Source organism: Strongylocentrotus purpuratus, unplaced genomic scaffold (genome assembly GCF_000002235.5).
Source record: "Strongylocentrotus purpuratus isolate Spur 01 unplaced genomic scaffold, Spur_5.0 spur5_scaffold_8, whole genome shotgun sequence".
Classification (NCBI taxonomy): Eukaryota; Metazoa; Echinodermata; class Echinoidea; order Camarodonta; family Strongylocentrotidae; genus Strongylocentrotus; species Strongylocentrotus purpuratus.
The window spans coordinates 17,331,576-17,403,664 of NW_022145614.1; the positions used below are offsets into that span (position 1 = coordinate 17,331,576).

General features: G+C 39.2%; 3 protein-coding genes across 3 annotated transcripts; 1 reads left to right on the top strand and 2 right to left on the bottom strand.

Annotated features, from left to right (window-relative positions):
- Nucleotides 1-10,701: 10,701 nt before the first annotated feature.
- LOC115920269 (NFX1-type zinc finger-containing protein 1-like) lies at nucleotides 10,702-15,359 on the bottom strand. The gene is made up of 3 exons (XM_030975700.1): nucleotides 14,929-15,359; nucleotides 10,878-14,010; nucleotides 10,702-10,809 (listed from the first exon to the last, which is right to left on the bottom strand). Exons 1-3 carry the CDS (start codon nucleotides 15,357-15,359, stop codon nucleotides 10,702-10,704), a joined length of 3,672 nt encoding a protein of 1,223 aa, XP_030831560.1.
- Nucleotides 15,360-23,836: 8,477 nt separating this feature from the next.
- Nucleotides 23,837-28,853, top strand: LOC115920289. The gene is made up of 2 exons (XM_030975806.1): nucleotides 23,837-24,494; nucleotides 28,112-28,853. The coding sequence occupies exons 1-2, from the start codon at nucleotides 24,185-24,187 to the stop codon at nucleotides 28,699-28,701; spliced, it is 900 nt and encodes a 299-aa protein (XP_030831666.1). The 5' UTR covers nucleotides 23,837-24,184; the 3' UTR covers nucleotides 28,702-28,853.
- A 6,093-nt stretch (nucleotides 28,854-34,946) lies between these two features.
- Nucleotides 34,947-43,220, bottom strand: LOC105436447 (NFX1-type zinc finger-containing protein 1-like). Its single transcript, XM_030975702.1, has 4 exons — nucleotides 42,340-43,220; nucleotides 37,436-41,977; nucleotides 36,942-37,050; nucleotides 34,947-35,783 (listed from the first exon to the last, which is right to left on the bottom strand). Exons 1-4 carry the CDS (start codon nucleotides 43,218-43,220, stop codon nucleotides 34,947-34,949), a joined length of 6,369 nt encoding a protein of 2,122 aa, XP_030831562.1.
- Between the last annotated feature and the right edge of the window lie 28,869 nt (nucleotides 43,221-72,089).

Genomic DNA, 72,089 nt, shown 5'->3' on the forward strand with positions numbered 1-72,089 from the left:
TGAATTATCCGTGAGGATACAAAGTCAGTATTACACTATAATGCCAACCTTTCTTCCCAAATTCTGATAAGAGTCATTTCTCCATATCTTAGTACCTGTCAAAAATCTTGATATCTATACATAGTAGAAATATTGTTATTATATTTATGTTGTAGTGCTTATATCCACCAATTAATTAGTTTTACTAACAATGTATTGCGGTCCTATCTTATATTTTTATAGAAACGATATATATTTTTCACCAGCTGGATAATGCAGGAGTATACTTTTTTTTTAATATCTTAACAATATCATCGCTTATAATTAAACCTATTGATTACAAGAAAAGGCATCAGTAGTCAAATAAAATTTAAACATGAAACGTGACTGCATGAACTACTGCTCTACACAAAATACTCTTCATGCACATCTACTTTTCTATTTTTCTTGGGGATATAATGGGAAAACCGTGAATTTTAACAGTGCTTCATTTTCTATATAAGTAGGATGGTGGATTATGTAATACCAACCAAGAGACAAAATTCATGTCAATTATCATAATTCGCCTTTTTAAGACACGGTTAAGAGTAAAGACTGTATAACCCTAATGTCAAAATTTCATATTAAACACAACATTTTCACATGTGTGTCATCTTAAAAACTGAACTGATGAACTTTCTGTCTTGGCATTCTGTTAATTGCACAGCACCATCTCACGGTCAACGTGCCAACACCAAGTAACCAAATAAGTATTTTCCACTTCGCAGACAGAGGACTAATTTGGCGAATAGCAATTTTTATGAATAACCGATAATCTCGGTTGATTCGGGGTCGATTAGGAATGGGTCAATAATATGTTTCCGGTGGGGATTCCCTTATCCTTGAAATCCCTACATAATTTGTTGGTGTAGTGATTCTCGGGGGCCTAATAAAGATAACCGATACCCATTCTCCTCCGCAGGCGCGTAGGCAGGGGGGAGGGGGTGTTTTGGGGTTAAACCCTCCCCTCGATTATTTTTGTTTTGCTGAATAAAAAAAGTATAAAAAAAGTAATGCTCCTTAACCGCCCCCCCCCCCCCCCCCCCCACTGAGCGAATATCGGTTGACTCGGGTTCCCATTAAATAGTGTTCACTACCCCCCCCCCCCCCTCTTGCTGTTCGGAAAATAGATATATTGATTAATTCGATTCATAAACAATGAACATATATCCAATGGTGCGTGTTTGCATTAGTCTCATGCTTTGTGTGATATTTTTATTATGCTATTTGGAGGATTTATGGTACGCTTATCTTTATCAACTTGTCCTCGTTTATTCCTCTTTCCTTATTTTCCTTGGCAATTTCTCTTTTTTATACTTTTCTGGGTGAAAAACATTAATATAAGCAATCAAGTAATGTGTTATGGTGGGTGAATTCAAAGTACTCTAGCCTCATGAATAATCAACATAAGAAAAAAACAGTACGCCATAGCTAAAACGCACTCCAGCAAAGCATAGAGTCATTGCTAATGCATATTGGCCCTTCAGCGTTGTACTACGTGCTGAGAGGCAGCAATTACACACAATACACACAATTGCAAACGAATGTACACAATGGATACGATGTGGCTGAGCGGCAAGTTTGAAAGTAGATTCACGATTTGAATTTTCAAATATATTCTTTCTAGCATCGGTAAGTTGAAAATATTGTATTTTACTGCTATTTAGGTGTCATCAATTGTCACCAAAGTGCCGATTTCTAGTGAACTCAGTTGAGTTTTGTACAGTAGTGTTTCAAATGTTGAGAATCAATAGAAGAGTTTTTAATACACAGCCAGAATAATAATGCAGCTTTGTGTGCTAAAACGTAGTTTGTAGCCCCACAAAATGACGGTTATCGTCAATATCCGCATCCCCCCCCCGTAAAAAACAATTGCCTATTATGCCACCTGGTAATTCCCCCTCCCCCTAAAGAAATGTTTGCTCCTTACAATATATACATCATGTTCGGGTTACGTAATAGATATATATTTATATCATTGTCATAAGATAACAAGAATAAAAAGGATACTAATAATATGTCTCATTTACCCGGAGTTACCTTATAGCATTTCCCCGTACATGTCGCTGCGGCAGTGGCGGATCCAAGGGGGGGGGGGCGGGGGGCCCTGCCCCCCCCCCCCCCTTGAGATAAAAAATCATGTAAAATCACGTGATTTTTTACCTTTTTGGGGGGTTGGGCCCTGGCGCTCAAGGGGGGGGGGGGGGGTGCAAATTGAAATTTTGTTGAGGATCAAAAAAAATGTGTGCTCTGATCCCCCCCCCCTCCCCCCCCCCCCCCCCCCCCCCCCCCCCCCACTGAGCGACTTTTTCGGCCGGCGCGATTTTCAAATTTTCGGGAGCAAAAAAAAAAAAAAGTTGGGTCGCCTCCTAAGAAATCCTGGATCCGCGCCTGCGCTGCGGTGTTCTTTGTTTCTATTCCTACACACTATCCTCAAATCCGAAAGCTCCAAAGGATTTACCTCTCACAAATTGGAAGGCTAATTCCTGCGTAACCTAATATTCATACCCTTTACAAAAGTGAACAGTGCTCACCCAAGCATGAATTATTTTTGGACTTTTTGGTGTCTAATGAAAGTTGAGTTTAAGAGCTTTCCATACATATAAAACTTTTCCCCCAGAATTATATAATTTGTTATTCGGCAGCCATTTCAAAAGTGTATATTTTTTTTTGGGACGCACGGTATGTTAGGGAAGCCGCACGGTGGATTCTGAATTTTGGGGCTGCGGCTGCCGTACGGCCATTGAAGTGATGACGCACGGTCGTCTTAGGGCGTCCCTGAGGCGGCCATAGCTCTTTGACAATTACTAGGGTAGACGCAAGGCAGCCGCAAGGCGGCTGAAGGGGGTCCATACGGCGACCGTACGGCCAGACTGATGCTACCACTTCACCCTGCAGTATATAAAACGCAAGGACACCGTACGCCCGACGTACGGTCGCCGTGTTATCGTTCTACGGCATGGCTGGACCATCAGCTTAGAGGGAAGGTGATATCCACAATCTCTTCGTCCATGCACACCGTAGAGTTGGAAGATGGTAGACAAGCATGTCGCCACGTGGACCTTATGGGACACTACTAGTATACTCTAGCAAGAGAAGCTTATACACCCGCCACGCGAGAAGAAGTGATTCATTAACCGCTTTGTCCACAGACAGAGGTTTAGCCAGAACAAGCACATAATTCAAGCCAAAAAGAAACGTATACAGCAAGTAAATATATTATGCGAAGGTGTCGACCCATCACCTTGATAATAAACACTCTAACTTTGAAACTGAAACAGCTGACCATCCTGTCCAAGCAGAGCCACTCAGTAGCGCTGGAAGTGATGTTGCCCCGGGATTTTCAAAAAAACTGATAATTCCATGTCGGGAAGGAAAGTGTCGAAACAGACAAAAAAGACACCTTCAAAATGTCATGATTTTATTATATACAGATATATGTCAAAAAATGAAGACACGGAAATTTGTAGGTTTTTGCTTGGTTGCAGACATGTGCAGTTTATTGATTTTACAATCACTATAAATCCCCATTACAAAGTCATGTGTACACAAAATAAATGTACTTATAGGTAATTACTTTACAGATATGAATCTACAAAAGCATCATTTGTGTTAGTAATGATGAAAAATTACAAATATTTGCGATATGCATTATCAAGTTTTTTCCAAGTAAATTGGTTTGAATCTATGGAAGGAAAGTTTAAATTTGATTAATTGGTTCGAAATGACAAGATATCTCATATCGTTAGCTCAATATGAAAATTGTTAATTAATTAATTGTCATATTTGCTTACACACTGAATTTGTGTCAGTTATATATATTGCATCTCAATGTGTTTTAAAATTGTTTGCAAAGTTGTATAATTACATTTTCAAAAACATGTGTCATTCTAATCCTGTAAATTAAACAATGGTTCAGTTGACAGCCAGTGTTGATTAGGGCTCATATATACATATATCAAAACAAAATCCGTTAAAAGTTGAAATATAGGTTTAATCTATCTAAGATATGCATCTATAAATTTAAAACACTAAAATATATGACAAAGTGAGTCATTGTATAACAATCGCATTGTTTAGGACAGAAGAAAAGTTATTAGAAAACCGGTCTTTGAATGTGTTATCCTGCTCCCATTTTAGGAGGGAGGATTGTTATGTATCAATATGTGTTATGACATCGTTGTATTGAGCATTGCTTGCACGAATGCACAGAGTTGAGACTTTGCATTAAACATGAAGTTGGAAGTCAACATTATGATGGTAAAAATTGTGTTTCTGCTTACAAATCCACATACCTAAAAGAGAAAGCCATAAAGATAAAGTGATGCTCTTTGTCGATCTCAATAGTAGGTCGAAATTTGATCAGTCTTTCATAGCAAATCATTAATTGACTATCACCTTTCTTGATATATATGGCAAATTCAACAATCATATCAATTCATTCAGTAATCAGTCAAAATACAATAATGGAACGTGGCCACATGAAAATAACATGACGGGAAGAAAAAAATCATTCTATACTAAAATTTTAACCCGTCACTAAAGACTTACACTCGAAAGTTAACATGATGAAATCAATTATTTGTTTTTAATGCTAATGCTTATTACATAAAATTATCGTTAGGTCTTCACTTTCTTTGAAAAAAGTGGAAATAACGTATCGTGATTTTTTTTTCTCTGGGAACATATAACACATGTAAAATTTCATCATAATGATAACCATTATATCTTTGAAACATGAATTGTATGACGTATATTATGTGTATTATAAGGCATCCATAATATATGACACAATCTTAACACATGTAAACACAAACCTTTGCTATTTACATATCAACATCGCCTCAGTACCATCCTCAATATAGAAAAATTGAAGACAAAAAAAAATCAAACTACTTTTTTAACATCAGCCGTGGCAATGGGTTCATAGAAACTAATATAATTATACACTTATGTTACATTCTGTTGTTCATATGCACTATCAATGTAGTGAGTATTACCAGTGGCGGGTCCAGGCCCCACACTTGTCAAAGAATAAACACTCGACAGACCGAGAAACGTGCTGACCTTCTCCTTTTCTTATCGTCATTTTACCCGGACTTGTCCCCCCCCCCCCCCCCCCGCCACTGGTTAAATATTAAACATCTATCGTTGATACAGCTTTTTATTTTAATCAAGATAAACGGTACTTGTATACATAAACAAAAAACATAGAATCAAAAAATGTTTTTATAACCTCTTTATCCAAATAGATTTAAGATTAATCACATTTCATCTTGCAATCATTGTGTTAAGTCAAATAAGTGTGAAGATGTAAACACGTAAATAAACAAAAATACCTAATTGACTTTAGTTACTCAAGTTTGTGTATTTTCTTCAATAATACATACTTGATAAATATTAGCACTTTTTCAATTCAAAGTTATATGGGCTATCACGTGCTATCACGCTATCAAGCAATCGCTTATTGTAATAGCCCTTCCTCTTCTGCAACTTTGTTAATGCATACTATTTGGTGTTGTGTTATCAGTTATATTTTGATTTAATGTCATAATTTATTATTATATTGTATACACATCAACAAAACTTGTTACATATTGAATATGTTATATTGCTGAAATATAAATTGTTTTGTATGTTGCAGAAGAAAATAAAGTCAATTCAATTCAATATGAAGTCATTATTTACATATTCACTTAAATATTGCATCGTCAAGATCTATACCGCTACGGTTTTACGATCATGCACTTGTGTCGGGAGGGCGCAGTGTATCTGTTTTCCCCTATATTATTCAGTTCATGTCACAGATATCACATTTAATAATCCAAGCCAATGATATCAAAAATATCCAACAGTGTGTGTGTGTGTGGGGGGGGGGGGGGTATTTGGGGAGCTAAGGAAGAAAAATGAATTTAGAAATATATTGAATTGAAATTTTCTTAAAATACAGTCAGGCATGTCTATAGCGACCGCCCAAGCGAAACAGAAAAAATGGTCTTTGTAGGCAGGTTCCATTAGTACAATGAGAAACCATTTCCAAAGGAAAAAAAAATGTGGTCTTTGTAGACAGGTGGTCAATAAAGCAGGTTTGACTGTATGCACTTATTCATTTTCATTATACTTTTTCCTGCGGTTTCTTCGACGGGAATTCGAACTGTCCTGCTCCCCTGTACCACTACGTTCTTGATCATCACCAGACCTTCCAGGCCTACTCTCTTGATCATCAACCTGGCTGTTTCCACCGCCTCCCCCACGTCCTCGTCCACGGTTTCGCCTGTGAGAGGTTCCATGCTGGCCTTGGTCAGCTATGGCGCCAGCACCTGTTGACTTGGGAGTCTTAGCCTTCCCTTGACTAGGCGTCATCTTTTCTTGTGGCTTTCCCTTGTTCTTTGGGGTGCTATCTGACTTCCTTGGTGTTCCTCGACTTGCTCCGCGAGTTTTGGATGTGTCCTGAAACGCAGTTGGACCAGTCTGCGGTGCCCCAACTGGCTTAGAAAATGGAGCTCTGTTCATCTTGCTACCCGATGTTTGGTCCTTGGCACATGCACCATGGGAATGTTGCCCGGCTCTTCTGTTGATAGTGGTACTTAGTACACCAGCAGATCTGGTATCTGCAGTACCTTGAGCATAAGTTTTACTTGTACTAGCACTTTTATTACGGCTCGTGCTAGGTTTTTGTTTCGACCTCTTCTTAGAAACAGCGCTGGCTTGGGGTTTCGTACTTGCAGTCGGAAAGGTAGATCGTCTTTCATTTCTTCTGCCCTTGCTTTTCCCAGTGCTTGTACCACCTTGCGATGAACTCTCCACTTTTCCTGAACTTCTGTTTAAAGACCCGGGGTCAATTGGAATCAGCGGATTATTCTTAACACTTCGCTTGTTGTCGTACGGCATTTGCCCCGGTCCCCGTCGTATCCCACATCTTGGAACTGCAATCGCCAGACGACGAAATTCACCCTCTCTCAAGCCCTTCGCTCCCTGGTCCTCAGTAGCAGGGGAAGCACTTGTATGCCTTGGTGGGCTTTCTTGAAACGCTCTTATAGGACTTTCTCTTGCTCTGAAACGCAAGCATATCTCACAGTCCATCGTAAGAAGACTATAGTCATCCTCTTGAATCATAAACGTGTGACCCTTTGGGCATCGACACCATCTGTCACGAGCAAAGGTCATTTCCGGGATGATATCTAGCAGTTTACTGCTTGTAGCTTGGTAGTATTCATTGAGTACCGGTCGTATCTTTTCTAAGCATTCATTGCAAAGGGGGATCTTTCTCCTGAGTGCTTTGATAGCATCTTCAAAAAGCTGGATACCTCGGCCACCCTTAATCTTTACTACCCGGATCAGTAGGAGTACCGTGTACATGGTCCTGCACATTTCTCTGTGTAGGTCATGAGCCTCTTGGTACGAAAAGCTGACAGCATCCCTAAGAAGAGAATTACCCAGCTCTGCTATCTGTTCTTGCGTCTCATCAATGTGTTCTTTCCTTACAGAATGTCGGGCATTGCGACTTGACTTATCCTGACGTGACTCACCGGGCAATTGGGTATCCTTGGTTCCCTCGCTTAGTGTTGCTTGTAGTTCCATCAACGTACGTATTAGTTGCAGTCGATACATGATAGCTGGTTCATGTTCCATTCTAATCTCCTGGTGTATACGTAGCCATCTCCCTATTGCCTGTTCCCCGATCCCTAGGGGTCCCAGATTTCTTCGGGTAAGAGTGCTCGTCATCCTCTGTTTTATAACACACTTTCCTGCCACTAGCATTTTCCTGGCTTCCAGTATCCTCTTAACATGCAGCACATGTCTTTTCGCCAGCTTCATGACGTTTCCATAGCGTCTACTGTGACGTAATGGCGTGTTGCATTTCGGGCATTTCTTCAACTGTGTGGAAATTAGGAGAGATTGATTGGTCTAGGTAAAAACTTTGCAATACATCACAATATTCTGGCAATGAGATAATTATTTACCCTCGCTCTCTAGTACAAGCTGATTTCCCAACAAATTTGAATTGACATTAAGAGTATTGAGTTAATGTTTGTATTTCTCTCTCAGATTCACTCTTCTTTCTTTATATTCAAAGTCCTTGGGAAAACTGTATACCATAATGTGATATGCACTACCATACATTAATTGAATAAATGATGATAATAGGTGTTATTATTATTTTTTATATTATCATTATCATCATCATACTTATTTTTATTGTTGTCATAATCATTATTATTATTGCACACAACTTTATATGAAATTGACTTCAATTGCCTTTCAAGAAAATTAACTATAATTCTGATCGCTTTATGGCTAGATGCATGTCATTACAAAACATAGTGAATCTAATATTTCAGATATGTAAGTGTTTTTTTTTACCGAAATCAGTGTGTTGGTGGTTTCCGGCTGGTTGAGTCCCATGTGCCTATCAAGACCAGTTACCTCGAAGACGTGCCCGCATTCCTCCAATTGTATGTATCTAAATGACAACAAAATGACGAAAGCTTTAATACCATGATTTCAAAATGAATGTAATCGTATAATATCATCATATATGTCAGAAGACAGTGTTTTATTTTCATTGTAATAACTACTGTTTTTTCGTCAAAGCGGACCTCTTCAAGTCGATTCTTGAATATGTTTTTGAAATGATTTGTTTTTGTAAAGCCCGAGAAGAAACAGTAACATGATTAAAACAAACCAGAAAGAAGCAGTTAGTTTAAAAGCATTGAGAGATATAGTTTAATTTTTAAAGTAATAGGCACAGAGAAATAGAGTATGTTCAATTACCTCGATTCCTCTGTATCCTGTGATCCAAAAGAGGTTTCTTTCAGCTTCACTTTGTCGCAGATACGGCACAGTTCTGGGCAGATCTCTCCACATAGACCGGAACAGGGGTGGCCACACTTCAGCATCTTCTTCAAACATGGTTCATCACAAGTGGGTCTGGAGCATGTTTTGCAGCAAAGCGTTCTGCACTTGTGATGTGGACACTTCCAGTCGCATTGTTTCGTACAAGGAGGGCAAGCTTCTCCGCATGGGTGATTGCATTTCATGTGGTCGCAGAAGTTTTCACAGCTCTTAGAACAAGGAAGACAGGGACTGACACAACTAAGGGTGCATTTATGACCACAGACCAGAGTACGATCGCATTTTGCTCGGCATGGCACGTGGTATCGCCCTCCCATACATTTTCCACATGTCCCCTTGCATATATGTCCACATTCAAGGTCCGTCTGACATCTGACCTTGCAAGGATCCGGTTTATCGCTACACCTCGCTGTAACTTTGTGGTCACATGGCCAATCGCTTCGGGCTACGAGCACATTACATTTTGTAACGCAGGTGTCTCCACATATCCTGGAGCATCTGTGGCCGCAAGCGAGGTCCTTCTTACATTGTTCTATGCAGAATACCTTATGCACATCTTTACAGCATTCCACATCCTTCTGATGACCACACGGCAGACTCTTGCAAACAGTGTAGGAACAATCACTTTTTGCTGAGCATTTCTCTGTCACGACGTGACCACATGACTGACGTGTCTTTTTCACAACTTTAAGGCAACGGAATTTGTCTGGCTCAACGTTGCATTGAAGTCTTTCTGTATGAGAACATGGTAGAATCTTCAGAACTATTTCGGTACAGAAAATGTCAGGCTGTTCCGTCAGGAAGCACTTCATCATCTTAATGTGTCCACATGGTAAGTCTTTGCTCACAATGACTGAGCACATCCCATGCTCACTGCACTTCTCAAATTTGGTGTCCCCACATATCCTGGAGCATCTGTGGCCGCAAGCGAGGTCCTTCTTACATTGTTCTTCGCAGAATACCTTATGCACATCTTTACAGCATTCCACATCCTTCTGATGACCACACGGCAGGCTCTTGCAGACAGTGTCGGAACAATCACTTTCTACTGAGCATTCCTCTGTCACGACGTGACCACATGACTGACGTGTCTTTTTCACAACTTTAAGGCAACGGAATTTGTCTGGCTCAACGTTGCATTGAAGTCTTTCTGTATGAGAACATGGTAGAATCTTCAGAACTATTTCGGTACAGACAATGTCAGGCTGTTCCGTCAGGAAGCACTTCATCACCTTAATGTGTCCACATGGTAAGTCTTTGCTCACAATGACTGAGCACATCCCATGCTCACTGCACTTCTCAAATTTGGTGTGACCACACTGAAGGTGTCTTTGAACTATATTTCGACAGTCAAACCTGTCGACATCCAGATGACACGGTAAGGTGTGTAGGTGTTTACAAGGAAGCTTTTTCTTTTCAACCATCACACTGCATTTGACTGATGTTGGGTCCCTAGAACACTTCATCATACAGACGTGTCCACAAGGCAGTTTCTTTTCCATCGTTCTGCGACATGGTGGACATTTGTTTCCACAGATATCAGAACATGGATGATCTCTTTCACATTTCTTGGTGCAGGGGTAAGGACACGTGTAATTTTGATGCAGCTGATCCGCTGGGTGGCACAATTTGTTACATACATGCCCGCAGTCGAGTAAGGTGTCACAAGGAATTCCACATCCTCCATCAGGCACTTTCCGAAAGTCAGCTGCTCTTGCCACTTCTGTCCTGTTGTGTGGATGGTTGTAACATTGCAACATCAATGTGTCGCCTACACGACAATTTGCTTTCAAGTCGCCATAGATTCCTTTCCACAGAGCGCATTTGTCAGAGTAGAGGGTAAAATTTCCCATGCAATACAGCCCTTGCTTTGCTCTGGACAGCGACACGCACACTCTGTTTGCGATGTTCAGGAAACCTATCTTCCCATTCGGACTGCTTCGTACAAAGGAAAGAAGAATGATGTCATTCTCTTCCCCTTGGTAGTTGTCGACCGAAGCCACCGTGACTCCTTTAAATGTAGCTTTGTCCATTTTCTCTTTGAACTTCAGTAGTTGTCCAGTGTAAGCAGTGAGTATGGTTATCTGCTTCGGCTCGTAACCCTGGTTCAGAAGGTACTTACACAATGCCACCGTGAAGTCAACTTCATGGAGATTGTAATGACTCATTGTCTCGCCTACATGTCCCTCGCCGTTGGTGTGATCGAGGAAGAAGACGTTTTTCTCCACTCCTTTTACGTCTATGTACGTATACACTGATTCGTTGTCTTCCAGCTCTGGGTAGAAGTGTTCTCTCATCAAAGATGATATTTCAGGCCTCATACGATGCTGCTGCTTGAGTTTCTTGAAGGGGAATCCATTCTTTACCAGTCGTTCAAACATGGACACATCGAGGTGAAATCTGGTTGCTAGTTGGTAAACATGTGGATTTGGGCGGAGTTGCTGATGATCACCAATCAGGATTAGCTGCTGACAGGAAGAATGTAGCGATGTGATTATGTGTGACTCTAGCACTTCTGCGGCTTCCTCAACAATGATGATCTTTGGTTTAACTCTTTGTAGTACTTCGCGCTCACTAGCGGCCCTTGTAGTGGTCATACCAACTATCGTAGCTTGTTGCAGTACCAAGCATTTCTCGAGGTCATTTGTTTCTCGCAGCTCGGCACATAATTGAGTGTACTTATTCTGGAGTACTGGGATCTCTGCTTCGAGTAGCGCCATATACTCGCTTAACCAGTAATGGTACAAGCCCCAACGTTGGTGAATATCAAGCCGCCAAACGTCCCTAACGTTTGAAACTTGATTCACGTGCATTTTCATTTGCATGGAAATCTTTTCCCTAAGAAAGCTGTTCTGTCTCCTGTTCATGTAAACCGATGACATGAGATCGTCGAAATAAACTGCTAGCGGAAACTGGTTCTTAACAACCTCCACTTCAGGAATTTCATCATCTTCTAGATCATCATCGATCACTCGCTGTGCCTCGACCAATTTTCGTTCATTCTCCACTTCGATACTTTCTACCGTTGTTTCAACTTCCTGAGTGTCGTTTCCTTTACTTTCCTCGTCTTTGTTGCCACATGTGATCGCTTCATTGTGATTTTGAGCAAAGTCCTTCACAATCTCATCATCAGGAACAAGCCATTCTATCATCCATGAATCGACATGCCCCAGTCTCTCTATCATCATCATACTGTTGAAGTGTTCATCAGACATAATATGAAAGCACTTGTACTCCGTCTCTCTCAGAATACCCTGGGAACTCAACCGGATTCTGGTTTGGAAGTCCTCAAGAGCCTCCTTTGCAAAGGTAGTTTCTTGTCTGACATTCCCAGCACGGCGTTTGATGTACTCATTGCTCATATCCTTCTTGAAACGTTGCTCTCGAATGACTTGTTTTAGATTGTGCTGTTCCAGTTCTATGCACTTGCTTCGGCTTCCAACTCTAATGATGCCTGTATCCTGAAATTTCATGATACCGAGTAGAAATTGATCCAAAGCATGGTTTGTGTAGCATACCAAAAGGATAGGACCTGTTTCTTCATCTGACCAGCAATGCATGTTCTTGAGGAGTGTTTCCACAATTTTCAATCCGATATACGTTTTTCCCGTCCCAGGAGGTCCTTGAATCAGGGACAGTTCCTGTGTGAGTGCTGCTTTTACTGCTTCTAGCTGAGATGGATTCAGATTTGTTTCTTCAGCTGCAGGCCAGGCATCACCATTTAGAACTGATATAGGAAAGGGGGTGTCAATTTCGTGTTGTTTCAGACCAACATGTTTCGGACTACGTTTGTGCTGGGACTGGACTCGAGATGCAGCCTTCTCAAGTTTAGTCATAGAGATGTCACGAGCGTTGTTCCTCTGGTTTCGGTCAACCATTAGGTTCGACACGTCAAGTTTGGGATGGCTCAGTTGCATTAGGTAGGTAGGGGGCTTTATGTCGGGCTTAAGGTCAAGAATATGCTCTGCCATTGGAAAGGTTGCAGGGCTTACCCGTTGTAGGCCGACCAAGACATGTCGATATGCCTCGAAGAAAACTGTTGATTCCACCATGACAAATGTTTTGTCAACAATAGATGACATTCCTGTATCTATAGGGCGTAGGTCAACCAACCCACGTGCAAGTTGCTTTGCTTCGCTGTTTGCTACAGTGGCTGGAATGTAGGTCTTGAATTCATCTTCCGACAATAGGACTAGTGAGCCATAAATCAAACGCTTCGACATTTCCCATCTGACATGAGGTAGCCTCTTGAATGACATCAAATAGGAAACACCCGAATTGTCCGTTTTGGGTCGGACCAGTTCCACGTTCTCATAGACCCGAATATCATTGACCTTAACCCTATTATCTGGATGAACTTGCTTGTTGTGAAGGTATTCCCCCAAACCACTTCTGAGAGGCTGGATGAAATCCTCTTTCATGAGCCTGAAGTGTACGTCAAAGTAATGATCCGCGTTAGGGTAAACTCCATTAACTATATGAGGCCTCAAGTATGGTCGATAAGATGGTGTGAGCTCTTGATAAGTTGGAAGAATACTCTGCTGTCGGAAGTCATCTGGCGGTGGTTTAGATGAAGCATTCCGATGCTTCTGGCGCGTGAACTCTTTCTCCGCTTCAACAGACTCAATATATTGCACCAGGGCAACGAGAGAGGGCTTGATGTCCTGTGTCGATTCTTCATCCATTGCGTTCACGACGTCTGTCATGAGAACCAAGGGTACCTTGATTTCTGCAGCCCGGCTGGGTATGCTGGAGATCATCGATCCAAATACTGTGACGAGTACAGCGATAAAACCTAGACACTCGCGTGTACCTCCTTGGTGTGCCCTCTCCCTCAGATGGATCAGACGAAGTGGTAGGTGTATGTTAAGGAGTTTAGAGCCAACGGCCACCGTAAGTAGCATAATGACAGTACTGGCTACACCAACATTATCAGAAATATGGGCAAGAACATCCCAAAATAAGCGCTGTTTATTGGCATCCATGTTCTCCTCTTCAAGTCCTGCCATAAAACTTCCTTTCAATGAACCAAGTTGAATTGCTGCCTCTGAAGGCTCCATCCGAAGGAGCTGGTTTAAGAACTGTAAGCTGATAGGTCGAAACATACGCTTGTCCTTTGATCCTGGGGGAAATACTCTAATAGATGGGTTAAAAATTGGAGGGAATTAATAGAAAAGAAAATAAATAATGTAGGTGGAGAACCTATGCAGTATTTTGCTGGAAACAAATCACAAAAGCTTTGTCTACGTCTAAAAGTTAGTTGAACACAAATACTTGTAGACATAGACAATTTGGTAAAAAAGTACAATACATAAATTTAAAAAACAAGAACAAAATTAAGACTGATAGTGGTAACAAGTAATAAAACTTTTGATCAAGATACACAATCTAGCAAAAAAAAATACATTTATATTATTAACACAGGTAAAAAAAATACGAGGGTCAGTATTTTATAACCCATTCCGTTTGCCATTTTCTTTTTAATGTACGCCTCTTTCCTTAACTTGTATAATATTCAGACATTAACATTTGTCAGAACGATATGTATAAATTCATCTACTTTCTTAAGCAGAAATATGACTTAATGATATCATTGCTACTATATCGTTATGATGATTTATTTAGTTCAAGAAAATGTGATCATGACAGTTTAACTTTATAGCTGCATATTAAATGTGTAAAGCTTCTATTAAAGCCCTGTCTATCCAGTCATTGATTTCGTCTCTATAAAGATGTATTCTGTAAAGATAGATCTGACATCACTGCTTAAAAGGTTCCATTGGTTCAAACTACAGTTGCAAAGAAAAAAATTCTATAAAATTAGTTCTCCGAAGAGAGTCTTTTTTTAAAGAGACATTTAAGATGTTTCACACTTTTTCAAAAAAGACACTGAACGTCCCCCCCCCCCCCAACAAGAAAAAAATACATTATAGATATGGTAAAACGAAATTGCATTTGTAAGGTAGAAATATTTTTAGCAGAATTTTTTACTTAAAATCGACCCGTCCGTGTTCACAGAGGTCACTGACGATGGTGTGAATGAGAAAAACTTACAAGCGACTGCCACGTTGAGAAGGCTGATGATTCGTACCGACGCTGGTTCCGCAACCTTCAACGTCTACCGCCCTTCCGCTTGACCCAGTCTTTGATGGTGTTTTTGAAGAGTGTGGTCTTCCTCCTACCCTGCTTCCACTTTGCTGCCTTTGGCCTCCCTGCCCATGTTGATGTCTTCCGTCTTGCCTCTTTCCAAAGTGGCCAGCAATGTCTTTCGGACCGATGTAATGGGTCTTTCCGGGTGAACTGCTCTTCGTAATCTTCCAGCTGTCCACCTTCTCCTTAGGTCGCACGCTTTTATCCTCGTGAACCTTTGACACACTGCTGGCATTCGATTTTTTCGTGGGACCTGGTAAACAATTTTTGTCATCACCCTGGTATGGACCTCTCGTTTGGAGGTTGGTTTTATCGTTCAAAGCCTTCTCCGCCATTGTTCATGTCATGCAATATCACATTGCATCATACGGAAGCATCTGTAAAGTGTATGAAAATGGAAGGATTGAATTGGATTATAGTTCAAATGAAGAGAATGAAATGAATGGATCCGAAAGTAAGAATCATTTTTTAATTCAGGTTTTGCATGAGATAAGAATGATCACATTTAGGTTCAATAACAACTGATGAAGTATTACCAATAATACACGGATTATTGTCAGTTAAGGGACATATTCCTCTATCTATGTTTGTTTACAATATGGGTAGCCTACACATGACAAATATACCGTAATATATTCAAAAACATAAATATATTTAAATCAAAATCAAGGCAGCATGGGGAATTGCAGATGCCCACTAAATTTTTTGAAAGAGAAGTTCTCAGAAGTCGCAAATTCAGATTTGTCGGTTTTGTCAAACCTAGGAAATGTAGTCATGTGGTTCACGAATGCGGCATGTATGTTTCGCGCCCTTTTGTCTCGAGAACCCTCAAATATGTCATAAAGCCCACAAGGTCGACGTTGTAGGTGTATTGAACTTGTTGGTTTCATGGGTCATAATATAGTTTGTTGGTTTCACCAGCCACCTGTCAAATAGTTACTTGTCTATTGCCACAGATGAACGCACATTTATCACGTGATAAAATATAATTTACTATTAAAAACAAATCTTTGTCAGAGCGCCGAATATTTATCACTATTTTTCCCTGGGCAGAACAGCGCATGCTCTCTTTGATATTTTCTTCCAAGGCACTATTGCGCATGCCCATTGCTCATTGTTTATTGACAAAAAATTGTGTCAAATTCGAACGGTCAGACGACCTGCTGATCGAGTTCTTACAGGGGTTTACAGCAGATTTTTGTTTAATGCGATCTATACAAAATTAGGTATTTTCATAATTTGCAAGGCAAGATATTACACAATCAGTTGATACCACTTCATACCTAAAATTTAGCGGATATCTGTTTTTAGAATGAAGATTTTTCGGAACGGACGCAAATGACTTCAAAATTTGCCGAATTTTTGGGTCAATATTTTCATAATTTCATTTTCAGCGTACAGTGCGTCCCAGAAAAAACGAAACCGAGAAGTATCGATGTTCTATCATAACTTAATCACAACTATAATTAATGAATGATACATATTTGGAAAGCTTAGAGTCTCCACTTTCATGTGATGCTACTCAGATAATGCATATTTCACGCATGAGTGATTAAAAGCAATTTGAAGGAAGGAAACCAAAAAGAAATTTGGCGGGCGGTATCTGAATTTCGAAGAAAAATTCACATTTCTAGAAAGTTGAGTTTCTGCCTATTCATATGACACCTCAATCAGGAAAAATGAGCGAGGAATGACAAAGTTCTGTTTGTTTAAAGTAGTGCTTGCATTTCCAAAATTTTATTAAACGACTTCGTTTTCACTGGCTGCCTGCCGTATCAATAAACGAAATAAACAAAAGACTTAACTCCGTTTCGTTGACAATCAGCCGTAGACGAGAGTCTTCATGCATGGCTGATTGTCAACGAAACGGAGTTAAGTCTTTTGTCAAATCTGCTTTTTGCTACGACAGGCACCCAGTGATAACGAATTCGTTTGTTAAAATTATGAAAATGTAAGGGCTACTTTAAACAAACAGAACTTTGTTATTCCTGGCTCATTCTTCTTGATTGAGGTATCATATCAAAGAGCAGAAAATGAACTTTCTAGAAATATGAATTTTTCTTTGAAATTCAGATACCGCCCGCCAAATTACTTTTTGGTTTCCTTCCTTCAAATTGCTTTTAATCACTCATGCATGAAATATGCATCACGCGAGTAGCATCAACTGAAAGAGGAGACTCTAAGCTTTCCAAATATGTATCATTCATTAATTATGGTTGTGATTAAGTTATAATAAAACATCGATATCTCTCGGTTTCGTTTTTTCTGGGACGCACTGTATATGGCGGGCTGTACAGACCATTATATTGTACTTCTGTACTATAAGTCATCCTTCTATAATATAACGTATCGGTACTATTGGCCTTTGATAATTCATATCCTGTTCTCATGCATCTTTAATAAGTATTGTGCAATGTCAACATGCAGATTTGACGTGTCGGATTGGTCTTGCGCAATCCACTTACATTCTGTATCACTTAGTAAACATATTGCAATATCATGTAAGTTTGGGACACTCATGTTAAAGATTGATGAAACTAAAATCATTAAAAATGTAGCGTTGTTAATCTTAGAAGAAAAAAAAAGATCCTTAGTGAGTGATCAGCTACTAAACTCATATTAGAAACTGTCAATCAAGGAGTCAACAATATTTATTCATTTTAAATGAGAAAATAAAATCATTAGAATTGAATCATTAAAGCAGTCGATATCTTCAAGCAATAGCCTGTAATAAAATTTCAAGCGAAACCGAAACTGAACATTGCAATGTCACCATGCAGATGTGACGTGTCGGATAAGTCTTGTGCAATATCCGCCTACATTTTGTATCACATAGGTCTAGTAAACATTAAGTTTGGGACACTCATGTAAAAGATTTATCAAACTAAAATCATTAAAAAATGAAGCGTTGCTGATCTTAGAAGAAAAAGATCCTTAGTGAGTGATTGGCTACTTAACCAATATTAGAAACTGTCAATCAAGGAGTCAACAATATGTATTCATTTTAGATGAGAAGTAAAACCCTGTCCATATCTTTTTATTTATTGATTTTCTAAGTATACTTTGTTCAAGATATATTGTACAACAGCATCTGAGGAACCAACACTTCAACAAACTCTGCTTCTAGTTAGTTCCTCTTTTCTCGTGCTATTTCCATTATGTTTGTCGTTTCATTGTATATTTGTTTGTAATATACTTGTACTATGTTTTGCATGAGAAATAAAATCATTAGAATTGAATCATTAAAGCAGTCGATATCTTCTAGAAATAGCCTGTAATAAAATTTCAAGCGAAACCGAAACTGAACATTGCAATGTCACCATACAGATGTGACGTGTCGGATAGGTCTTGCGCAATATCCGCCTACATTCTGTATCACATAGTAAACATATTGCAATATTATATAAGTTTGGGACACTCATGTTAAAGATTGATAAAACTAAAATCATTTTAAAAACTGTAGCATTGCTAATCTTAGAAGAAAAAGTTCCTTAGTGAGTGATCAGCTGCTAAACTCATATTAGAAACTGTCAATCAAAGAGTGAACTTCAAAGAGGTGGTTGACTTTAATAGCGCCAGTGTGAAAAGATGGAATGGACGGCTCCAGAATTATGTATGAGAGGAGTAGGGGCATGCAGTTACGAAAGAAATGTGCAAATAAATTATAAAACATACACCCAATGGCCCTCTTCAGCCAAGCTAAAAAGTGGGGTACAGTTGCTTTTGACCCACCCATCACCCATCCCCCTCCAAAATCCGCCCTGCATGGGTCTAGTAATAGGGGGGCACTGCCATATTCTTGGGCCAACGGTCTTACTTGGTGAATGGAATGCGAATTAAACGTCTAGCAACGGGGAAAGGGTGTGGAGAAGTGTCATATCATCTTCTTTTTATCAAACACCCCTCTTGTCTTTGTCTCTCTCTTCAATGTATATGCTATTCGACTGGGATAATGCCCCCCCCCCCCCGCGTATACTCCTAAAGACTACGCCACCTGTTGAGTCTCCTGTTGCGCCCTCGCCCACATTATGGGACCCATTACAATAATACTATGATTTTTAATGTCTCAATGTTGAAGAAGAAAAAAACTCAATGCAAATTCGACAGGAGCCCCCACCCCCAGAAGAAAAAAATGTGCATACAAAGCAACTTGGAGCGAAGCTCGCGAGATATGTCACAGTGTGTGGCCAATTTATGTTTGATTGATTGCAACTTCACATTCATAACTTTATTATTTTTAATCGAAATTAGCCCAATTTTTCGCTGCCCTGTTTCTATGAAAGTCTAATTATTATCAGGGAGGACTGCCCCTTTAATAATAGCTTCGCGTCAGATTCATTTCAGATAAAACGTACCGTTGTGCTGTTGAAAATTGTACCTACAACTTGAATTTCAAATAGAATAATGCTAAATTTTCCCTCACATGGGAAAGAGGGCCTCCCCCTTTCACCCCCGCTCGGGCGCTTCGCGTCGTCGAAAGAATCCTCCCTATTTAATGTGTGCATCCCCCGCCCCCTCTTCACCACTTAAATCCTGGTAACGGGTCTCTATACAAACATGTAAATCCCGCTGGTTCCAAGATTTTTTCTGACTTGTTTTTCAATTACAGATCGATCAATCGATCTTATCTACTGGGTGTAAGCCACAAATATGTTTAAACATGTTAATGTTTTATATATGAGAATTGCTTTAATGTAATGAGAAAGATATATTAAACTATTATCAAATGAAAGTATATTAACAAAATAAACAGAGATGCAATCTCATGTTGATCATTTTTCGTCTCGTCAAAGAAAAGACCAGACTCGTGGATACATATAAGTTTTACTTCTCATACAGTATGCATACCTTATCTAGGATTTTCAAATCTGCCAACGTAGTTCAAAATGCATTCCCACTGCAATTTCGCCGGACTGTAGATTGAACATTTCAATTTTGCCTCTGCTCTTAAAATCCCAATTTCGACAGTCGTAATTTGTATGCATAGACCTTGTTCAAGATATTAGTATGTAACGATAACGAAATATATCACAATCTCGGCAATCACATTTGATGATTATATGACACAATCACGAAATCACTTGAAAATGTAACGAGGGCTTAACATACAGAGTTGACTACTATCTTTCCCGCGCGTGCGCAATAGCAAGATGGGAATTCCAAAGATTTAAGGGCGTGTTTTCAGAGATTCACTCATTGTAATACGTCATAGATATTAAACATATTCAACGTGGTGGGTGGGGGAGGGGGAGGGGACAGTCACCAACACCCCTCTCCTTTAATATCGTACTCTAGATGTAAAATTATCCCATATTCTTTGACTTTAAACCATACACCGTCGACCCTCCCCGCTCATTGTGAAGTGTTCAATCTTTTGCAATTTATATTATTTCCTGATGATATTTGACTAGCATATCTTTCAACATTTCTGTATTTCAAGTTAAAATTGGACATCTGGGAGAGGGGAGAAAGGCTAACCCCTCTTTGAATGGCTAGTAGGCCCCCTCTCTCTCCCTCTCTCTATTTCCTACTATTACTACTACTACTATTACTACTAGAATAAAGTTCATAAATAGTATTTTATTGGGTTGAAATCTGAAGAAAAAAAATCTTGTTGCTTTGCTCTCAAGCAAATAAGTTTCAACATGATCTCATCGGCTCTTCGTCTTCTGAGTAGACTAACTCGAGAGCTATAGCTGGCACAGATGCCATGCGATAGGTATAAATCATCATATTTTATATTTTTTAGGAGGATGGGGTGTCTTCTCACGTGCATCAGTATGTTACTGCCGAATTCAGCCTCTTTTCATCGTCATACAAAGACCACTATACGAGTGACTTCCTGAGGTAATACACCCTCGTAGTGGCGTATCCAGACATTGATAAAAAAAGATGTAGGAAATTTTCTCAATTGCCCATGCTCTCGGAAGAAAAGTGAAATATGCGCACCATTGTCCTCCATTTTGAGACGTCCACTCCTATATATCGGGGGTGTTTAACTGATTTTTTTTAGCATGAAAAATGAGGGCGGCGTACCCAAATTCATCATGCACCCTGGTTTCCGTGATCGTCTGGGGTGCAAGGTGCCCCCCCCCCCTGGCGTGCCCCTATATATTATAAGTGTTATTTTGCGGATACTACCACTTTCCGTTCTAACATTTATCTTCAACAATTATGTGTCAGCACCGCAGGTCTTTCGTAATTCTTATCTTGCTCTCATGCATGTTTAATAAGAATTGCGTAATGTCAACATGTAGGTGTGACGTGTCGGATTGGCCTTGCGCAATCCGCTTACATTCTGCATCACTTAGTGAAAATATTGCAATATTCCGTTATTGTGGAGCACTCATGTTAAAGATAAATGAAACTAAAAGCATTTTTTTTTTAATGTGGCGTTGCTGATCTTAAAATTAAGTGTCCCTTAATGAGTAAGCTTCTAAACTCCTTTAGGTTTTGTCAATCCAGTAGTCAAAATAGTTTAGCGACGTGAGGTGGAATGGCCGGCTGCAGAATTCGTCCTTGCATGGGTCTAGTTAATAAGGGGCACTGTCATTGTTCGGGGCTAATGGTCTTACTCGGTTGATGGAATGCGAATTTAAACGCTTAGCGATTGAGAAAGGGTGTGGAGAAGTGTCATATCACCTTATTTTAATCAAACACCCCTTCCTCTCTCTCTCTCGTTATGTCCTCGAACATTTGACTGGGGTAAACCCCACGCACACTTCTACAGAATACGCAACCTGATATGCCGGGGGTGTTTAACTGATTTTTTTAGCATGAAAAATGAGGGCGGCGTACCCAAATTCATCATGCACCCTGGTTTCCGTGATCGTCTGGGGTGCAAGGTGCCCCCCCCCCCCCCCCTGGCGTGCCTTTATATATTATAAGTGTTATTTTGCGGATACTACCACTTTCCGTTCTAACATTTATCTTCAACAATAGAATGCGTCAGCACCGCAGGTCTTTGGTAATTCTTATCTTGTTCTCATGCATGTTTAATAAGAATTGCGTAATGTCATCATGTAGGTGTGACGTGTCGGATTGGTCTTGCGCAATCCACTTACATTCTGTATCACTTAGTGAAAATATTGCAATATAACTCATGTTAAAGATAAATTAAACTAAAAGCATTTTTTTTTTTAATGTGGCGTTGCTGATCTTAAAATTAAATGTCCCTTAATGAGTAAGCTTCTAAACTCCTTTAGGTATTGTCAATCCAGTATTCAAAATAAAAGAGATGGTTCAGTTTAGCGACGTGAGGTGACATGGCCGGCTGCAGAATTCGTCCTTGCATGGGTCTACTTAATAAGGGGCACTGTCATTGTTCGGGGCTAATGGTCTTACTCGGTTGATGGAATGCGAATTTAAACGCTTAGCGATTGAGAAAGGGTGTGGAGAAGTGTCATATCACCTTATTTTAATCAAACACCCCTTCCTCTCTCTCTTTCTCTCTCTTTCTTTATTTCCTCTTACGTTTGACTGGAGTAAACCCCTCGCACACTTCTACAGAATACGCAACCTGATATGCCTCTTTTTCTTGAATTACTAGTACTGTACTGCATTAGTGTTTTGTGTTGATGTTGTAATACTGTCATTATGTTCATTTTCACGCCTATCACAAATTATTTACCATAACGACCATGTCAGATCAAGACAAGTTAATAGCACAATGTAGAATTTTGTCCTGAAATGAGAAAGAGACCACCTCGCTTCGTGAATATTAGTTGACAATAATTGACAGAATATTTGGAAGTTTCCATGTTAGAATGAGCTGGAGCCTCTAAGATTCCCTCCCCCAAAACATACACGCACACACACACACACACACACACACGCACACGCACATGTATTGCCGTGTATATATAATGCCCCCCCCCCCCCTAATCAGGGGCGTCGCTAGACCTTTTTCAGTGGGGGGGGGGTGTAGAGGCCAACGATAACCGACAAAACTAGCGACCAATTACCGACAAAAATAAATGTGCAATATATACAAATTTAACCCTATAAGCCCGGGGCCGAAGGCTAAATTGTTTTTCCTATGGACTATCTATAGTACTTGCATATGCGCAAATGGTCATTTTCCTCGACATAAATAAACGAATCATTTCGTCAACTTAGTCAGCATCATATAGCTGATATATTTTAATGCAGGCGCGGAGCTAGGATCTTTTTTTAGAGAGGGCGGTAGTGAGCAAGCGAATCACTTAAAGAGCGCTCATTAGGGGGTGTGGGTGATAGGCCTCTAAATTATTAGGGAAAGAAGACGATTTATTGTACCTTTCTCGACTGTTAATCCTTGTCTAAATGAAGTTCCCCCCCCCCCTCCCGCGCGAAAGCTTTGACGTTTCATTAAATTATTTTGAAAAGAAGACGATTTGCTTTACCGTTCTCTACTGTTAATCCTTGTCTGAATTCAGTTTCTCCCCCATCCGCGCGAAGCGCGGAAGTTTTGGCGTTTCATTAAATTGTTAGAAAAAGTAGACGATTCGTTGAACCTTACTCGACTCTAAATCCTTGTCTGAATGAAGCTTCCCCCTCCCCCTCTCGCGCGAAGCGCGGAAGTTTTGAAGTTTCATTCAATTATTAGAGAAAGAAGACGATTCGTTGTATCGTTCTCGACTCGTCTAAATGAAGTTTTCTTCCCTTCGCGCGAAGCGCGGAATTTTTGGTGTTTCATCACAATATAGAGAAAGGAAGACGATTCGTCGTACCGTTTTTGACTCTTATATACTCCCTATTCATCTGAATTCAGTTTCCCCCTCTCGCGCGAAGCGCGGAAGCTTTGACGTTTCATTAAATTATTAGAGAAAGAATAACGTGATCATAATAAATGATCAGAGTCATTCTGGGAGAGTCAAGGATAGACAAAACAATTGCTGGCATAGGCCAGAAATAGCGCGCGCCTTTTACAGCTGTTTAAGCGGTGCCTTTGTGAGACAGCGACATGTGAAATTTACCTCTGTAAAGAAACCGAAAATGCGCACAGCCAGTGAATCTACAACGGTGGAGTTATGCGCGCAGTAAGCGTGGGAACGCCGTGTGCAAGATTTTCTCACTTTCGACTTTATCTCCGCTCGGAGAAGTCCTTTTTCGAGAAGGCTCTACAATTGAGTATACAGATAAGTCTAAATAACGAGAGGAAATCCCAGTATATCGAAAGATGGGAAAGCGGAAATCAAGCCAGAGCCGGGTGGCCCGCCAACCAAAGATTGCTAGGCCTAGACAGTCTACAAGATTAAGGCAGTCTAGCAACGACACCACTCAAGACGTACTCGGCACCTCAACTCCCCGGCGGGCGGGGCGGCCAAAACGGGCGAGACACTCGAGCGGTAACCCCAGCAGTGGACGCTCAGCCACTACCAGCATAAACCCGGCTCCGGAGACTGACGGACCACAATACAGTGGAAACGAGACAACTGGAGCGAACCAGTCATCAAGCCAGCCGCCTTCACATGCACAGCCAATGCAAGGTGAGGTAGACGTAGCTATGCAATCACATCTACCAGAAATATCACAATTTAGTGAAACAACACGACATAGATCTAACAATCTTGAAAGCGAGAGGGAAAGCAACTTGGTGGTTTCCTTCCCCTCGATTGTACCAAACACCGGTAGCCTACACGCTGGCTTTCAATTACAAACTACACACAACGAGAGTGACACTAGGCCTAGAGCTAGTCATAATTTGAGGGATAATGAAGGTAACCCGACACATGCTCCGCCGACAATTGCTCCGCCGACATTTACTCCGCAAAACGCGACAATTGCTCCGCGACATTTGCTCCGCGACATTTGCTCCGACGTCAAATGCTCCGCCGACAGTTGCTCCGCCGACAATTGCTCCGCCGACAGTTGCTCCGCCGACAATTGCTCCGCCGACAGATGCTCCGCCGACAATTGCTCCGCCGACAATTGCTCCGCCGACAATTGCTCCGCCGTCAATTGCTCCGCAAAACGCGACAATTGCTCCGCCGACATTTGCTCCGCCGACATTTGCTCCGCCTGAAGCGACACTTGCTCCGCCGACATTTGCTCCGCCGACAATTGCTCCGCCGACAATTGCTCCGCCTGAAGCGACAATTGCTCCGCCGACATTTGCTCCGCCGACAATTGCTCCGCCGACAATTGCTCCGCCTGAAGCGACAATTGCTCCGCCGACATTTGCTCCGCCGACAGTTGCTCCGCCGACAATTGCTCCGCCTGAAGCGACAATTGCTCCGCCGACATTTGCTCCGCCGACATTTGCTCCACCGACATTTGCTCCGCCGACAATTGCTCTGCCGACAATTGCTCCGCCTGAAGCGACAATTGCTCCGCCGACATTTGCTCCGACGACATTTGCTCCGCCCAAAAAGTGTCCCATAAACTACAAATGCTACTAGTACTACGACAAATGCTTCGCCGACAATATTTTCTTTACACCTATTTTTTTCGTTTCTTTTTTTCTTCTTCATTTTCTGAATGCATTTCTTGAAATAATGTAGATGAAATGAAATGAATGAATGTTGATGAAGTGGGAGGAAAAAGGAGTTACCTAAAAGTCATTTCGAATATACTGAAATAACTTTCCATCTATCACTGTACGTCCCATATAATGTACACTAAACACTCATTACATGTCGTGGGAAGTTTTTTAAAAAAAGTAGAGCAGCAAGCCACATTCCCCAATACGCGCATACCTCCTAGTTAATTTCAAGTAGCTCATCAATATGTAATACCTGAAATTACCTCGATCAATGCATCTTACTAGGTAAAGCATTATACAATGTAATAGGTCATCATGGAAGTTTAGAAAATAAGTAAGGGGGATTTACCAAGTGTTGATCTTTTTAAGAGTTTTATAAAGAAACAAAAAGATATTGAATATTTCTCAGCGAAAAAAAGGAACAAGCTTGTTTCGCATTTTAAGAAATGGCGATTTGACTTATGATACTCATGTTGATTTAACTTTTATTCCTGTGCCCCCTCACTCCCCTTTATGCACTGGAGTTCAAACTATGATTTATATGTGTACAGTGTATTTTTTTTTACTATAATGTTTTTTTTTATAACTTTCTTGTCCTTTCATTATTGTTAGTTGTTCTTATACATATTGGTTTTTTTGTTTGTCTAATTATTACCAATGACTTGTAAATATGTAATTTTTATATGATTGAAAATTTAATAAACACACAAATATAAAAAAAAAAAGTTTAGAAAATAAGGGCACTTATATACGTAAGGAAGAGAACCCATTCAGACGGGAAAATGAGATGGCAGCCTTTCTGCTTATTCACATTTATACAAATCATTTTGTTGCAGTTTGATGTTAGTTCTTCATGATAAGCCAATTGCTCTTCTTCCGGTGGCTTCGTGAGTCCCTTAAATTATTTAGTGAAAACAAAGTACTCGAATGAAACGGAGTGTTTTGCACACTAACATATATATATTAAAGCTACATACACTTAACTAAAGGAAAGAAACCTTTAGAAAATGGACTGGATATTATTGAAAATATTATTCTAAACAAGAATGTACTACATGATTGTATTACTTTACGTTTCAATTTCACGAGAGAAATAGAACTCGAGAGGGGGAGCAGAGAAGAAGTGATGGAAATGAAAGAAGACTAATAGCATGAGAGGAAAGAAAAGAGCAAAGAAGACAAGAAAACGGTGTAAACAGGAAAAGGAGGAGCATGGGAGAGAGAGAGAGAGATAGCCTTGAGCTTTGGATCAGCTAATGAGTAATACATGAAACAGATTTTGAGCGGAGTAATTATCTTTCGCCGGACAACTTGTGTAAGGAGCTATAATTTTATTTTTTATTTTTTTAAATCAAACATTATGGGGAATAGCAAAAAACGGTTGTCTTTTTTGCTCTTTTCTTTCCTCTCATGTTATTAGTCTTCTTTCATTGAGGTAATTTCAGGTATTACATATTGATGAGCTGTTTGAAATTAACTAGGAGGTATGCGCGTATTTGGGAATGTGGCTTGCTGCTCTACTTTAAAAAAAAAAAACTTCCCATGACATGTAATGAGTGTTTAGTGTACATTATGTGGGACGTACAGTGATAGATGGAAAGTTATTTCAGTATATTCGAAATGACTTTTAGGCAACTGCTTTTTCCTCCCACATTATCAACATTCATTCATTTCATTTCATTTACATAATGTCATGAAATGCATTCAAAAAATGAAGAAAAAAAAGAAAGAAACAAAAACAACCCGTGAAAAAAAAATATTGTCGGCGAAGCATTTGTCGTAGTACTAGTAGCATTTGTATTTAATAGGACACTTTTTGGGCGGAGCAAATGTCGCCGGAGCAAATGTCACCGGAGCAATTGTCGCTTCAGGCGGAGCAATTGTCGGCGGAGCAAATGTCGGCGGAGCAAATGTCGGCGGAGCAAATGTCGGCGGAGCAAGTGTCGCTTCAGGCGGAGCAAATGTCGGCGGAGCAAATGTCGGCGGAGCAATTGTCGCGTTTTGCGGAGCAATTGACGGCGGAGCAATTGTCGGCGGAGCAATTGTCGGAGGAGCAATTGTCGGCGGAGCATCTGTCGGCGGAGCAATTGTCGGCGGAGCAACTGTCGGCGGAGCAACTGTCGGCGGAGCACCTTTCGGCGGAGCATTTGACGTCGGAGCAAATATCGCGGAGCAAATGTCGCGGAGCAATTGTCGCGTTTTGCGGAGTAAATGTCGGCGGAGCAATCGTCGGCGGAGCATGTGTCATGGAACCATAATGAAGCCCATCCTCCCACACGGGCAAGCAGTGTCGGGCAACCGACTCAGTCAGGCGCTACTGCCTGGGATACAAGGGGGGGAGCACAGTGGTGCACACACATAAGGGACAGGAGGATCAACCAGGAGTTACTATCCTGATTAGACTCCCCCAATCATTAATATTGTCGTAACCCCCATCGCTGCTAGGTTTTACATGTAACACAGAGGAACGATCATTCCTTCCTTTTTTCCTTTTAATGGAAACCTACTATCACATACTTTCATAGTAAATTATAAGTGGGAGAATAAGTAGCCCGCATGTATGATGATATGAATATGAATATAGAACACATTACTTTGGGGAGTTTTTCCATCCTGTTTCAGAGACAACCGGCGACAGGATCTGGATCGTAGGCGACAGCTTGGTCAGACGTGCCAAGCAGAGGGCGAGCATGCTCAACCGCCAAGATCTGGGAAGAGCAAGAGGGACGGTCCAATGGCACGGTCAGGGAGGAGCGACGTTACAAGACCTTCCGCGCCTGGTGGAGAACAGGTTGAGATACAACCAACGAGCACCTGCGCTAGTAATCGTGCATCTGGGAACAAATAACTTGGGCCTGAATGATGCCTGCCAATGCAGAATCGCGATCGATATGGCTCTTCAAACCCTTCGGACAGCCATGCCTCGTACGCACATCGCCTGGTCGACCATCATCCCACGCCTATTCTATCATAGCAGTCGTGGTCATCGAACATCACAAGACGCCATGGATGGGGTCAGGAAATCGCTCAACAAGTACGCGAGGAGATTAATAGCCCGGCTGCCGAATGCGTCAGTTATTGCTCATCAGTTGGATCCATCCAATCACAGTTTATTTTTAAGAGATGGGGTACACCTGTCCGACAGAGGATCCGACGCTCTCATCGATAACTTCCAAGAAGGAATAGACTCGGGCTTGGGTACACATGAATAGAACATTTACATCCACGGAAACGGGACAATAACACTAATTCGGCTATTAATGAGCCTTGTGGAATCTCGGACAGACTGGGTTCGATGTGACAATGGAATTATTATAACACAAAAAGTTGAGGAACAGCGTGTTGTAATACGTGAGTTACATATTCAGATATATACGCCTTCATTTTGGGATTCACATTAAACTTGAAACTTATTTAATTGCTGACAAACTAGAACCATATTTAAATTAATGATTGATTTTGATGTACTAGTATACGTCGTACATAATTGTTAAGCTAGCAGAGGGTGGAGTCAGAGCCACTCGGTCGCACAGTAGCCTCAGAACTACAAAGTGGGCCATAGGGGAATTTTCCCCGACAAAGGAAATATAATTATGTTGCTCGTTAAACTAAGCCACAATGGCAATATTGTCGGGTTTTCGCCTCTATCACTGTCTGGCTAGCAGCAAGAATAATAACATAAGATTACAATATGTTACGGATTGAATCCATGATAAATACATGATAATAGTTAGTTAAACAGCATGGGTCCATAGATGGTAAGGAAGCAACCATGGCAAACCACGCCCAACCCCCCCCCCCCCCCCACACAAAAAAAAAAAAAAAAAATGTGGGTGGAGGATTTCTTTTACTCGTGATTATTCCATGGTTGGTTCCGATTATCACCACTTCTTATATATGCGCTGGTATAGTAGCACCGGGATAACATTGGGGATACTGCAGGAGATACTATCCTGTCGATGGGTCACGTAAACCCCAGGTATCTGGGGTGATCGGAGGGAGTTACTACCCTTCCGCTGATCGCGTGACTCGAGACCCCACAAATATAGTGTTTCCATAACTATGTTATTTATGCATTGATGATTTTGTGAGTATTGAAAAGTTGTGGGGATCATCCGTAGGAGATACTATCCTACCGGCAGGTCACGTAAACCCCAGGGACCTGGGGTGATCGGAGGGAATTACTATCCTTCCGCTGATCGCGTGACTCGAGATCCCACAAATATAGTGTTTCCATAACTATGTTATTTATGCATTGATGATTTTGTGAGTATTGAAAAGTTGTGGGGATCATCCGTAGGAGATACTATCCTACCGGCAGGTCACGTAAACCCCAGGGACCTGGGGTGATCGGAAGGAGTTACTATCCCTCCGCTGATCACGTGACCGGAGATCCCTACAATTTTGAGTTTCACTCATGGTACATGTACCCTTAAGATTGTTGAATCATATCACGTTTATACATTATTGTCGAATTGTTTATGGTGGACCCTCTTTATTGTGGTTATAAGATTTTGTTATTGCTTTTATGCATGTTACTTGTTTTACTTTGACTTTCCTACTTTACATGTTTTGAGGAAAAGGACTCCTAGTTTCGGAGCGGAATAAATGTCGAGCAAACTGCAAATCAGTCTAAAGTTGTCTTCTTCCTAGAAGACGATTCGTTTGTACCGTTTTCGACTCTTAATAAGCCCTATTTGGTGTACTGTTTTCGACTCTTAATTCTTATCTGAATTCAGATGTCCCCCTTCCGTGCGAAGCGCGGAGGTTTTGACGTTTCCTTAAATTATTAGAGAAATGCGATTCGTTGAGCCGTGCTCGACTCTTAGTCCTTGTCTGAATAAAGCTTCCTCCCGCCGGAAGCGCGGAAGTTTTGACGTTTTATTAAATTATTAGAGAAAGAAGACGATTCGTTGTATCGTTTTCGACTCTTAATAAGCCCTAATAGTCTGAATTCAGTTTCCCCCTTTAGCGCGAAGCGCGGAAGCTTTGACGTTTCCTTAAAATATTAGAGAAAGAAGACGATTCTTTTTACCGTTCTCGACTCGTCTTAATGAAGTTATCCCCTTCCGCGCGAAGCGCGGATTTTTTTGGGGGGCGTTTCATCACAATATAGAGAAAGGAAGACGATTCGTAGTACCGTTGTTGACTATTAAACCTTGTTTGAATTTAGTTTCCCCGAAAATGTTAAACCTCTGATTTCTTTAGCTGATATTAGGAAAGTGAAACTTCGAGAAAATACAAGTATTGTAGTTGCAGTCACTCTCGAAGTCGTCACAGCGTATAAAAAGTCACAGTTCGTAGGGAAAAAAAACCTGTCGGCCGACCGACAATATACATCTCACCGACTTCAAACTTCTGCATTGATATAGTACACGAGGATCGAGCAAGAATACTGACACAGCTGACCCGACATAGCAACATATTTACCAGTGTCTTTCTTGCTCCCTCGACAAGACGACTCCACCCAACAACCCCCTTCTCTCTTTTACTCCCACTCCTCCTCTCTCAGGCTCTTACCTCTCCTCTCTCTCCTCTCTTTCACCCCGTTTCTTTTGTTTCCATTTTACTCTTTTTTTTTTCTTTTTTCCCCCTTTTCTTTCTTTTCCTTTCTTTCCTCTCCTCCCTCTTTTTCTTTTTTCTCTTTCTTTCTTCTCTTTTCTTTCCTTTCTTTTCTTTTCTTTCCTTTCTTTCTTCTCTTTTCCTTTTCTTTTTTCTTTTCTTTCCCTTTCCCTCTCTTTTTTCCCTCCCCCTTTTTTTTTTTTTCCCGACGGCAGCGCAATTTTACCGACAATATCCTGACAGGTGGAGGGATGTCGCACCCCCACACCCCCCACATCCCCCCCCCCTTTGGCGACGCCCCTGCCCCTAATGTAGATGGATCAACACCCCTGCAAATGAGAAAAAACACTTACTCGATAAAACAGTACAGTGGTACAACAATGTTTGGAGATAATAAGCATAACAAGTTTATTTATATTGTGATTCGTTACATGATTCTTAACAACAGCAACAAAAAAACATAAACTTGAGTTCTATAGTCATCCGATACCATTCTATGGTCATGTGAACGAAACTGCCAAGAAGCAATAGGAAATGATGTTGAGTATGCAGTACATATGACTTGATGTATGCTGTCAAAACAAAAATGAGTTTTTTTTAAATTGTTTCACTGTTCTGTTTCCACTGGTGAGTTTACACCTCAGTTGAATAAATCTCCATTATAAAATTGAATAACTATAAATCCTGCTATTTTAATAAACGACAGTGAGGATACCAAGTCAGTATTATTCTATGACATCAACATTTCTTCCTGAATTCTGATAATAAGAGTAATATATTTTAGAACCTGACATCAGCAAACATTATTCAATTAGGAAGTATATTATATGATCGGCTTTCATCTAACAACGTTGATAGAAGATCACCGGTATTATATAATGGAAATTTATTATACATGTAATGAAGAATTCCCCAAAACCTTTAATGAAAATGTTGATATCTATACATAATAGAAATGTTGATATTGTATATATTTATAGTGCTTATATCCAACAAAAAAAATTGCTTAAAGTACTACCAATATGTCACGATTCTATTTCATATTTCTATAAATAATATTCATATTTTTCACCAGCTGAATGACGCAGGAGTATATATATATATATATATATATATATACATATCTTTTTTTTTATCCTAACAATATCATCACTTCTAATTAAACCTATCAATTACAAAAACGCATCAGAAGTCAAACATCTTTAAACATGAAATGTGAATGCTTGAAGCATTGCTCTACACGAAGTAATCTTTATGCACATCTCATTTCTATTTACATAGTAGGGAATAAAATGGGTAAATTGTGATTTTTAACAAAGCTTCATTTCCTAAGGCGAGGCGTCAAAAATAAATATACCAGCGAGCGGCAGCTAACTGCACTTGTGCGTCCTGGCTGCATTTTTTAAATTAGCTCAGCTGGCTACCGCTGGCGGTAGGACCCTCAATTAACTCATGATGTCATCATAATGGTTTCCGAACAAAAGCATGCGCCGGCTGCCGCCTTTCGAATGGAAACCGAGCCTCAGATCCCAGCCTGGCGCAAGCCGGCAGGGCTATTAAATTAGTGAAAAATAATTGCCCCAGCCAGGCTTCGGCTGTAATTGCAGCCTCGATGCGCCAATACGTGCGGCGGCAGCCTGCTGGTATCGATATTTTTGACGCCTCGCCTAAGTAGGATGGGTTTCTTTTATGTTAAACCTACAAAGATACAAAATTCATATATAACTTCTCCTGAATTGCCTTTAAAAGACTCGGTTAAGAGCACAGACTGTTCAACCACATCAACATTGCATATGTAACACTACAACATTTTCGAATTGTGTCATCTTGCAGCGATACTTAACTGATAAAATTACTGTCCCAGCGTACTGTTTATCTCAAAGCACCATCTCACGGTCAACTTGCCAATACTGCATAACCAAATATGTAATTTTATCTTAAGCTATGGTCACAACTCAGAGCGGCAACCGACCGATTTGTAGCCTGCTGGGTCGCCGCTGGAATTTAGGCATCGCCCAATGATTTTTGGAGAAGTCGAGCAGGCTGTAGAGCCCCAGCGATGCCTGGGCGGTGCCCTGTCGATTTCCCGTCAATCGTCGGTCGTTTTTAGGTCAAAATCGGGGAGCTTCTCCGGGCCGCGTCCCGGCAGTAACCGACTGATGGCCTACCGATTCCCGAGCTGTCTCCCATCGGCCACCGGCTGATTTAAAAGAAATTGCTCGGCGGCCGGCCGGTGATAAGCGGGGCACCAAAATTCGCTCGATGTCCGGGCGGTCGCCGCCCGGCCCCGACCTAATCGAGCGTTCGCCGTCGAGCGATATAGGTACAAAATCGAAGCTGCGAGGTCAAAGGCTGCCGACCGATTTTGAACTCACCGCCCAGTGACCGGCTGATCTCTCAGCGACGAACGGGAAGCGACTGGGCGGCGACCGCTCGGCAGCATTTGACCTAGCGGCTTCGATTTTTGACCTAAATCGCTCGACGGCGAACGCTCGCTTGGGTCGGTGCCCGGGCGGCGGCCGTTCGGGCACCGAGCGTATTTTGGGCGGCGAGTGAAAAGTGAACAGGCGCCGCCGAATTTTAACTCCGCGTTAAAAATTCAGCGGCGACCGACCAATGCCCTAAAAACAAGCGGTGCCCGTGCGGCTGCCGCTCGGTGCCCTGACAAAATTGGCTCAAAACTTGCCGCCCGGCCGCCGAACAGGCTTTTGGGGGTTGTGACCATAGCTTAAATTAACAGACGACTCAATGTGTGTACCAACATCACTGCTAACGAAGCAGCGGGCTGCAGGACCATACTGCTACATATGGCTTGATATTGCGCTAGATTGGATTTTGCGATAGGGTTTCCGAGTATAGTATTTTTGTTCTTAAAGATATTTTTTAATTATTTTCTCTCAATTCAAATGCAAATTGTACAATTCATTATTAATAAAACTGGATACATTGCACATTAATATTTCGGATTAAACATAAATTGCAATAATAAAACAATTAACAAAAGTGCATTTTCATAAACTGTTTCGAAAATATTTTCATATTATGATCAAGAATATTAAAGTATAATGTTTGTCTATTCTCCAATACCCTCCCTTGTAAGACAAAATCCCATCACCCTGGCATTAAAAAAACTGTGAATCGTTTGGATACGATCAATATATCTTAAAAGTTCTAATTTTATCTCCAATTGTGATACTCTACTCCTGATTGATGTAATCTAAAGTACGCCTTAATAGTGCGGCTTATGCCGAAAGGGTGCGTAGCGTCGCGTCGCATTGACTTGAACGCGACCATTCGTCCAAAGCCCCCCCCCCCCGGTTTTGCCGAAGGGTACGTTGGGAGTGTCGCGTCGCGTTGACTGGAGCGTGACCATTCGTCCAAAGCCCCCCCCCCCCCCCCTCCCCGGTTTTGCCGAAAGAGTGTGTTAACAAACAAAGAGAGACACGAATGTGGACACACACGCACATAAGCCCATGCATACATACAGGTGTCGGGTGAAAATGTCAGAGGAAATAATGCCAGTGACAAATATGCCAGTGGTAAAAATGCCAGCGGTAAACCGTAAATAGCTCGTAACAAAACTTAAATCGATCGTAAAAGTGGCCAAACCGTAAGGATCGGTGAAAGATCCGTGAATTTGTGCGATCCTTAAGGACTCGTAAGAAAAATCTGTGTATGTGAAGGGGGTATTTAATAGTGCATGTAAATTGAAGATCAAGAAAGTGGAGACTTATTTACAACATATTTATACGAGTTTGTTTTTCTGTGTTCTACTTTTTGAGGTATTATTCAAGTATGAACAGAGAAGAGGCGCGATAGAAAACACATCTCTTTCTGCGCCGGTAGGATTGAAAAGAGACCTCAATTAAAAAGTTCCGATTGTCTGATAGCATGGTCAGCGGCGGAATATAAATGATTCAAAAGGTCCCGTACCCCGATGGAACAGCCTACCACCAAAACCTCGCTCCTCAGGCACATTCTGTCGAGGGTGTCCTACATCTACAGAAGCCTCGGATCGGGCTCTCTCCTGCCCAGCCTTCTCCAAGTCGCAGTCCTCGCACGCGCCCTTCTTGAGCTGATGTTTCGAAACGGGATGTCCTTTGGCACAAATAAACCACATGGTTATGTCGAAGGAAAGACGCGGAGGGCGGTTGAAAGTCGGTAGGCCACTGCCAGTATGGCTGATTCCATTAGCAGTGCGAATTCCATTGAGGAGGTCATGTGCTAATGTCATATTCATATCCCGGCCTAGGATGTGTAGAAGTCTTGGTACTTCGGTTGAATCTGTTGCTCCTCCCATCAGTACTTCGGCCAAGTCACACATGATTGTCACTCGATTCATCTCATTCCAGAGGTGGTTTGCGAGCTGATCTTTGAGTACATTCGGTGCCGACTTGCCATGTCTCCGCAGTTCCTCTGTTGATGCCTTTAGTAGTTCATGAAGCTTGTACAAAAATGGCCGGTTCACCAATGACTTTCTACTCTCTGCCAATTCCCCAAACAGCGTTGAGTGAATCCCTGTTGATGATTTGAGTGACAAAAGCCGAATGGTTTCTCTCGCCGACTTGAAGGCTGAGTGGACTTTACGGAGGAGTTGTTTGTCGTCATTTCTATTGCGAGCATCCTGTACCTTTTCCACGATTCGCGACTTAATCGCTGACGATTCTCTTAGGATATTACCGTAGCGACGACTCAACTGGATGTTTTTTTCGCATCTTGGACAAGTTTTTACCTTGAAAATGATACACAATAAAAACCAATATTAATTTCAGAGTCACAAGACCGAAGTGACTGATACATAAACAAGTTAGGAGTTAAAAGAATGTATTATTTTAACATGAATTATATGAACAACTTTTAACACATTTACAAATACATGTACCTTTTTATTTAGAGGTCTGTCTAGAGTATATGCTATTTATCTACGATAAAGCGTATAAAAGTATCGTGATATGATACGAGTGAGAAGAGTATAAAAGACAAATCAATTGATAATTAAAGAAAACAAAATTTTACAGACAATTTTTCTATTAAATGGGATTCTCTGTGGTTACTTAAATTGAAATACGTTCGTGATCATTTTTTTTTTGGTAAAATGAATTTATTGATAAATATATGCTTTTGAACAAACCAAACAATCATACACAATCAATTAAAATAACATCGTAGCATCTTAACATGGCTCAAATAAAACATGTTTCGTTTTCTTGAATAACAGTGTTTTCAAAAATGCATAGATTTTTTGTTTTACAGTTCCTTTCGATCTTTAATCGGTTGTGGATTAATCTTTTGAAAATACAAAGAATAGAGACTTCATGAAACATGAGTTTGCGATGTTCGTGATCATTTTTGATTCAATTTTAAATTTATATATAATATATTACCAAAACCTGTTAATTTAGTCAAATGGAAAATCAAATAAAAGGATTTATGTTATTCCTGTAAGAAACCATGTACTTTTTTAGTCAAAGATTTATCCATTTTGAAATGTTATTGAAATATTATTATGTAACTCTTTCTGTAGAAATTTTAAATTCTCACCCATTCATGTTGTATATGGATTCATGACGCAAAGGAAAATGTTACATATATTATTTTACTTTTTCATTATGCTTTATTTGCAATTTATAAAGCGAGTGTTGTAAAAAAAAAAATGTAGCAACGAAAATAATAAGCAAATATATTTTGTTTATGTTAAAACATAGACTAGAAGTTGAGGAAAATTAAACTAGAACAGATGTAAATACTACTAAGTTGGTAAAGATAATGTTTAACAAAGAAACGTTTGATTAAGTGCGGGTTATAAATAAAATGTATTATTATGTGATTTTGTATCTGAATAAAAAAAGTAGTTTAACAACAACAACAAAGAAAACAAATGTAGTATTACCGATAATTTGGTAAATGTTTCTGCACCGTCGGATTCTGTGCTGAGTCCAAGGAACTTGTCAAGCCCTCCTACCTCAAAGTTATGTCCACAGTCTTCTAGTTGAATGTACCTATACACATTGCAAAAGGCATTTAGACATTTTTAAAAGCATGCATCTTGCTCTGACGTTGAAAAATTCTCATATAGTTTTAAATTGCTCGACTTCTTGATAAAGTTTATCCTCCAAGGAGCATGACGAGCAATATAAATCTAGATGTATTATTGAAGTAAAACAAAAAAAAATTAAGACATTGAAATTTTCTTTTACATATGCATGTAAAGGTAATGATGAAATATAGGCTGGAAAATTACACATGGTAACCTCCATATTGTATAATAATGTTTTTATGGAAAAGTGGCAATTAGATTATCCAAAGTCATTTCTTTTCATAAGTATTGTAGGCGTCTTCCCTGATTTATCTTCTAATAGGCTGGTTCCATAAAATTCAGCTTACCTTGCCGTCTGGATATCTTCGGTCCCGAAGAAGCGTTGCTCCAAATCTTCTTTGTCGCAGATGCGACATTTATTGGGGCAGATCTCACCACACAGACCGATACAAGGGTGACCGCATTTCTGTATCTTTGGACAGGGCTTGTTGCATGGGGGTCTGTCACAAGGCTCGCAACATAACGTCTTGCACTCGTAATGCTCACATTTCCAGTTGCAACGTTTCATACAAACATCACATGGCTCACTGCACGGATGCTTGCACTGCGAGTGACGGCAACGCCGAGGACATTTCTTTTTACAGGAAAGACATGGTGCATCGCACTTGAGGGCGCATTCGTGTCCGCATACCAGCTTTTTCTTACACGTCTCAATGCAGGGGTGGTGATAACGACCTTGTGAGCATTTTCCACAAGTCCCTTTGCACTTGTGCCCACATATCAAGATCTCCTCACAAACGATGTAGCATGCGTCGCTTTCATCGCAGCATTTAACGGTTACCTCATGACCACATGGCCAGTCATTTCTGGTGATCATCTCTGTGCAGTTCTCAGTGCAATCCACCCCACACCTTTCCTTGCAAATGTGGTCACATGGAAGCTGCTTACTGCATCTTGCTTTACATACTTCTGTTTCTACTTCGGTGGAACAAATAATCTTCATTTTGTGACCGCAAGGCAAGGTTTTCTCAACATTTTCCTTGCATTCGATGTTCTTTGGATCGTTATGGCACGCTGCTTGACAGGTATGGTTACATCCTAGAACTTTCAAAACTATCTCATCACATCGACCTTTCCCATTACACTTCTCTATCTTTCTGTGGCCGCACTGCAGTTCCTTGTTGATGATGGCTTCGCACTTCTTTTCAAGTCCCTTGGTTGGCATGTGGCATGGAAGAAGATGGACGTGTGAGCAACCTAAAGTTTTTTCAACCTTTTCCTCGCACTCGATGCTCCGAATGTCGGCCTTACACTCCCTTTTGCAGACATGACGGCAGGGCAGAATCCTCTCCACAATGACTGAACAAGAGGTCAAGCAAGTTTCCGAGCAGAGCTTTGGACATTTGTGGTTTCTCTCACAGATAACCTTGGAGCAAGGAGCCTTGCACTTGTGGATGATATATGTTGGGTGACACTTTAATCGACAAACGTGTCCACAGTCCAGCCTGGTATCACAGTCTCTACTACATCCTCCTAGTGGTACCTTCTTGAAGTCATCGACAGTTTTCACCGCTGTCATCTCCTCTGGATGATTGGTGCATTGCAGCCTAAGGGAATATCCGATAGATCCCATTGATTCTAGATCTGTTACAATTCCCTTCCATAGCTCACTCTTTTCTGCAAAGAGGGTGAAGTTTCCAACGCAGTAGAGCCCTTTCTTTGCTCTTGACAATGAGACACAGACTCGGTTCGAAATCCCCAAGAATCCAATGCGCCCATGATTGTTGCTCCTCACAAAGGACAAAAGAATGATATCATTCTCTTCTCCCTGGTAGTTGTCTATTGAGGTAACTTTGACTCCCTCAAACTTGCTATGATCCATAATCTGCATGATTTTCAGTAGCTGACCTGTATAAGCTGTGAGGATTGTAATCTTATCAGATTTATAACCCTGCTGCAGGAAGTAATAACACAACGCTACTACGAGTCTGGCCTCATGGAGATTGTAGTGACTCTGTGTATCTTCCATTTCATTTTCTGGTTCTGCGTGATCTAGAAAGAAGATATCCTTTTGAACTGCTTTCAAACTTTCGTATCGCTTCACCGTTTCATGGTCGCGAAGGTTGTCGTAGAAGTTCCTTCTCATCAGATCCGACAGTTCGATACGCATCCGATGTTGCAGCTCAAGCTGTGAGTGAGGAAATTCATTGTTGATAAGTCTTTCAAACAATGAAACGTCCAGATGATACTTCTTTGCCAGGAGGTACACGTTCGGTTTCGGTCGAAGTTGTTGATGATCTCCAATAAGAATGAGCTGTTGACATGATGCATTTAATGCCGTGATGATGTGTGCCTCCAGTACCTCAGCTGCTTCCTCTACTATTACGATCTTTGGCCGGACTCTCTGCAAAACCTGCTGATGATTAGCTGCTCCAGTTGTAGTCATGCCGATTATAGTTGCCTGTCGAAGGATTTGGTATTTTAATACGTTTTTTGCCTCATCTAGCTGACCACAAAGTTGCTTGAATTCGAGCTCATATGCTGGCAGTTTTCCTTTCAACTGTTTCAGGTAGCTCTGCAACCAACTTTGGTAGAGTGCCCATCGATCATTTGGATGCATACTCCAAACATCGATAACTGATTGGAGAGCACCTGGATCGAGAACATCTTTGCCAGACATCTTCATTTGGATGAACTTCCGCAAGATACCGTCCTCTGCTTTGTTTAGATCATTTAAGTCAAGGCCGAGAAAAGGGTAATCTTCGTCTTCCTCTTCATCAGAACTTTCCTCAACAAATTCGTCGTCAATCATTCTTTCAGACTCGATGGCACTTCGTTCATATTCTACTTTGATTGTTGCTTTATTTGCCACAGGACCGCGCTTCGGGCTTTCTTTCCTTTCTTGTTCTTGCAGGTTATCTCTTTGTTCTAGATTATCCCGTTTCTCTTGCTGGTTCCAATCCCTGTCATAATGACGTTCACAGAGAAGCCACTCAACGAGCCAGGAGTTTGAGTGTTTCAGATGAGAAAGACGCAGGAGGCTGTTGTTATGCTCCAATATCATAAAAGGTCGTAGTTCGTCCTCGTTGATGATCCCTCTTGTTGCACCCTCTATCCTAGCTTGCGTTCTCTCTACACGTCTTTTTGCACCGTCAACCTCTTTCTTGACATGACGAACCCTTCGTTGAACGTACTCTCGTCCCCACCGACCAACCATCCGATTTAGTTTAAAGGGCTGCAACTTCTCACTCTTGCTACGGCTTCCAACTCGAACGATGCCAGTGTCATGGAATGTTAAGATCCCCTCCAGAAATTGATCCAGTGCATGATTCGTGTAGCTCACGAGTAAGATTGGGCTAGGGTTTTCTTCACTTGACCAGATTTCTCTGTTAAGGAGAAGAGTCTCTACGATCTTCAGACCTATGTACGTCTTGCCGGTACCTGGTGGACCCTGTATTACAGAGAGTTCTTTGGTGAGAGCTGTCTTGGCAGCTTCATATTGTGATTGGTCAAGCTGTACATCGTCAATATCGGGCCAAGCACCATCGTCAAGTACGTCAACTATTGGAGAGCATCGTTTTACGTCTTTCAGCAGAGGTGAGATATCGATACTACATGGATTGATGACCATTTCATCGTCTTTAGTTACCATCCGATCGTGGAGATAGCTGGGTGGCTTTACATCATGAAACGTGCTCAAAGTGTACTGGGAAAACGGCAAGCATGGGCCAGTCATTCGCTGGAGACCCAGGAGGACTGGGCGATAAGCTTCAAAGAAGACAGATGACTCTGCCATCACAAAACTCTTATTATGTAGACATGATGCATCTTCTTTGTCGACCAATGTTATGGCTACCATTCCCTTCTCTAGATCTTGTACGTCCCGTTTGGCCACTGTTGCAAATATGTATGACTTAAAATCATCCGTTGATAGGATGAGCAATGATCCGTACATGAGTCGTTTTGTCGAATGCCATCGGACAAGAGGTATTCTCTTGAAAGCCATGTAATGTGAAATTCCGAAGAAATCACGGACAGATTTATCGTAGTAAGCTTCCTCGTAGATTCGCACATCCTGAAGTTTGGCCCTTTTGTCAGGGTTGGTCTTCTTGAAAGATAAGTACTCTGATATCCCTTTGCGAAGAGGATAGATGAAGTCTTCTTTGAGTAGTCTGAATTGAACGTCCAGGTAGTGATCTGCATCGGCATAAACACCCCTCGTCAAATGAGGACGGAGAAACGGCTGATATCCAGGTTGTAATTCCTTGGCAGTGGGAAGAATGTCTTGCTGGCGGAAGTCGTCAGGAGGAGGGTTCTTAGAAATGCCGTCCATCTGTCTCTTTCTTTCCCTTTCTTTTTCAATGTCCTCATTGTGACTACTCAACGACTTTATTGACTCCATGATGTCATCACGTTTGTCGTCTTCATCCATGTCTGCTACAGCATCGGAGATGAGAGTGACTGCAACTTTGAGATCTGAAGCACGGCTTGGCAAACTTTGCATGGCTGATTGGAAGACAGTGATGACATTCTTCAAAAGGTTTAACCGCCTTGCGTCGATGTTCTCTCCTGGACGCCTGAGATTGGTCAAAAACGTGAGTAAATGCTGACGACAGAGTTTGGAGTCAAGGGACATTGTCAGGAGCATGATCACTGTTTGTTCTGCACCTAGAGCTCCGCAAATAAATGCTAGAGCCTCCCAAAAAAGATGCTGTCGTACCTCATCCATCGAGTCTTCATTGAGACCGACTCGAAGGTTTCCTTTTAGGGATCCAAGTTCTGTAGCGGCCTCGGTAGGGTCTTTCTCAAGTATTTCACTGAGAAGTCTGGAACTAAGCGGTCTGAAGTAACCTCGGTTGTTCGGGTATTTTCCTTGGGTCTGTCCATATCTGAAATTGTAGAAAATACCATGTAAAGCTTTTATTCATTTTTACCTACTCCCTTTCATAAATTTCAAGATTGATAAAATTGCAATTTAAAAAAAAAAGTCACCGTTATACAAGTGTGTCAACTGTTTGCAAAATAACTAAACTGACTAATATTGTAGCAAAAGTATATGTCGGCAAAAACCAATAATATTGACCTATTTAGCTGTTGCAGACAAATTTATTGCAACGGATTATCAGGTGTAGGAGAAGAGAATATATCGGTTCATAAGGGTATATGGAAACAAAAATATTTAAATCTTGAAGGGAGGTGATTTATCCATTCTCGGATACGGTACTCACTCCTTTAGGGTTTGGTACTTTACCTAGTATTTTCCTGTGTTCGATAGCCCTTTCTCCTAGTTGTAGCTGCATTCTGATCCATGTGACCCCCTCTTTGACCGCGGCCTCTAGCCGGAACGTATCGAGGTCCGTCTTGTTGCCTGTCGTTGTAGCGCTGGCGGAATGGGCCTCCTGTGTTATCAGCTCTCCTCTCTCCACCATACCCCTTTTCTCTCTCTCCTTCTGGGTCCAGTACTGCTCTTCGGAATTTATGTCCCCTGAAGCTCTCATCCATCATGGTGTCTCCTCTATCACGACTTCCTTCCCTCCAGTTCTGTCTTCTCCACTTGCTGTTATCACCCCAAATGCTTTCACCCATCATGGCGTTTCCTCTTTCACGACTTCCTTCCCTCCAGTTCTGTCTTCTCCACTTGCTGTTATCTCCCCCAATGCTTTCAGCCATCATGGCGTCTGCTCTTTCACGACTTCCTTCTCTCCAGTTCTGTCTTCTCCACGTTTCGTTATCTCCCCCAATGCTTTCAGCCATCATGGCGTCTGCTCTTTCACGTCTTCCTTCCCTCCAGTTCTGTCTTCTCCACGTGTCGTTATCTCCCCCAATGCTTTTAGCCATCATGGCGTCTCCTCTATCACGATTTCCTTCTCTCCAGTTCTGTCCTATCGACATGCCATTATCTCTATCCGTTACAGCTCCACTTGTCCCACCCTGGCGGAATGGGCCTCCTTTGTTATCGCCTCTTTCGCATCCAACTTCCCTTCCAGCTCCCCTCTCTCTATCAGGTTCCCTTTCTCTCTCTTCCTCTGTGTCCCTTTCTTCTCCTCGGAAGTCATCTCCCCTGAAGCTTTCATCCATCATGGCGTCTCCTCTCTGACGGCTTCCTTTCCTCCAGTTCTGTCTTATCGACATGCCGTTATCACTATCCGCTACAGGTCCTCTTCCTTGTCCTTTAGTCACACCCCTTCGAAATTCCCTTCGTCTACTCCTCCCACGGTCATCTCTCGAGTTAGGACGATACGCAAAACGTCATTCGTTGTCATCATCACCCCTATCTGTGCCACCTCCCAGCTATCTAGAGTATACAGAGAAACATATGATTAATTTCTATAAGAAATATGAGTTAGGTTATAAAAACATATTTGATTTGTTTTGGTTGAATTAATATATTAGCGTATAATATATATTAAAACAAACCTACCTAGTCCATTAATGGGACATTACCACTACTTTGTGGGGCGGGGGGCAAAAGTGTACATAAGTAGGACATTTTTTTGTTGTAAAGATTGCATGCTGAATGCATATTTGATATAGGAAGGGCTGCAGCGTAAGCTTAATGTCATTTCGGCACGAATTTTAAATTGGAAAACAAATAAGAAAGGAAGAGAGTGACTAGCGAAGAAAGCTTGAAAATGGAGGAGAGTGCTAGTATTTTAACTTATAATCACCCTTTTTGTCGGTACGGCATGGCAGAGGTTCATTATTTATGATTGCAAGGCCTAGAAGATACTACATCATTGGACAAACATGTAAATAATAAATAGCCAGTGCGTATCAAAGAAAAATAATACCCAACTTTGATAGCTCAAATTAAACAGTCATTGTCAATGTAACCTAGAAATCTTTTTCACGGTAAAGAGTAAATTTGTTTCTGTCTTATGATACTATATGCATAATTTGTAATACCGCGGATGCCTGAGCGCAGGTTTTTTTTAAGTGTCGTCAAAATATCCTCGTACCAAGTTTAGGCAGATAAACCAAAAGTGCGTATAGCCATATATAAATGTGTCACATTGTTATCCAAATCATTTTTAAAGTTCTATTCTGTGCTGTGCTTTAGTGAATCTCTAGTGAGTTAATGTGATTGAATGTATCCAAGCTTTCACAGGATCCTATTTCAATATTTGAAACTCATCTGGCGGCCATTTTGGATTTGACCTTCTTGACCTTCTTGACATCAAATCAATGGAATAACATCATAATCACACTCCCTGGACCTAAATGCTCTACCTACAGAAATCGTATCATTCAAATAAACAATGACCTGAAATGGCGTCCATTTTAGATTTTTATCATAATGCCCTTATTGACATCCGAGTCTTTAAATTAACATCAGAATAAGATTCTCCATTTATAAGCCTCGTAATTGTACACAATTTCATTATTTTTCTAGCCCTTTTCTCTTGAAATACAATTGTATTCCAGCATATCTGGTGGCCGTTTTCAATTGTACTCAAATGACGGCCCCAGGGGCGACCTTTTAGGCGGCCATCAAATATTTTAAGAATATATTCTATGGTCGATATCTGCACCAATTGTGGTGCTTTAAGAACAATCTGAACCAAACCGCCTCTTTATTTCCCGACTAGACAGCATCCCAAGTAAGCTTTGTCCATTTCTAATGACTTTAAAGAGTTACCTTTAATAAACAAGGAGGTGCGAGAATAGAATACAATAAATTAGTCTTTTCTTTAAGTCTGAGTTGACTTTATAGCTTTTCTATCGAAGGGCTCAAAATAAATGCGAATAATTTGGTACAAGCGTATTCTGGCAACACTTTTAAGCGGCTGCTGGTCAGTCATCAGTCAGTAATGAAAGTGTTATCATTAGACAGAAAATTTGCTAATATTTACAATTAAGAAAATTCCATGTAACACAGGATATTATTCTAAAATGAGAATCTACCAAATTCGGGTATACGTTTTTTGTATACGCACTGAGGGTGGTGATGATAATAATGTTGGTGTTATTGTGTTTTTTTTTTCTTTCCTTTTTTTTAAATACATCGATTGTTGATCCACAGGAAATGAATATTTTATTGTAATACATGCCTGGCACGTGATTAGATTGTTTAACCTCGTTCTCACATTATGTGGTTATGACGCTGATTATTTTTCTAGTAAATTACATCTGGTAGACACATACAAGCTTCTATGAGTTGCTCATGGAGGGCTGGGTTTATGTCTTTAGAAAGATACAATAGGATAAAAAATAAAAAGCGGGCTTTAATTGGCAAGGTCAGCGTATTCCAAGGTCAGCGTATTCCAGAATAATTTTTTCGTATCCCCGTATACATATTATAATTATCAAAAAACAAGAAAAACAAATAATTATCACCAAAAAAAAAAATTATCAAAAAAATCATTTAAAAAAAAAATTATATACAAAAAAATTATTAAAAACAAAAAAAAGGAATTTTTGAAATCGCCGATATCGCATGCATCCAGTAAAAATAATTTCATGGTAACTGACCAATCAGATTGCAGGGATTCTTCTACCCATCTTATTATAACTATTCCTTTCTGTTTTTGCCTTTAAAAATAGTGAGGCAAAGCAAAATAATGAAAGACTAATTGGTTGCGAACTCTTTCCAAGCCGCTTTGATTAATCAGGGCTTGCCTAGGTTAAACAAAAACTAGGGCTCGACGTCTACACCTAGGGATGCACCACTGCTTCTTCTAGGGGGCAAGTTTGCATCCCAAAGCAGGATGCAGAATTGCACCCTATGGGGCAGTGGCGGATCCAGGGGGGCCGTTAATTTTACCCTTTTTTTTTTTAGATGGGCCACCCCCCCCCCCCCCCCCCGCTGGCGCTCAAGGGGGGGGGATGCGATTTTTCAAATTTTCGAGGGTCAAAAAAAAATTGCTCACTACCCGACGTCTTTGATTAATCAGGGCTTGCCTTAGGTTTAAAAAAAAACTAGGGCTCGACGTCTACACTAGGGATGCACCACTGCTTCTTCTAGGGGGCAAGTTTGCATCCCAAAGCAGGATGCAAAATTGCACCCTATGGGGCAGAGGCGGATCCATGAGGGCCCTTTAAGTTTACTTTTTTTAAGATGCCCCCCCCCCCTGGCGCCCAAGGGGGGGGGGGGTGCGATTTTTCAAATTGTCAAGGGCCACAAAAAAAGGTGCTCACTACCCGCAGAAAGGTATCCTTTGGAGCTTACAAAATTCAGGGTGATATGATACATTCATGATTTGCTGAGTGAATTTCATGGTTTATTAAACCAAACTCTTATGCATGAGTGAACAGGAATTTTTTTTATTGTAGCATTGTAACTTTCCCTGGAGACTCGGTGGTGTGTTCATGGGAGTCAGGATGGGTGGTGGTACATGTTGTAATTTCCATGTTATAAACTGTTCATAGCACCTGATTAAATTATGTTTTAACAAGTTAATTCAAACTGAAAGTATATTTAAATTCATTTAATTTAATTTCATTTCTTTATTATGTCCATATAGGATAATTGTTTATATGCACATGAACAATCTTGCTTCAACATATGAACATAGGAACAACATATAATTGACATGCATAGGGCCCTGTTTTAGTATACATTTGATATAATATACATGGTCATGATAAATATACAAACATATACTTTTAAATACTCTTTCTTCTTCTTCTTCTTCTTCTTCTTCTTCTTCTTCTTCTTCTTCTTCTCTCTTTCTTCTTACATACCCTCCATTTTTTTAAAATTCTTATATGCTCTAATCTGAAGTAGGTATTTTGTGTTAATAATTATTTCTTGATATGGTATAACAGTAGGGGTACAACAGTAAAGTAAGTATACTAAAACAATATGTATATTCGTGTAACATGTCAATGAGGGTGATAATCATAATAATATTGGACATTTATATAGTGCACATATCCATCATGCAAGGTGCTCTAGGCGCTCAAATATTACCCCGGCTCTGCTAGGCTACCGATTTTGACGCTCATAGCATTCAAGGAATCCCTTCTTATCGGTACCCATTTAACACCTTGGTGGAGAGTGGCAAATGTAGATTAATGTCTTGTCAAAGGACGTTGGATGTCGGATTTCCAGCAGCATTATTATATGATTTGGGTTGTATGAAGTGGATTTCCAAGTACATTGCATGTACACTTTGTAGCAAGACTGTATGGAAAACCTGATTTGAGCCGTACCATTTCGTCAATAGTTGAGTTGTGAAGCCAAGGCAAAAGGCTGTATACCCGTAACACTAGGGACTTTTAGATTTGCGTGGACTTATACGTGTGACGTACATTCAAGGCAGTGCATTAAAAGGACGTCGGCCGTAGCAATCCACATTGTCGTTGTGCAAATCTAAAAGTCCCTACTAGCACTAGTACGTACACATACAGTGCATGCAATGTGCAGTCGGGTGTTTTGCCGTTTGTAAATTGCAATGGAATATTGAAGGATGTATTGTATAGGCAATAACTCTCTAGTCTACGGTTAAAAGGTCATTGTACTTTGCATTTCAGTTTAATAAAAACAAAATATATAACTCTTTTTCATTGGGACACCCCTGACCAAGCGAAATGGAAGAGGCCAAACCCTTGCACCATAGATGTTCACTAGTGCGTAAACGTTCCGCACAGAATATGTGGAGGCTGACTCTATGCTCGTTTTGCCCTAAAACTGTTTATTATGAAATACTATAAAACGAAAGCAAATTAAGATTTCGGAAAAATAAAAACTTATGTTCGTATTCTATCGAATTCAGTACCCTTTGGTATTGATTATACTATAGACACTGGCGTACTGATGGTTATACTTTTATATGTGTTTGTTGGAAAATGACCAATTCTAAAATTAATAGTGAGGCAAAAAAATATGCTTATTTAGTAGCCTAGATGTTACATGTAAGAGTAGGAGGTAGGATAAGAAAATGACGCAACAAGCACCGCAGTGGGTAATGACTAGCTAGTCACATATACACCGGGCCTCGTACAATTTCCCTACCCAGCGGCTCGCCGTGGATTTTAGAGACCGTACGGAACCCTTTTGGTTTTCATTTTTACGCATAATGTGGTAATGTGGTTCTCTGTTGCAAGAGCGAATTTTCAGAATCAAATTTTTAAAAGAACTTTTAAATTTTCTGATGTTTAATTGCATGCGCTCCTAAATTTAAAGGTATAGACCAGTTCAGTCATGCGATTGCACTGTGAAAGAAACGTTGTGGAATCGATCAGAAAAGGTTGATCATCTAGCATAAGTATTGGTGTGTACTGCTAGGTTCTGGAATCATCAAAATGATAAGAAATTTTGCCCAGTCTTGGTAAATTTACAAGCACTGTACACAGAAAGATGTACATGGGACTACACGATATATATCCAGGCCGGATCGATATGATCATTTACCAATTATATCAATTAGTAGGTGGTTTCCCGGCAAAGTTTGTATCACCACGTATTAGTCAAAACATATTCTTTCACATGATTAATAATAAGAGCTTCCATTTCATTTTTTGATAGTGGGGGGTGTCCAAAACTGGTCTATACCTTAAAGTAGGGTGATCACACTGCCTGTGCACACAGTCTGCCCCATGCAAATACACACACAACAGCAGTCAGTTGGTAGGAATAGCAATTTTCGTAAATTTATTTTTTAAAAACTGAACAATATTTTTAAATTTTTATTTCACATATCTTTCAAGCATACCTTTTACCACAATTCTGTGTCGTTACATTGTTATAGGCATATGTGAAATACGTTAAATTATTAATTAGAACATTGTCTTTTCAGCCATGTGTGACATGGCCCGCTGATTGCCCATCGACTGTTATTCTGCGTAGTGAAAGCACTTGAATGTATAAAACTCCCCTACAAAAATGCAATATTCTTATATGTTTCACTCATTAAATCAATTTGTTATTTACACTCAAGGTAGCCACAACTGTACTGGGATCACCAAATTTTGTTTTTCTCTAAAATTCAGCGCTTGTAGAATGTTATGGCCTGTTGAATTGAATGGTTTCTCGGAAAATCGTCATAAATCTTCAAATCTGTCATTTTTTTAAAAGAAACTACAGGGTGAGTCAGAAAAAATGTCCCACTTTTTAAAAGTTGTATTGTTTGAAGTTTGACTATTTAATCAGGGGTTTCATGATATGTCTTGCTAGAGTTACCCTCCCAGTACATTTAGGTACCATTTTTATTTGAATCCCTTCACGCATGACTGAACATCAGACAATCTTTACAAGACTGCCATATTTCACTTGCGCCAACTTACTGGGTGAGGAATGAAACAGTGCATGAACAAAGACAGTCAGACAGACACACACACAACACACACGCACGCATACACTTTTTTTTTTTTTTTTAACAATTTTGTTTTATTTCTCCAGATGTGTAATACAAACCATGACATACAATTGAATAAAATGAACGTGTTCAATATTGATGGTTTTACATAAACATAATTAAACACAAACTTATTTGCAGTATAATATAACTTAGCAACAAAGTAAACGTAGTACCTAAACATAATATGTCAATTGTAAATGTTATTTACTTATATATTACAAAAAAAAAACTTAAACAAATCTGGAGGTAATTTTACTAAAACAATCCTGCCCCCCCCCTGCCCCCTCCATCACACAAACATACTCACCCTCTATCACACAAACATACTCACCCACCCACACACAAACTCACCCACCCATCCACCCACCCACCCCCCCCCCCCCACACACACACAGTACTCACTCAGTGGATGTCTGTCAACATTCTCAACTCAAGAAAAATATACTAAATAAGTTATCCAGGCCGCAAAATCGAGTTACGCTTTTAACAGGCTCACGGTGGAGAAGAAAGCAAATCTTAATTAATCTTAAGCTACTCCCACTTTAAGAAATGTGATCCTAGCTTTCCCATTTTAATTGCTATTTTCTTTTCCTCATCCCTATACTTAAAAATGCTTTTTTTTTATCTTTTCTAAAGTTAGTACTCGCCCCCCCCCCCCCCCGATCTTGACATAAATGTAACATACTTCACCATGAAAATGATAGTATTACACATTTGTATTCTATATGAACTACCTACCAACCCAACAAATATATCTCGCCATTCTAAATCTTTAATTTCATCTAACTCAAAAATTTGTATTAAAGCCTGCCATATCCTTTGAACGCTCCCACAAGATAAAAATAAATGTTTGTATGTTTCTATTTCCTGCTTACAAAACGAACATAAATTATCACCAACAAAACCAAATCTATGAAGATGCTCATTAGGTATATGGCTCCATGCAATAATTTAAATTGAAATTCACGTTGTTTTCTAATGAATATAGTAATTCTTGGTCTAACAAATATTTCTTTTAATTCTTTATCTATAAAATCATAATCATTTTGCACATCCCTTACCTGCAAATCATACGTTTGTTGCAGTGCTTTGACAAAATAATCATAGATTGTTCTTGAACCCACATCCACAAACTGTATTTTTTTACTAGAAATATGGAAATAAGTATTAAAGCTTATCAAATCAACCTCGAGGAATTCTATTAACCCTGAATCATCCGTCCATAACCTGGGTATCGCATCATAAATATCAATAATCATAAGCAAATTATTACCTTCATACCGAGGTTCATAAAATATTTAACAGACTTAACATGACCTTTCTCAACCAAATGATTCAGTTGAACAATCCCTCTTTCAAACAAGTATCTATCAAATATACTTTTTCCATTTTTACATATATTCTGATTATTAAAAATAATTGGATTAATATAACCCTCCAAATATCTTAAATTACTTGTCTCTTGCCATGCTTGCAACATTTCCATATAGTATGGTGGAATATCTAAAACGAGTTTAATCTTTTTTAAATCATAATCACATAAAAAAATAAATCTACCACCCACAAACTGTAAGCAATGATCAAAAAACAATTTCCATCCCAAACTTTTCTCTCCATATAAAAGACGTTTTATCCACATTATGCGCTGTATTTTAACGGACATTTCAAAATTAATCATTCTTAATCCTCCAAAGTCATAATCCTGATACATTATTGCCCGTTTAATTCTATTTTTCCCCCTCCATATGAATTCAAATGAAATTTTTGCAACTTCTTTATAGACCCAATGAGGGACAATAACGAGAGATGAAATATAATTTAATTTTGAAAGCGCATAAGTTTTTAGCAAATGTATTTTACCCATAATATTTAAATCTCTTTGTTTCCACCATACAAGCAATTTTTTAATTTTACTTAGAATTTCTTTATAATTCAAGTCATCTTTTAATCTTCGATCTAATCAATAACTAACCCCTAAAATATGTATTTCCTTAACCAAATTTCCAAATAAAGGCCCATCCGGTTTGTTCTCATCCTCACCCATCCACATAAAACGTGTCTTTGTTTTATTCACTTTAAGACCACTAATTTGTTCAAATGATTCAAAAATATATTGCAACCTTCTAACCGAATCAATATCCTTCAAAAATATTGTCATATCATCTGCATATAACACTTGCCTAATTTCAGATTTCCCAAATGTAATCCCTTTAATACCGTTGTCCCTTCTTACTGCATGCGCCAAAATTTCGATGGCAACCAAAAACAAATATGGCGATAATGGATCCCCTCGCCTTACTCCCCTTTCTATTTCAAAATACCCCGTGGAGTGACCACCGTTCATAACACAACTACTTATCCCTTTATACAATAATTTTACCCAAGAGCAAAATGAATCTCCAAAACCGAACAATTTCAATATTTGAAATAAATATCTATGAGATACAGAGTCGAAAGCTTTCTCAAAATCCACTGCACACAAAAACCCTTTCCCTTGTTCCCCATAATGCATAGAATAAAATAACATGTCATCTATCAATCGTACAGCTTCCCCAATATTTCTATCTTTTATATATCCAACTTGATCATGATGAATTATTTCATTTAAAACCTCTTTCATTCTTTTTGCTAGAACTTTAGATACAATTTTATAATCTACATTCAAAAGCGTGATGGGTCGATAATTTTTTATATGGAGAGCATCTTTCGTTTCCTTCTCAATTAAGGTAATTACCCCTTGTTTTTGAGATGCCGTTAATTCCCCCCTTTCGTATGTTTCATTCAATACTTCTACTAACAAATCACCCAAAGCTGGCCAAAAAGTATAATAAAATTCAACTGTTAACCCATCATTTCCCGGGGTTTTATTCAATTTTATTTCTTTTAAAACTTTCAAGCATTCATCTTTAGTTAATTTACCTTCACAGATTTCCCTATTGTCTTCATTTAACTTTGAAATATCATTAAAAAAGAAAGGGTCATTTTGATTTATATCAGCCCTTAAAGAATATAAATCTTTATAAAATAGTTTAATTTCCTTTAAAATTTCCTCCTTATCTGTAGTAGTTTCCCCATTTTCTTTGTACACCTCCCTAATTACACTTTTCCTTTTATTCGATTTTAACAACTGTTCAAAATATTGCGTATTGTTTTCTCCATCTTCAAACCAAGGTGCTCTTGATCTTATTTTAATGCCCTGTCGAGAAAAATCATACAATTTATTTAGTTTATCCCTTTTCTCCTCAATACAATCAACAATATATTTAGTGGGTCCCACTACCAGTTCGCCTTCTAAATCCTTGATTTGTTTCTCTAACAGTTCTATTTCAACCCTCCTTGCTTTTGCCTTTTTCCGCGAGTATGTTATAATAAATTCTCTCATTTTCATCTTTAAAAAACCCCAAAATACTAATTTATTCAAAATCTGTAATGGCCATTCAGCTTCTAATTCCTGTATTTCCTTATTCATCTCTTCAACAAAATCTTTATCCATACATAAACTACTGTTAAATTTCCAATATGATTTCCCAAAATCAAACTTATCAACCAGATCATTAAATTCTAGCCTAACGCCAGAATGATCTGGCGTAATAGATGTCAAAATCTCACACGTACCCACCAATTTTTCAACACTACAAGGTATAAACCAATAATCTAAACGGCTTTGCACCACCGGCCAATTTTGTCGAAAAGTAAATTGCTTTACATTCGGATTTTTTTTCCCTCCATTTATCTTCTAAATCGTATTTATTTAAAAATTCCTTAAATCAATAACCCAAGATTTCATCGGTGTTTTTGACCCCACATAATCTAATTTTCCATCCAATATACTATTGAAATCACCTCCTAATAAAACTAAATAGTCCCGATCACACTGATCAAAAATACTTTCATCTAACTTCTTCAAAAATTCAATGTTTAAAGTTTCTTTATCTCTCGTTGGAAAATAAACATTGACCAATAGCATTTTAACCCTTTGTATTTCACCTTTAAAAATAATGTATCTCCCCTCTTCATCTACTTTAATTTTTTTTCTTCAAAATCTTTATCTCTCGTTGGAAAATAAACATTGACCAATAGCATTTTAACCCTTTGTATTTCACCTTTAAAAATAATGTATCTCCCCTCTTCATCTACTTTAATTTTTTTTCTTCAAAATCTAAATGATTAGAAAATAAAATAAGAACCCCTCTACTATGGTTTGACCCATGACTAAAAAACATTGGCCCTCCCCAATCTTGTTTCCACCGCTCTTCTATCTCTACTGTACTATATGTTTCTTGTAAGAAAATTATACTATTCTTTTTAGTTTTGCACCATTCAAAAATATTCACTCTTTTTAACCTATCTCTTATTCCTCTAACATTTAATGTCATGAAAGATAATTTCACTGCCATGTTATTTTATGTGTAATTGTATCCAAAACCTTACATCGATAAACTCCAAAGAAACTTCCACATAATCTATTTCCACCGTGAGCAAATTTATAGAAAAAACTATCTGCAGCCAAACTACATGCCTACTTATCGTCGAATTATATAAAAAAAAAATGCAAGCAGAATCCACCCCGTACCACACAACCCAACGCATTCATACACACAAGCATATTCACTACACACACAGCACCCCCACACAAAACAACCCAAATCTGCTCTTCGGTGTACGTAAACATCCGAGAGCAAGAGCCTCCCCCTTTCCCTGTCAATTTAACTAGACCAATGACAGAACTCCTCATCTCAATTCTAAACATTTCTTCTTGCACAAGTCGATGAGAAATACGTTGTATTGTTATATAACCGTAATCTAATTTTAAAAAAAAATTAAAAAAAAAATATATATATATATTACAAAGAGCTTTGATCCCTTAACAAATGCCTTGAATTGTATTACGGAACCCGCTCGTCATATTACTAAGTTAAATGATTTTCCTAAAATGCATTACAGTGAATTGACCGGCCCGCGTACCTAATCACAATACGCACCTTCTAATTAAAAATAAAAACACGATCCCAATAAACCAAATTCCCCCAAACGACACCAGTTCGGCAACCTAATAAACTGTTCGTGCAAACCGAACCCATCATGCTATCATTTACCAAGTTCTATAATTTGCGTAAAATACTTACCCATGAATGAATAGACCGGCTCACGCACCTGATCATTTTGTATGCACTCCGTAAAAAAAACTCCTAAAGGGCGTTCCCGACAACTCGAAAGAACACCAAACGTCAGCCCGACATAATGATAGGCAAGCATGCATACCGGATCCCAACACGTTCCTCCCTCTCAAAACATCACACCACCACCTGGCTTTAAAAAAATAGTTTTGGCTGGGTGAACAGATCGGACCATTATCCAGATACTCGAATTGTTTTCACTTTACAGAAAAAGTTTTTAATATGTATCAGTCATTTACTAAGATATGTGAATTTACATAGAATGCGTTATCGAAATAAAGCTCATTGTAATATAAAATTTTTTAAAAAAGCCGTCGTTACCCAGATACTATGGCATTGTATAAAGGCGTTGCAATATACATCGTGAAAGAAAGCGGACGTTCAAAAGAGCATCCAATCATCTACCCACCTATTTGAATTTACATAGACTGTGTTTAAAAATAAGCACCTCGTGAAGGAAATGTCTCCTCTCACCTAAGGCGTGCCCAGGATTGTAATACAATCCTGCTGCCATTTTATATCATTATGCCAAGTTATATACTTTGCATATCATGAGTTACAAATGATGAACGGACAGGCCCTCTCACCAATCATAATTGCATACCCCAAAGAGAAAGGGCGTTTCTGACACCATTACCGACATTCCGAGAACCCTTTCAATTCAGATGTGGTCTTGCATTTGAATTTGTAATGCTATGTTTACAAAGGTTTATGGAAAGTACCTTGAAATAAAGCTCATTGTAATACCAAGATCCGTGTTACCCAGATATTATGTTTTGCATAAATAGGCGTTACCACAAAGTACTTAAATATCGTGAAAGAGAACAGATCCCCCCAAAAAGCCGAAGTTTCCCAGATACTATGGCATTGTATAAAGGCGTTGCAATATACATCGTGAAAGAAAGCGGACGTTCAAAAGAGCATCCAATCATCTACCCACCTATTTGAATTTACATAGACTGTGTTTAAAAATATTGAACTAGTCGATATACTGTTAAGCACCTCGTGAAGGAAATGTCTCCTCTCACTTAAGGCGTGCCTAGGAATGTAATACAATCCCGCTGCCATTTTATATCATTATACCAAGTTATATACTTTGCATATCATGAGTTACAAATGATGAACGGACAGGCCCTCTCACCAATCATGATTGCATACCCTAAAGAGAAAGGGCGATTCCGACACCATTACCGCCATTCCGAGAACCCTTTCAATTCAGACGTGGCCTTGCATTTGAATTTGTAATGCTATGTTTACAAAGGTTTATGGAAAGTACCTTCCAATAAAGCTCATTGTAATACCAAGAGCCGTGTTACCCAGATATTATGTTTTGCATAAATAGGCGTTACCACAAAGTACTTGAATATCGTGAAAGAGAACAAATCCCCAACAGACCAGCAAGGTTTATGGAAAGTACCTTGCAATAAAGCTCATTATAATACCAAGAGCCGTGTTACCCAAATATTACGTTTTGCATATATAGGCGTTACAACAAAGTACTTAAATATTGTGAAAGAGAACAGATCCCCAACAGACCAGCATGGTTTATGGAAAGTACCTTGCAATAAAGCTCATTGTAATACCAAGAGCCGTGTTACCCAGATATTATGTTTTGCATAAATAGGCGTTACAACAAAGTACTTAAATATCGTGAAAGAGAACAGATCCCCAACAGACCATTAATACATTTACCCCTCTATCTGAATTTACATAGATTTGCGTTATAAAATAATGAAATAGTCAATATACTGTTTAAGCATGTTTTGAGGGAAATGTTTCTTCTCACTTCACGCATGCATGCTTAGGGTTGTAATACAAATCCTGCTACAAAATTTTTTTTTCTTAAATACCAAGTTATATAATTTGCATATCATGCGTCACAAAATGATAAACAAATGATGAAGCACTACTGCCAATTCGAAATAGCACCAGGGAATGTATCCGGACCGGTCCCCAAGCATTTTAGCCCCCTCAATAAACAACACCACCTGGCACCATTGAAATATTTTGGAAACCTCACTCCTACACATACTTAACCCCTTTATTCCACAAGTGGCAAAGCTTAGAAAAGTGAACTGAAATCAACAGCCCTTGGCGCGACAATCTTATTAAAATATTATTATTGCTTTGGTTAGAACAATTAATGAACAACCTCTGGCAAAAAAAAAAAAAAAAAAAAAATTGCCTGAAAAATCCCCCTTTTTTCTCAATGTTGTCACTTCATCTCCGATATTCAACATGTAAGGCATTATGGAGACGAAGTTGCACACAAATCAAACCTCGCCTTCCACATACCCAATAACGATGAGAAACCCGAGGCTTCGCTTTATATTTCATATACACTGAAGAAAGAAAAAAAAATGTGTGTGATATTAACTCTTGGTAAACGTACGATAATCTTCTCAAATTTTGTATCATTTTTTTTAAAACTAAAGAAACGAACAGAATATGTATATATGTATATACATCCTTTTCTTCCTCTTTTTGAATAATAATAAACAAAACAAAAAAAAAAAAAAAAAACCATTGTCATATACGTGACTGGCTAGTTTAGCCCGAAAGTTTCACATTGGCTAATGTGTAGTAAACATAAACAATACTTTATAACTAGTACTTTCCTTTTCTTCCTTCCCCCTTCATTTAATTATTTCCTCGCTTATTCCTTCTCTTTCCCTCCCTTCTCCTCTCCTTTCCCCCTCTTCCTTCTTTTCCCCTTTCTCCCTCTTATCATTTCTCTTCTATTTTTCCTTTCCAAACTTCCACATTAAACCTGTCGTTTTCAATAGTATCCCCAAGTTGAAAGCACGTGAAATCTCCTCCATGCAGCCTTCATTAATGGGGAGGTAGATGGGGATAAAAATAATTTCATCTCTTCCATACCAATAGATCGCTGACAGAGCAATAATAAACAAGCCCTGCCAAACAAACCATCAGCCTGAAGAATCTTTTATTTTTTAAAAGAACTCAATGTTGTCACTTCATCTCCGATATTCAACATGTAAGGCATTATGGAGACGAAGTTGAACAAAAATCAAACCTCGCCTTCCACATACCCAACAACGATGAGAAACCCGGGGCTTCACTTTATATTTCATATACACTACGATTATATTTCATAAATTATCAGGAAAAAAAATGTGTGTGATATTAACTCTTGATAAAAGTACGATAATCTTTTCAATTTTTGTATCATTTCTTTAAAACTAAACAAACAAACAAAATATGTAGGCCTATATATTTATATACATTAAACAAAGATCCCTCTCATATACCTGACAGGCTAGTTTGACCCATACATTTCACATTGGCCAATGTATAGTTCACAATACTTTATAGCTTGTACTTTTCTTTTCTCAATTTCCTAGGGAAAAGAGAAATCTTAATAACATATTGATTGGTGTAACATTCTTGATTACATTACTCATCAGCTATTACCACACTCTTTTTGTTTTGTTTACAAGAATGATATGAGAGGCATAAAGTAAATCTTGGAATATTATTCATCTTTGTCATAGGAACCTATTTTACAGTAACAAAATGGTCTTTGACCTATTAAATGGCTGCACATTATGTTATTCTGTGTCCATGCCTGACAATCACTTTGGAGTTTATAAGTCAATCCTGGTTGCAGTTACTGTCTGAGTTAGGGTGAATCTCGCTGCTCATTCGTACAATTCTACACAATCATAATATGCTCTTGTAGGTAGCGCTTGCCTTTAGTATCTTATTAATCTCTTCTTTTGGCTGAAAAAAAGTATTCACATTAACTTGCACATAATTTAATCTACAACTGATTTCCAGTGAAAACAATACATGTAGCTCGCTTTTTGCTTCTCACACTGTAAAAAATACTTATCTGAAAACAGATCGTGGTAGGTCTCCTTGTAATCACAAACAAAATCATGAATTAGGGGTAGCTGGAAGTTCAGGTTCTCGCGCACACACACGCACACATAGACATACAACCACACTCAAACACAGACAACACACACGGTATTAAATTGCCTCATAATTTCCCCTTTTCTGATTAAGCATTGCTTTTTTATCAAGATCCCTGAATGTTTTAGTGGCAAGTCCCTGACAATCTTTCCCTTTAGTACACATTCACTACCACCATCATATCATCATCAATGTCATTATCTTAATCTTAATCATCATCATCATCATCATGAAGTGCACATAAATCCTCTCGACTTCTTATTGTGGGGGGCATTTGAAGTCAAAGATCTTCAGCAGCCCACCTTTGAACATCGAGGGGCTTCGGAGGAGAATCGCAGACGAGACAGACGTGGTACGCCAAGATGGGGACATGATCCGGCGAGCTTTTCAAGGAATGTTTCACCGCACAACTTTGCATCAGGAGGAATGGCGGCCATGTCGAGGATTGAGTACGGAGGATGGAGAACTTTTGGGAAACAGATTCATCGTTGTACCACAATAAAATACCTCAACAAATACAAAAATTGTTTGTGTTTTTATTCACCGACGTTTGCGGTATTTATGTGTGAGTGTTTGCCTATTTACGTGTGCGTGTGTGTGCAAGTGCGTGTGTTTGTGCGTGTGTGTTGTGTGTGTGTCTGTCTGACTGTCTTTGTTCAATGCACTGTTTTATTCCTCACCCAGTAAGTTGGCGCAAGTGAAATCTGGCAGTCTTGAAAAGATTGTCTGATGTTCAATCATGCATGAAGGGATTTAAATGAAAATGGTACCTAAATGTACTGGGAGGATAACTCTATCGAAACATATCATGAAACCCATAATTAAATATTTATTCTTCAAACAATACAACTTTTAAAAAGTGGCCCATTTTTTCTGACTCACCCTGTATAATGTGATGTAGCTAAAAGTCTGCAGATTCTTATCATTTGTTCGGTTTTTCTGAATAATTTGTGAAACATATGAGGAAATAGCTGTAGCGGTGATCCAAGTAATTTCCATCGCCATATATTATTGGCATTGCAAAAATACTTGGAATTTAATGTTAATATTTGGTGTAAATATGATCTATAAATATATGATTTTAAAAAATGCCAACAACATGAACAGTTTGATTTTCCTATATATATATATATATATATATGTATATATATAAATTAGCTGAAATGACCTAATTTGCATATTTGATGAATATTCATAATTTTTTTTCTTAATAAAAAAATATATTTCCATACCTGTCTGATATACATAGGTTTCATTGATGTATCATGTTCGGTTTTGATTTGATTACATATGCGCATATTAATTAGACGAACTTAGTTATTTTCACAACTTATTCATATCCGCAGATTCGCAAAAATGGCAAAAATGACTTATTTTGTTTTCAAAATGGTAATAGATATGTGAATTTTCTTTTTTGTATTTTTTACCACAAAGATGATATTTGAGTGTCTGATAATTTAATTTATTATTTGTGTCCAAGAAAGTGATGAATTAAGTTGTCAACTTTGTCGAATTTTGCCATTTTTGCCAATTTGACCATTTCTGGCAGGTTTCTCGGTAATTTTGCGATATAAAAAAAAATGGTAAAAAATCACAACGCATTGACTGATTTCAATTCTGTTTTTGTTTTTTTAAGCTTTCATAAAGCTTGATCATTTGCAATCATCAAATAACATGTGTTTGTTGTACTTATTTTTGGTGTGCTATACCTACTTAAAGGGACCTAACAAAATGAAACAATATTTTGGTTGAATTAGGCTGATATCAAGGTCACTATTTCCATCTAATGAAAATCACTTCATTAATGTAAACAACTAAGATACAATTTAATTGCCCCCCTCTTTTTAAATTATCCCGTTCGTCATGAATTAATCCCCACTGTTAAATGAAAGAGGCTTACGTAGCCTAATAGGCATAAACATGCTTATAGTTTATATATTAAAATAATAAAACATAAAGTCTTTTTCCTTTTTCTTTTTACCCATTCATCACTCTCTCCCCCCTTCCATCCACCACCTCACTTGCCCTATAAGATGTCATAAGATAACAATGATAAGAATGATACTAATAATATGTCTCGTTTGCCGGGGATTACGATTACGAACAGAATTGCAAATTTCCAATGCGCTGTCGTGCGTCCTCCATGCGTCCCCTATGTGTGACCGGGCCTTTAGTAACATTCGAGTTAACAAACAACTGATAACTGATTAGAATCTGTTTTGTTCATTTACCAAATCGGTCTCAATTCTTAGAGAAATTGATTAAAAACAATTATCTTTCTCACCGATCACCTATACTCTGATGACATCTGGAGCATCCTTCCTTTTGATTCCACACTGGCATCAGTTCAAACAGCGAGTTCCGTAGCGCCGTGATTCACAGTAAGGGCGATATGACTATTTTTCGGTCAAACAAATATTCTGTAGTATTAAATATATTCGGAGCCTACAATTCAGAGTCAGTGAGTTATACGTACTATTGGACATATAAAGAAACGTGAATCTACGAAGTGGTGTGATATGACAATGGGAATGTAACCGTCTGTCAGATCTGTGCCGTGTAGCGTATCAAGGCCACAGTTTATTATTAGACCTGGGAAATTCAACGTCTCAAAAATGCCGAGGGTGTGTATGTCAATAGTCACGAAATAGGTTAAAAGCATGAAGGCTGTTCACATTGATAATTTCCCATCATATCATGCCATTGTGTCTAAAAATAGTTTGGGCTACTTGCAATTAGTGAAACATGACTAACACAAATTATAGTAAACACAGTATTGAAGGCGAATAAAAAGAAGAGGACAACAATTATGAAATATTGTACCCATTTACACCTATAGGTTTGAGAATGGCATGTGTGGATTAACATCTTTCCAAAAGACATTAGTGCTGGGCTGGGATTCGAATCCTACGACAAGTCACTGAGAGTCGAGTAAATGAACCACTATACCGCAGCACCTTCACAGTTTATGAAGGTGTCGTAATTGTAAAGTCGTCAATTTAATAGGCCTACCACGATTTATATATTATGAATGATGTTATGAATTCTCCGTCACCCCAATTCCTCTTTGTTCTTGAAAGTGTACTTATTCTACTTTTGCGTTTTCAAAGGTATTACTTTTTTATTGATATTTCTTTATTTCAAATGCAATACAGATGTGTATACATTCCGCAGAGTATCTACTGTTATGAAATTTGTATTTTCTTGGAAATTAGCATCACTGAATGAAATTGAAAATGAAATTAGGAACCACTAGTGAAGCAAAAACGTAGCTTAATCTACATAATGCATATGTTTTTAATAAATTAGTTTTTCCAAACACCGTGAGGTCCTTCTGTTTCCACCGTCCGAGAAATCTTTTAATCTTGCTGAAAATCTCTTTATAATTCAACTCCTCTCTTATAATGACGTCTAACGCAAAACGCACTTCCAAAGTCTTCATTTCTTTAACCAAATTCCCAAAGTGCATTTTTTCTGATTTTTCTCTGTTTTTGCCCAGTTTCATAATTTATTTCTTTTCGCATTAACCCGTAAACCACTTATTTTTCTTAAATAACATCAAAATGTCCTTTTACTCTTTCTACAGATTCTTTATTTCTAACAAATATTGTAAAATCATCTTCATATAAAACATGTTTGACTTCAATTTCTCCAATATTAACGCCTTTAATAACCTCATCATTCCTCACTACTATTGCTATTTCAATAGCGACAACAAATAAATAGGGCAAGAGTGGATCTCCTTGCCTTAAAACCTAGCTTATGTCTAGGTCACATTTGCCGCGGCGGCCGTGCGGTCTAGAATATCTACGGCCAATAGCAATAAGCCAGTTCACAGTTGCAGTCTGAGCATGAGCAGATAAAGGTCATTGCAGAACAAATTGTGAAATACACGGAGATGGAATACTGGATACGTGCTCATGAAAGTTATGCAATCATTATTCATTTATGCACAAGCAGGGCACTCCATGATACACTGGTGGAAGTATTCTTTGAAAAGGGGAAACAAAGGCTAAGTATGTAGCATCTCCATCGCTGTAGGAGTGATAATTTCAAAATGTACAAAGTGGGACCTTTTCATGTTTTGAAGATCTGTGGATATTCGGGGTCATTGCAGCCATGTGCTAACCGTGAACTGGTCTATTATAGAACTGCCGCAGCATTTCCACGGTCACATACGGTAGCGGTCACATACCGTACGTCCCCCAAAAAACAATACACTTTTGAAATGGCTGCCGAATAAACAAATATATGATTCTGGGGGGAAAGTGTTAGATGTATGGAAAGCTCATACACTTAACTTTCATATGACACCAACAAGTCCGAAAATAATTCATGCTTTGGTAAGCACTGCTCACTTTAGGGTATGATAATTAGGTTGCGCAGGTATTAGCCTTCCAATTTGTGACAGGTAAATCCTTTGGAGCTTACCAAATTGAGGGTGATATGATACATTCATGATTTGCTGAGTGAATGTCATGGTTTAATAAACCAGACTTTTATGCATGAGTGTACAGGAATTGCATTTTTTATTGTAGCATTGTAACTTTCCCTGGTAGACCCAGTGGTGTGTACAAGGGAGTCAAGGTGGGATGGTGGTACATGTTATAATGTCCATGTTACAAACTATTATTTTTTTACACTTGTGACATTGAATAAAAAACTTCACCCCACATTTCAGTTATTGTAAGATTAGTTGAACATCTCATTGATTTACTTAATAACCAGATGGAAAATATGTAAATTGATTATTCAAATTCATTTCACCTCCCCTGCACCACGTACCATCACCCCGTCCTGACTCCCATGAACATACCACTGAGTCTACCATAGAAAGTTACATTGCTATAGGGTAATAACAAATGCAATTCCTGTTCACTCATGCATAAAATGTTAATCCCATAAACCACAAATTTCACCCAGCAAACCCAAACTTGATCATAAATTGGTCATATTATCCTCAAATCCGAAAGCTCCAAAGGATTTACCTCTCACAAATTGGAAGGCTAATTCCTGCGTAACCTAATATTCATACCCTTTACAAAAGTGAGCAGTGCTCACCCAAGCATGAATTATTTTCGGACTTTTTGGTGTCTAATGAAAGTTGAGTTTAGGAGCTTTCCATACATATAAAACTTTTCCCCCAGAATCATATAATTTGCTATTCGGCAGCCATTTCAAAAGTGTATAGTTTTTTTGGGACGCACGGTATGTTAGGGTAGCCGCACGGTGGATTTTGAATTTTGGAGACAGAAAATCTGCGACTGCCGTATGGCCATTGAAGTGATGACGCACGGTCGTCTTAGGGCGTCCCTGAGGCGGCCATAGCTCTTTGACAATTACTAGGGTAGACGCAAGGCAGCCGCAAGGTGCCCGCAAGGCGGCTGAAGGGGGTCCATACGGCGACCGTACGGCCAGACTGATGCTACCACTTAACCCTGCAGTATATAAAACGCAAGGACACCGTACGCCCGACGTACGGTCGCCGTGTTATCGTTCTACGGCATGGCTGGACCATCAGCTTAGAGGGAAGGTGATTTCCACAATCTCTTCGTCCATGTACACCGTAGAGTTGGAAGATGGTAGACAAGCATGTCGCCACGTGGACCTTATGGGACACTACTAGTATACTCTAGCAAGAGAAGCATATACACCCGCCACGCTAGAAGAAGTGATTCATTAACCGCTTTGTCCACAGACAGAGGTTTAGCCAGAACAAGCACATAATTCAAGCCAACAAGAAATGTATACAGCAAGTAAATATATTATGCGAAGGTGTCCCATCGCCTTGATGATAAACACTCTAACTTTGAAACTGAAACAGTTGACCATCCTGTCCAAGCAGAGCCACTCAGTAGCGCTGGAAGTGATGTTGCCCAGGGATTTTCAAAAACTGATAATTCCATGTCGGGAAGGAAAGTGTCGAACAGACAAAAAAGACACCTTCAAAATGCCATGATTTTATTATATACAGATATATGTCAAAAAAATAAAGACACGGAATTTGTAGGTTTTTGCTTGGTTGCAGACATGTGCAGTTTATTGATTTTATAATCACTTTAAATCCCCATAACATGTGTACACAAAATAAATGTACTTATAGGTGATTACTTTACAGATATGAATCTACAAAAGCATCATTTGTGTTAGTAATGATGAAAAATTACAAAGATTTGCGATATGCATTATCAAGTTTTTTTCCAAGTAAATTGGTTTGAATCTATGGAAGGAAAGTTTAAATTTGATTAATTGGTTCAAAATGACAAGATATCTCATATCGTTAGCTCAATATGAAAATTATTAATTAATTAATTGTCATATTTGCTTACATACTGAATTTGTGTCAGTTATATATATTGCATATCAATGTGTTTTAAAATTGTTTGCAAAGTTGTATAATTACATTTTCAAATGTGTCATTCTAAACCTGTAAATTAAACAATGGTTCAATTGACAGCCAGTGTTGATTAGGGATCATATATGCATCTATATATATATCAAAACAAAATCCGTTAAAATTTGAAATATAGGTATAATTTATCTAAGATATGCATCTATAAATTTGAAACACTAAAATATATAACAACGTGAGTCATTGTATAACAATCGCATTGTTTAAGACAAAAGAAAAGTTATCAGAAAACCGGTCTTTGAATGTGTTATCCTGCTCCCATTTTAGGAGGGAGGATTGTTATGTATCAATATGTGTTATGACATTGTTGTATTGAGCATTGCTTGCACGAATGCACAGAGTTGAGACTTTGCATTAAACATGAAGTTGGAAGTCAACATTATGATGGTAAAAATTGTGTTTCTGCTTACTTAAAAGAGAAAGCCATAAAGATAAAGTGATGTTCTTTGTAGATATCAATAGTAGGTCTGAATTTAATCAGTCTTTCATAGCCAATCATTCATTGACTATCACCTTTCTTGAAATCTATGGCAAAAATCAATAATCATATCAAATCATGCAGTAATCAGTCAAAATACAACAATGGAACGTGGCGACATGAAAATAACATGACGGGAAGAAAAAAATCATTCTATACTTACATTTTAATCCGTCACTAAAGACTTACACTCTAAAGTTAACATGATGAAATCAACTATTTGTTTTTTTTAAAGCAAATGCTTATTTCATAAAATTATCGTTTGGTCTTCACTTTCCTTGTAAAAATTGGAAATAATGTATCGTGATGATAACTATTAAATGTCAATGCCTATATTACTCAAGCCGATTCGAGATTTTTGAAACGTGAATCGTATGACGTTTAAAGTAGACGTGTCTTACAAAGCATCCATAATATCTTAAACAATCTTAACATATGTAAACAAAAGACTTTGCTATTACATATCAAAACCACCTCAGTACCATCCTCAATATAGAAAGTTGAAGACAAAATAATTCAAACAACTTTTTAAACATCAACCGCGGCAATGGGTTCATAGAAACTAATATATACACTTATGTTACATTCTGTTGTTCATGTGCACTAATAATGTAGTGAGTATTACAAGTGGCGGGTCCATGCCCCACACTCGTCAGAGAATATACACACGACAGACCGAGAAACATGTTGACCTTCTTTTCTTTTCGTCCTTTTACCCGGACTTTGCCCCCCCCCCCCTCCCGCCACTGGTTACATCAAGATAAACGGTACTTGTATACATCAACGAAAAAAAATGTTTTTCACAACCTCTTCATCCAAATTGATTTAATATTAATCACATTTGATCTTGCCATCATTGTGTTGAGTCAAATAAGTGTGAAGATGTAAAAACATAAATTAAAAAATACCTAATTGACTTTAATTACTCAAGTTTGTGTATTTTCTTCAATAGTACACAATTGATAAATATCAGCACTTTTCAATTCAAAGTTATATAATAATAATAATAACTATTTCTTATATGGCGCTTTTCAGGAGGGCCCTATCAAAGCGCCTTACAGATATATATACTATTACCCCGGTCATCGGATTCAAGGCTTACCCGCACACAATGTATGCACATTCTCCACTCCCTGGGGAGCATTCCAGCCAGGCGTCATTTTTACAAGCGCACACTTGCTAATCTAAGCACATTAAGTGCTATCACGCTATCAAGCAATCGCTTAGTATAATAGCCCTTTCTTCCTCCACTTACGTTCCGTCAGAAAGTTAATTTATATTCTATATCTACCTTAATACAAAATAAATGACAAGTTTGAAACAGGATATTGGTGAACAGATTGGTACGGAGCAGTACTGGCTCTTGACTCTTCTTTATTTCTGTTTACACTTCTTCTTTTTACAAATTCTTCTTTCAATTTGATGGATAATAACACGACGTGTAATATAGACAGTAAACATGAGACACGTTTAAATATGTAGAACCAGGTAGGCTGCATTTAGGCGCCTACGGAAAGCATTACATGCGCACGAAATATATACATCAATTTTGTTAGGTGGAAGCTAATCGTGCGAGTTATCTATATTTATTTATCTATTTATTTAGTTTTAAGGATAAACCTAGCGAAAATGGAAAACAAGGCGTCCAGTGCCTAGCTAGTGTTGGACACTAGTGTACGGAGGCCACGAACAACCCCCAATGTATTTGTTATTTTTTGGAGGAAACGTGGTTGCGACCAAGGGAACTGAACGAGGGCGCACTCCCTGTTCCTTGTTTATGAAAAAACCGTGCACCTACAATTATTTTGGATAAGAGTTTTGTAGGTGTCATGTAAACATACGTGTAAAATAGCGAAATTGTTGGCAGTATACTACGAATATACGTGCTAGATAGTCAAATACGAACGATAGTGATTCAAATTCCGAGGCTCTGTGAAGGTATGAGGTCAGACTTGGCGTCGGGTTGTAAATAAGCGTTCCTGGCCTTTGTCGACTTCCATCGTCCGTGCCTCGAAATCAGAAAAGGTGAGACATTGGCGTTTAAGGCTGCAGTTGCCCCTCCTGACCTCATGCTGTGGAGACCGTAAGCTGAGATGTCAGTTACAAACGGCTTGATGGCGTCTAGCACTATTTCACGGGTACGGGTATAACTGAGAGGGTGAACGGTAGGAGTTAAACCTTTGGTAGATGAGCATAGTCTACGAAGGACAGGTAGAAGCGAGCCCGGAGGATCTCGGAGGGCTGCAAGATATCTCTCAGCTACACGAACCGGACATGATTGCTTGAATGATCTAGCGATAACGACATCAGACCCCTGTCTAAATTGGTCTGTTTTTGAGCTCGCGAGATGAATGACGAGACGATCAGATGTGAATGTGAGGTCGTTATTGGAAATATTTTTCAGATCATCAAATCTCAAGAAACCAGCATAAGAAATGAAGCACGCAAACAAAACCCGTAGATCTGCTAGAGAAGCATGGTCATGCCCGTATTTCTCGTAGATCTTCATCAGAATATCCGGGGTGATCGGATGCTTTCTTAGTGTCGGTGAAGATGTGGCGCGTTTGAAACCTTGCAGGGCGAGCTTGACCATTGGGTTATCGGTAGGAGAATGCAGACCTGCTAAGTTGTGGACCCACTTTATAGCTGCTGTCGCAGAGTCGGCAAGCGACTTCATGCCGGTTGTAGCCAAATGTGATATGTACAGAGATAAATGGAAGGATTGCACCGGGAAAACCGACACACCTTTTTTAGACGTGGCCCAATCCTCCCATCTTTTCCAAGAATGAAGGTATTGCTTGGTGGTTGAAGATGCCTTGGCAGTCATCAGGAGTGAAGGAAGATCATAGATTGCCAAGGCTTGTAATGATGGATCCTGGAGTGGCGAGGACAGCTTGCTCCATTCTTCTGCCAAATGGAAGATATAAAAAAGAAACAAAACAGCAAAACCGACAAAAATAGCGTGGTCGCATAAAAGGGCGACAACTTTTGACGATCATGATCATGACACAAATAATGATCGGTGTAAATAAATGCTATGCATTTGCTTCTTTAATATGATATATGTAATAGTTTTAAAAGGGAAGTTATTTTGGGATGGGAGGGTAACAGAGCTCTGACTGCATAACCGAGAATGAGCGTGTAAGCTCGAATCTCGAATAACGAGAATGCATATAACAAAAGATTACATAATGCAGCTGTTCGCGAAGGTATGCGTTCGATAACGAACATAAATTCCACTTTCTCTTCTGCAACTTTGTTAATAAACACTACTTGTTTTTGTGTTATCAGTTAAATTTTGATTTAATTTCATCATTTATTATTTTATTCGAATTTTAGAATTATAATTGTATTGACTCTTTGACCCCCTCTCGGGGTATGAGAGTACAAACAAACATAAAAGTATAAATAGCAATGCATGACTTATGAATACAGTTCACATACATTATACATAGATAATGACACAAAGATACAAACGATAATAGGTATATAGTGTATGAAAGTACAAACATGAACAATGAACCAACTAGTAAACACAAAGTATATATACATGTACAATGTAGATAGTGAAAATAATACAAGGATAAGTATAATGCAGTCTATTTACAAGCTAAATAGGAAACAAAGTAGGCTGTTTCACTATCACTATTGTATACACATTCAAAAAACTTGTTACATGTTGGATATGTTATATTGCTGAAATGTAATTCGATCTGTTTGTTGCAGAAGAAAATAAATTCAATTCAATTCAATACGAAGTCGTTATTCACATATTCACTTAAATATTGCATCGTCGAGATCTATACCGCTACGGTATGCACTTGTGTCTGGAGGATGCAGTGTATGAATCTGACAAATAATAGATATTATATTTCTAAGACTACAAATCAATGTTTTCCTAATAGTTAGGTTTCCTGGTCTTGTTGATGCTTTATGGCATCTCATTTCAGAATACTAATATCCTTGATAACGAGATGAGCCAGAAAATTTAACAATTAACCCAAAGGCATCGCACAGTGTTATTCCGAAAATACGAATGTGTCTCTGGCAGGTTGCACAAGAAAAAATATAGGGTATACAAGAAAAGGAACAATTACATTTCGTTGACATTTGAACCAAAATAGGAAAGATAAATATTGGAAGATTTCGAAGGTTATTATTATTTATTTAACCGAAATATATTCGACAATTTTAGAACAAAAATAGAAGAAGTGTTATCATACATACTTATTGTGTCATCGTGCCGTGTGGTGTAAAATGTAACAATCCATACTGTTACACTTCTCCAAGGTTATATTTAGAATGCTTGAATGATTTTTTTTTTTATATATAAAGGGTGAAAAGAAGGATATTTTCGAGTGCCATATTTTGTTATTCAGTTCGTTCACAACGAAACCTTTGTGTAATTATGATATTGAATTATGTATTATGCAATCTATTTCGCTGTGTACTCCAAGATTTTATTCACAAATATCCTTTAAACCGAATAGTTCAGTAACATAATAGTAGACTTACAGTTCTACAGCCTTCAAATGATACGCACTATGATATAGACAATAAAAAAAAAATATGGATCCAGGTTTGTGTGTAGGTAGCTGAAACCGGTACAATATCAGCTCCTCATTTTTTTTTATTTTTTTGTTTTGTTTACGGGGAGTGGGGGGGGGGGTTGTTTTCCCTTATATTCTTCAGTCCATGTCACATATATCACATTAAATAATCCAAGCCATATCAAAATTATAAACAAATAATTCTGAACTGATCTTTGTTAACATACATAATTGTCATATAAGAAAAATGAATTTAGACAAAATTAATATTGAATTGAAACTTTCTTAAAATACAGTCAAACCTGTTTATAGCGACCGCCCAAGGGAAACAGAAATAATGTTCTTTTTGTAGGCAGGTTCCATTTGTACACATCTCAATGGGAAACAATTTCCAAAGGAAACAAAAAATGTGGTCTTTGTAAACATGTGGTCAATAAAGCAGGTTTGACTGTATGCACTTATTCATTTTCATTATACTTTTTCCTGCGGTTTCTTCGACGGGAATTCGAACTGTCCTGTTCCCCTGTACCACTACGTTCTTGAGCATCACCAGACCTTCCACGCCTACTCTCTTGATCATCAACCTGGCTGTTTCCACCGCCTCCCCCACGTCCTCGTCCACGGTTTCGTCTGTGAGAGGTTCCATGCTGGCCCTGGTCAGCTGTGGCGCCAGCACCTGTTGACTTGGGAGTCTTAGCGCAACCTTGACTTGGCATCATCTTTTCTTGTGGCTTTCCCTTGTTCTTTGGGGTGCTATCTGATTTTCTTGGTGTTCCTCGACTTGGTCCGCGAGTTTTGGATGTGTCCTGAAAAGCAGTCTGCGGTGCCCAACCTGGCTTAGACAATGTAGCTCTGTTCATCTTGCTACCCGATGTTTGGTCCTTGGCACATGCACCCTGAGAAGGATGCCCTGCTCTTCTGTTGATAGTGGTACTTGGCACCCCAGCAGATCTATTATCTTCAGTACCTTGAGCAAGTGTTTTACCAGTACTAGCTCTTTTATTACGGTGTTTGCTAGGTTGTTGTTTCGACCCCTCCTTGGAAACTGCGCTGGCTTGGGGTTTCGTACTTGCAGTCGGGAGAGTAGATTGTTTTTCATTTCTTCTGCCCTTGCTTTCCCCAGTGCTTGTACCAGCTTGCAATGAACTCTCCACTTTTCCTGAACTCCTGTTAAGAAACCCAACATCAACTGGATTAATTGGAGGATTCTTCACACTTCGCTTGTTTTCGTACGGCATTAGCCCCGGTCCCCGTCGTATCCCACAGCTTGGAACGGCAATCGCCAAGCGGCGATATTCACCCTCTGTCAAGCCCTTTGCTTTCCGAAACTCAGTACCATGAGAAGCACTTGTATGCCTTGATGGGAATCCTTGAAACGCTCCTCCGGGAATTCCTCTTGCTTTCATACGCAAGCATATCTCACAGTCCATTGTAAGAATGCTAGATTCATCATCTTGAATCATGAACGTGTGTCCCTTGGGACATCGACACCATCTGTCACGAGCAAAGGTTATCTGACGTCGTGGGTACAATTCCGGGATGATCCTTGGCCATTCACTGCTTGTAGCTTTGTAGTAGTAATCAAGTACCTGTCTTATCTGTTCCAAGTCTTCATTGCGGAGGGTGGCTTTATCCCCGAGTACTTTGATGGAATCTTCAAGAGCCTGGATACCTTGGCGACCCGTAGACTTTACAACCTGGATCAGTAGGAGTACCGTGTACATGGTCCTGTACGTTTCTCTGTGTAAGTCACGAGCCTCTTGGTACGAAAAGCTGGTAGCATCCCTAAGAACTGCATTTCCCAGCTCTGCCATCAGTTCTTGGGTCTCATCGATGTGTCCTTTCCACACAGTATGTCGAGTATTGCGACTTGACTTGTCCCGACGTGACTTGCCGGACATTTGGGTATCCTTGGTTCCCTCGCTTAGTGTTATTTGCAGTTCCATCAACGTACGTATTAGTTCCATTCGAGACATGATAGCTGGTTCGTGTTCCATTCTAATCTCCTGGTGTATACGTAGCCATCTCCCTATTGCCTGTTCCCCTATCCCTAGGGGTTCTAGATTCCTTTGGGTAAGAGTGCTCTTCATCCTCTGTTTCATATCACACTTTCCTGCCACAACCTGCATTTTCTTTGCTTCCA

Bases quoted from the DNA above. Each gene is read 5' to 3' on its own strand.
- LOC115920289 (XM_030975806.1), top strand. From the start codon at position 24,185: ATGGGAAAGCGGAAATCAAGCCAGAGCCGGGTGGCCCGCCAACCAAAG. The intron at 24,495-28,111 runs GTGAGGTAGACG...ATCCTGTTTCAG, and splicing joins ACATGCACAGCCAATGCAAG to AGACAACCGGCGACAGGATC.
- LOC115920269 (XM_030975700.1), bottom strand. From the start codon at position 15,359: ATGGCGGAGAAGGCTTTGAACGATAAAACCAACCTCCAAACGAGAGGT. The intron at 14,011-14,928 runs GTAAGTTTTTCT...CCCATCTATTAG, and splicing joins TCTCAACGTGGCAGTCGCTT to AGTATTTCCCCCAGGATCAA. The intron at 10,810-10,877 runs GTGGCTTCGGTC...TGTACGAAGCAG, and splicing joins CTACATTTAAAGGAGTCACG to TCCGAATGGGAAGATAGGTT.
- LOC105436447 (XM_030975702.1), bottom strand. From the start codon at position 43,220: ATGTCGATAAGACAGAACTGGAGGAAAGGAAGCCGTCAGAGAGGAGAC. The intron at 41,978-42,339 runs GTAAAGTACCAA...CTACAATTTCAG, and splicing joins CGAACACAGGAAAATACTAG to ATATGGACAGACCCAAGGAA. The intron at 35,784-36,941 runs GTAATACTACAT...ATCATTTTCAAG, and splicing joins AAACATTTACCAAATTATCG to GTAAAAACTTGTCCAAGATG.